Below are 72,089 nucleotides of genomic sequence, written 5' to 3'. Positions count from 1 at the left end.
CAATGTATGATCATGTCTGCAAACTATGATGTGACTGACTTTATGGTTGATACACTGTGATACTGTATACGATGAATGCACTTGCTTATCTATGATGTGACTGACTTATGATTCATACACTGTGATGCTGTCTACCATGAATGCACCTGCTTCTTATTTCTGATGTGACTGAATTTATGATTCATACACTGTGATACAGTTTACCATGAATGCTCTTGTTTCCTATCTCTGATGTGACCGATTTTATTTATTCATACGCTGTGATGCTGTGTTCAGTGAATGCACTCTTCTTATCTCTGATGTGGCTGAATATATGATTCATACACCGTGATGATGTGTACCATGAATGCACCCTTCTTATCTCTAAAGTGACTCAATATATGATTCATACAACGTGATACTGTGTACAATGAATGTACTTGCTTCGCATCTCTGATGTGACTGAATTTATGATTCATAACCTCTGATAATGTGTACCATGAATGCACTTGCTTAATATCTCCGATGTGACTGACGTTATGATTCATATACAGTGATTCAACGGACAACGTTTGCTTGTGTTTCCGATCTCTAATGCGACTAACTTTATTATTCGTATACTATGAATGTATATTATCCTAGCTATCTCGGATGTGTTTGAATTCATGATTCTTATAATGAGAAACTGTATGCTTATGTCCGCATCCTCCGATGTGACTGACTTTATAATTCGTATGCTGTGATGCTCTGGATAATATGTTCATGTTTTCTATCTCTTATGTGATTGACTTTATGTTTCATACACTGTACTGCTACGTACAATGAATGAACATGCTTGCTGTTTCTGATAAGATTGACTTTATGTTTCATACACTGTACTGCTACGTACAATGAATGAACATGCTTGCTATCTCTGATAAGATTGACTTTATGATTGTAATGCTACGGACAGTGACTACTTCGGTTGGATATCTCTGCGTGGTAACCCTTCTGTTTGATTCACCGTAAATTCGATTATTATTGTAGAAATAAATTTTCGTTGATTTTAGAAATGTGACATTTTTGTCTGTACTTAAATCGTTAAAGTGCGTAATGGATACGACTGTTTCATCAGAAATAATGGATTTTTTTAAATTTCGTGGTTTGTGAAGAACGAAAAAACAACATGTTGTCCACGAAAATTGTCACTTCACCAAAAATAGTGAAGTCACATCTCTTTATCCATTTGACATATAGCAAGCAAATGCATGTATCTCTGTAACATTGGTGAAAGTTATGTAGTGTTAGCGTGTTGATGAATGTAGGGTTCTCGGTATTTTAAATCTTATTTTTGCCCAGCAAATGCGTTTTTCTCTTCCTTATCCTTACATCGATGCTGATAATAATCAATGGCGATGATGATGGTACTAGCGGTAGTTTGTACCTTCTAGGGTGCTGTCTGAAGCAAAGAAGTCTTTTTATCTTGCACACCACAACAGATACTACGACTAAATGATGAGTACTCCACAGACAATACCTAGAACTGGACGAAAACATTTTCATTATATCTTTGACATTCCGCAAATATAACCAGACAAACACATAATCACATGAGAATTTAATGTCTTTACTCAATTTTAAGTATATCTCCATTTATATAAGGCCTACAAAAGATAGACAAAATGCTGAAATTGTATATTATCGTGAAATAATATGATAGAAAATATATATAAAATAGAATAAACAAAGTGTTGCGTTATAGTTCAACCGTCTTGTCAATGTGTATCAGTTTGTAAATATCTGATTACTAGACCAATATTAATCGCATTTGAAGTTATAAAAAGCATACCAATTTTAATTGTGTCATCGACTTCACTTGAAGAGTCTAAAAATAAAATTTTTTGATATAATAACAAATAAATGCTAACTTTATATAACGAATTGGAGAGATTCAAATATTGTTTGCTTTTGAAGAAGCAAAGTTTCAAATGGAAATCCATTACAACTTTGTTTAATGTATAGGACTAAGATCGTATTGTAGCTAAATTGAAGTCAAAAATCAAACTTACAGCAATTAAACTAATGTGTAAAGGTAGAAGATTTACAAAAATGAGATGAATGTTAAATACAAATCTATCGATCTCTCAGGTCTTAAATGTTTTCAGTTTCAAGGCATCATATATGTTTAATATACTGAAAGAAATTAAGAGAAGTTTCCAGAAATAAATGATTAAATTAAGTTATATTTGAAACAGGGTCGCTGAATTTAATAATAATAATAATGATAATAATAATAATAGAGCTGGGAACCATGAAAATTGTGTGGCACGGTATTTCTGGGCTTACCGCGACACGTACGTGCCAATTATTTTCGGGACCAACAATTTAATGTTCTATGACAGGGACTTGATACTATATATATATATATATATATATATATATATATATATATATATATATATATATATATATATATATATATATATATATATATATATATATGAATGATATTATTTGAAAGAAAAATAATTATCTTGGGATAAAAGAAAATAAATATTTCAGCTCTAAAGAAAATCGCAACCCTCCTCCCCCAATTAAACAAAATGAATATTAAATGGTAATTACGTTTACGTAGATGAATTTTCTTTGTGTATGTTGATATTTGTATAAATTGTAAAATCTTAAAGCTGTAACTAAAATGAGTTCAGTAAGCTTAAACTATAGCTGACTTCCTGTACAAGACACTGCTGACGTTATGGAGGTTGTTGATAAAAATAGGAACTGTTGAAATTGAAACCTACAATTTCCTAACTATGCTATTAATAAACCTATTAATAAACCTTTGGGTTGTATGCCAACACCAAGACAATAACTTCATCAGAGAGGGACCGTAAACATAAAACACACTAACTCAGCTAACTAAATTATAAATAGAACACAGCTGCTTGTTTGAAAATCTTAGGTTGATTCTCGATCTTACAATGGAATACGTTTCCTTTAAACGTTAAAATACGCTAGTAAATGACTAAAAAATGACATTTGATTTTGTTTTGTAATCTGAACATTTTCCACAGTGTGGATTTGAACCTAATATCTTTCTAAAATCCCATTTGGCAACCACGTTGTCATACGTGACACATATCGTTGGCATACGTGACACATATCAAACATATGATTGAAGGATCGTGAATATAATTATATTTTTAATATTAAAAAGTACATGATGACAAATACAACTGTTTTGAAGAAAATAAATGTTGAATTATTTGATCATGTCAAACGAACTTATGATGTCAATAGCATTACATTCGTTACAATATTACTCAGAAATTTCTTATTTACGTACCACAGGAAAAAATACAAAGGCACACCTGTAATACCGCGCACCTTTAAATAATAATAATAATAATAATAATAATAATAATATATTTTGTGCTCGAAACAAGAAAAGAAATAAATGTGTTGAGTAGATTTCTTGAAAAGAATGGTAATAACAGATGGTACCAGAACATGGCTCCTAAGTGGCCCCTGTCAGATATTCATGTAGGACAGTGGAGATCTGAGTTTAATCATTTAATCAGAATGGGAGCCTCTGTAGCTCAATTGGATGAGCGTCGAATTCGTAATCTTAAGGATAACGGGTTCGATAACCTCCCAGAAGAGCATGGATAATCTGCCGGAATGTACCATTGTCCGAGCATAATACGGTCACTAAATTGTTAAAAGTGCAATTAAAATACAAGCAATATATTTATGTATTATATTAAAGTACTCTTTTGTTATTGAACAAAAAACTGGTATCACACAGACGTTCTCACCAAAGATATATCACACAGGCGCTCTCACTAAAAACATATCACACAGACCTTCTAACTACAGATATATCACCCAGACGTTCTCACTAAAGACATATCACCCATTCGTTCTCACTAAAGAAATATCACACAGACGTTGTCATAAAGACATATAACACAGACGCTCTCACTAAAGACATATCAACTAGACGTTCTCACTAAAGACTTATCACACAGGCGTTCTCACTAAAGATACATCACACAGGCATTCTCACTAAAGGCATGTCACACGCACGTTCTCACTAAGGACATATCACACGTTCTCACTAAAGACATGCCAGTTCAAAAATTGCATATGTCCAAAACCAAAAAGAGGATCCATTCCAACCAATTAGCAGTTTAATTGTGAAAACTTTAAGACAGGAAACCTGAATAAATAAACTTACCAAACCATTCTATCACGTCAGATCAGTTTGGATGCTTATTAAGTTAATGCAATTCAAAGTATTACAATTATCTGATTTTACCTTTGGTGGCCTCTTTCGATATAGATATGTTATTTTTCCCTAAATAGAAAGAAGAAATAGATGAATGTTCTTTGCTGGACATATGTAAATAATAATTTGCGTTAATGTTAATTTGATATATATATAGTATACGATATCTCAGAAGACGTCCAAACCTATTTTAGTACGTTGACATGATTATGTAGACGTGATGGCAACTAGGTATATCTATGATGTAGACATGACGAATAATGAACATGTCTACATTGTCTTTCCTAAGAAAAGTACCATGTTTTACCTCAGTATAACTAGCTAAGTTTGTAAGCGTCGTCATATCGCAACAATTATTAAAGCAATTTTTCATCGGCGGCCTGTATATCTAGTGGACGAAGAACCCCAAAAATCCAGGGTAGAACCACCGACCTCGGGAATCTACTGCCAAACTTTATTACATCTTCACGTTGGCAGGGCCTGAGACTCGAACCCAGTCAGAGTCAGTGATCTAAAAGCGAGCTCCTTAGACTACTCGGCCACCCGGTGTCCCTTTGGTGACGTAAAAAATTGTCATATTGATCGTTCATGCTATAGAATGACGACAGCAGTATAATGCTTCCAAAGAATCATGACAAAAGATGATCTTCAATGTGGCGGACGTTGTCAGACGCTTTAATAGCTTTATATGGTTTATAGGTTGAGACAAGTCCGATTAGTTAAATTTTAGATTGATCTGTATTCTTTGCAAATATTTATCATGTAAATGAAAAGACAGTTTCAGTTACATAAACCGTGTCTTACTCGGGTCTGTAGTATATGCAAATATTGAAGATGTAAAGGATTAGATACTGTCAATTACCTAAGCCAGGTTATACTCCGGTCCGTAGTATAAGCAAATATTGATGATGGTAATCAATTGTCTATGCCAGTTACCTATGCCTTCTGTTTGTGAAGCACTTAAATTTTTTCTTCCGCCTTAGAAAATGTGCTCGCCTTTTTATATAATAAAATGTACCTGAAGGCAAATTGACGGAATTCCAATATTTTGAACTGCATTAAGTTAGAGACGTCTAGACTTATGCAGATATCACAACACATGAACACAAATGACACTAAAAATAAGTGGATTTGACAAATCGTAGTTTCTTACTTATATGAGAATCTCCTGCTAAACAAAACGAAAAAGCTGTAGATTTTTTGTTTGCTTTTCGCATGAAAGAAAGAGTATAATCAAAGTAGAAAAATCATTTAACTCAGCCAAGATTTTTATGAGATAACGTTAAATCAAAGATTTTAGTACATAACTTCGATACCGATGTTCAGTCTGTGATTCCGTATCGCACATTCCGAGTGCACACCTATAATTTCCATATTGCACACACAGCCTCGAACTGCTCTCACAATTTGAAATATTAAATAATGGTCTACTTTTAAAATATTGGGAATGATTTATTGTTCTGCCTTTTAAATTATTAAAAAATGCCACGCTTGTAATTTTTAGAAATTCTGTCATATTGGACGATATTGGCAGCTTTTGCCGCTGGGGATAATGGGAGAGTACGAGAAGTTTATGTGCGTTTCACAGTATCTAAGCCGAGAAATGTTTCCAAAAGTGAGGTGGGCACAATAATATTCTGGTCAGAATGTTTGACAATGAGTTCACAGATGAAGCTGGTTAGCAAAGTGATATCAAACATGAGAGAGAGAGAGAGAGAGAGAGAGAGAGAGAGTCTCTCTCTGAGCAAGTACTTTGCCGCTGAAATCTTTTAGTGACATTTGTTAAAATCCTGTGTAAAAAAAGCAAGTCATGTCAAGATTCAAGGCTTGATTAGAATAAATTATATCGGCGTCTTTCTAAAACTATATTAGGTTTAATGATATAATTTTAAGCTAGCGATAGAAGATTTAGTATGAAATGTATATAACAGTTTTGAGACAGAAAGGAATGTTTTTGTTGTTTTGCTTGTACAAAGTTTGACTACAGCGCATCATGTCTGTAACAGCCAGGAGTGAAGCATTTCTGATCATTAGTACAAATTGTTGCATTATTTTTTTTTTTATTGCGGAGCCAGGTTCATATTTTATGTAACATTGCTCACTGTTTTATCAATTAACTTAAGCCGGACAAAATGGAAGTAGTAGAACTAGTAGTAGCAATGGTGGTGGTGGTATTTTTCCAGACTCATATATAGTGGAGATATCACTGAGTCACGATAGGGTCTGGTTGAACAATACTAAAATAACGCAAATACTTTTCGAAAGGGTTTTATACAGTCTTGGGTCACCCTGATCGCGTCGTCTTTCATCGTTATGCAACATTAGGAAAAGCCATGGCCGGGAAGGGGGTTGGGACGAAGATGAAAGAAAACTAGCCGGCCTAATTAAACGGCGCCGTTTTTGAAAACCAATTAAATTAAATTAATCATGTAAACTCAGCAGGCAAATTCATACCTGGATGATATAGAAAAGCAGAATTTATATCTTTCGAAAAGAGTGGTGTTAGAAAAATTAAGTTGTATAAAACAGCGTCTTTGTGATGTCATGCTCAGTATGACATAAAAATGACGATATCAACTCATTTTATTGGGAAGCGGTCGAAACATACTCACTTGATTTAAGCCAACCAGAAGGAGGCGTAGTTTTGCCCTTTTTCCCCCCTAAAAACGATACCTTTGCAGCAACAGTATGTGCAAGACGAGGCTAATTATTTTACAGAACAAAATATCAGCACTGTTTCAATATTCTGTGTATAAGAAAAGTTATAGGAACTATACGGGTGATGAGGGAGTGGACGTTTCCTATAGTAACTTTTCTTTACAGTAAGATAGTGTTGTTCCGATTATTAACTATAATCGATAATCAGAGAGCTATGCCAAACATTAATCCAAATATACTGGCTGATTATTCTTCACGTTGTTTGATATGAAAACGAATGAAGATGCTGACAGTATTGCTGTAAACAATTTGGATAGAATGATTATGAAAGATAACAATCATTTCATACGAAGGCAATAATCTCTTCAAACAGCTTAACAAAACTAACAGATCATTGTCATTTGTATCCATGCTCATCCTCAAGATTTAACATTGACCACTGCACTTAGAAGAATAAGATATAGTAAACAAAGGAGGAAACCAGCTGCCAACAGTACTATACGATTATTTCTCAATCAATTGCTTCATCGGTAAATGACAAGTGGAAGTAATACGACTGCAAGACTATGGAGAGAATCATCTATATGACAGAAAATACAACTTTAATTCACCTCACACAAAATTCTCCTAGGATGGGCTGGGAAAATGTGTTTTCATAACATTTTCAGCAATAGAACTAGAAGAACGAATAATATACAAGATCTCCGAAAAAAAAAGTTTATCCCCGGGATTTCATATTGAGCCGTCATTTTGGAAACTTCCGCAAAGCAGATTGGACAAAGTTCATGGACATCACTTCACATCCAGCAGGGTGCTTGGTTTCGATACATCCAATCTGGTTAGGTCCGTTGCCGGAGGATTTGACAGCTATTTCGGCATGGAGTGATGACACCTGTAGACCACGCTGAACCGTTTCCGGACAGGAGAGGGTCGTTGTGCAGTCAACCTTGTCCGATGGGGCCAGGCCACTGGCTCTTCATATAGCTGTGGAGTTCTGCAGACCATGTCACACATTGTGCACAAAGTTTCCGGGTGGACTGCAGACTATGACGATGACAATGTTAAACGGACGAGCATGTACAGCACACCATAAAAAAAATAATTATCATTTTACAAAAGCTATTAAATTTTGTTGCAATGGACAACAAACGTGCAGCTTTGTCAAACAATAAGAGCTTCTCGTTATACATAAACACTACTAATTTGTTCGTTTTATGATATATATATATATATATATATATATATATATATATATATATATATATATATATATATATATATATATATATATATCGTATTTGTTGGACCTTAATAATCCTTGTTATTTTTTTCTTGATTCAATAAGCAATCCCTGTAAACCTCTTATCTCTGATCATTTTTTATGACGCGTTGCTGGTGTCTTTGCAAACTTTCTTTCCATCGTTATCAGTCTTGAATGAATACATGTTTTGTATTAACCTATAAAATTCTCTTTTTGGTGTGCTGATTAGTTCGTTCCTAAATAATCCAACAACTTTTTTGTTGGAATTAGTGATGCTATAGATACTATTTTTGGAATGGTCATTACTGTATTTGAAGGATATCATCTTTTCACGTCTGGTCAGTAATTTACAGAGAATCTGTATTTGTACTAACTTATATTATATCCATATTTGTTTTTCAGGGTTTTGTAATAGAAATTGCGCATTAGCCATTTGGATAACTCGAACACTGTAAAAGCTAAAAAGACTATATTAATTGTTTTGTTCTTAATGCTAGTTAGGACCATGTCATGGTCAAAAAATGTTTTCCTGGCATTGTTGGGTCTATTAAACATTTCAAAAGTTCTATTTTCCTCTGTATATTATTGAACTGTCGTCCTTTTGCGACGAGATTCAAACAGTTTATGAAATACAATGTTGCTCATCAATGTGAGGAAATATGTGTCAATACATTTATCTTTAGCTTATTTTCAGTCATATGAATGATTTGAGGCAGGGTTGTTGCTGGAATAGGATATTTCTCTGTATCTTTGTAAGCTTCAACCTGATTGCACGTAGAGCTCTACATTTCTGAAATGTATCAAATACTTCCTTTTATTTTTCAGTGCACATAATAGTTTTGGTTTAGTTGTGGGTTTTTTGGTAATGTTGCCTTTGTAACCATGAATAAATTTCATTTTCAATGAAGATAGGTAAGGTTCTCAGAAGTTACCTAGTAATCTTTAAAGCGGCCATATGTTGATGCTTTGGTATCTCCAAGTCGACCTAAATTATATACCCAGTGCCACTATTATATGTCATGCGTAATGCAGTTTCTTTAAGCCATTTAAAGTCTTGCAAATTTCCCCACTAGACGTTTCCACTGGCAACTGATGCCACATTGCCCAGACATATAGGTTATGCATACCAACTAGTCGCTGAGTGATTCTAGCTATACCTTTATTCAATCGCGACTTGCCTAGATGTGACATTATTTAGCTATCAAGGGGCTTGCAAAAATGATCTAGATGAGGTTGTATAAATGGTACTGAGTAACGATGAAAAATATTTTACTTATCAAATACATTGTAGATAGTTTAATGCAGAATTATAATAAAATGGCTGAAGGGGAAATTATTAAATTTGTAGATAGGTTTCGGTTCATAGCTCGATCCTCTCATCAGGATGCTAAGAATTTATAATTCAGAAATTCACATGGACAATGAAACTTTCTGCAGATGGAACCTAGATTCTATTAAAAGAATATTTATTCTTATGAATACGTGGATAGTTTAGAAAATGTAATGAAATAATAATATCCACAAAGAAAAGATTTACTTGTCACTTAAGTTAGCTATTGACTATTGTTATCTAAACATGTGATATCGTACCTGAACATTCAAACATATAAATGATATACGCGACTGTTATGTGAGAAACGATACTGTAATTTTGTGCGGCATGCTTAAGGAATTTAAGAATGTTTTGTATCAAACAGTATAAAGTTTACCCAGCACATTTGTACAGTGCACCTAGGTTAGCTCGTTTTGCAAGTTAAATGTTAAACTTGTATTGCTAACTGACTGATATACACTTGATGATTGAAAACGGTATTGCAGGTATTATCATGAAAACATATAAATACACTAATAATCAATTCATATGAAAAAATAATGTTCACAGTGATGGAGAAATCAATAAAATAGCTGTTTCTGCGTGTGTGATTTGGATTTTCAACATAACTTTAAACAATTTTTCAGTCATATCGCTACGATATCTGCAGTGTGGAAGTGTATAGTGATGTCTAGCACTGGGTCATCATATCGCAGACATGTAGCATGATGTTCCACCCACTCACATTATCCTTACACCAGGCCGACCCAGTCCTAACACAAACATCTTAATGCTGAGCGCCTAGCAGCTGTTATTTTTATAAGTCTTTGGTATGACACTGCCGGGGTTCGAACCCGCGATATCCCGCATCCGCTCTAAACACTAAGCCACCGGGGCGGTCCCTTGTGTGTGTGTGTGTGTGTGTGTGTAGCATGATGCTTCCAAAATAACAGTAAGCAACATGTGAAACTTTTAACTGATTCTGCTCATTTTTAAATTTGACACCTGATTCACCTTTAGATTTGAGATTCACCTTTAGCTTTGATGTAAACTGTTCTGACACTCTAAAACAGCTTGTTTTTTGTGGATTGGTGTTTGTTTGGTTATTTGTATTTCGGTGGTGTTGTGTTTGTCTGTCTGTTTGTTTCGTTTTTGCTTGGTTCTGATAACTCTTCTTGTGTATTACAAAAATTAAACTGTTTATACATACATATATACACACACACACACACATACATATATATATATATATATATATATATATATATATATATATATATATATATATATATATATATACACATACATACATGCACACATATATATCCTCTTATGCTTGTCTACCTTTGTATAACCAACTCTGGATAGCATTTTTATTCCGACATAATTATGCTTTACATCTTTGTGCACATTAGATCTGCAAAAACTGAATATAATCAGCATAGCTCTGTGTTTCACGGTTTCATGCAAAATCAGTAACTCGATCAGCTTCAGTGATGTTTCTATTATTACATCTCTTGACCACTATTAATGTTTCAGATGCATTTACAGATATATCAAATTCTTTTAAAATTTTCTCATGTCACCAGTTTTAATAAAGGTGGTTTAAACCAACTCGAGTCCTCATTTAAACTGAATATTTGATGCTCTCTCTACATGGCCACATGGTATATTTAACACAGATTCTTCAGCACAAAACCAAACATTGGTCAAGAGTATATTCACATATTTATATTAATGCAATTGGGGTTGTTGTTGTTGTTGTAGGGTTTAATGCCATTTCTCAGCACAAGATAGGCTATACCTGGCAACCAGTATAACTGGTGGAGGAAGAACCCTGGAAAATCCCAGGAAGAACCACCGACCCACTTTAAGCTACTGGCAGGCTTTCTCATGTACCCATGTTAGCCAAGCCTGAGACTCAAACCCACATAGACAGAGGTGATATGGCAGTGACCCAGAATGGTGAGAGCTTTTAGACTGCTCGAGACCCCCAATTGGGGAGGGGGGTCTTTTACATAAATATATAAATCTAAGAATTCCATGCCAGTGTACTTTCTGTCTAATTATGTCAAATTCTATATAGCTGCTTTTCAGATGATGGTTAAAGGTATGTCTATTTTTGGTAATGGCACCCATATTATATGATGGATTGGCAACATTTGTACACTTTTGAGATCCCTGAGTTTGAGCTTTTAAGTTTTTATAAAGGATGTTGTGCAGTCATCAAATATTACCTCCGCTTCTGACACTAGAAAAAATATAAAATTAACCTGATATAGTAAAACGCAAATTTGTGATCCCTTCATCCAGAATGCTGTCAAATTTAGTCAAATTCTGTTGATCAGTTTTTATCAAGTCACTTTAAAGATTTCTATACTTTTTCAAACTCTGCCCAATATGGATCAATTATGAAACCTCTCCATACCAGGTTATTACCTATCAAATCCACATTTTATGCTATCAACCTCATTTATGTATCTGAAAGGCTTATATGCCAGGAACCTTATTTTTCAAATTACATCAAAATTATGTTAAGATCTTTCTGAAAAAGACACTTAAAGGCCTCTCTGTATATTTATATATGTGTACTTAAACTGTGTTATATATGTGTAGTTAAACAACGTATTTTCTATATATGGTTTTAATTTAGAGCCTTTTTTGTTTTTCATAACTGCAAACCTTTATAACATGGTGAATTGGCATCCTTTGTGCCAATTTAAGAGCCTTTAAGCCAATATAAATTCTGCTGAGCAGCTTCTGATTTTGTCCATATTAGTAGCAGTGGCCAAATTTGATGGCACTGGTAAAAATTCTGCTAGACCATGCCAGTATGCTCTCTCAAATTTGGACATACTGTTAGCTTTATTTAAGAAGTCATTTAAACATTTGCATATTTCTAGCAATAATTTTTTCTTGAGGATCAGTATCACTTGTACAAATCTTAAAAGCTTTCATCCAGATACTTTTTCTGTCAAACAGGTCAACAATTTTACTCAGCAGATTTTAAGATGTTTTTTTAAAATGTTTTTACATTTTTTGTGATGGTGGATAGGCCACATTTGTACAAAAATTGCCCGAAATATTTCGGGCAAATTTTATTAAGTAGTTTCTAAAATGATGTCAGTTTAAGGTTTTCTACCTTTAGTAATAATAAGCCATATTTTTGATGGCAGATGGCATAATTTATACAAATTTGAAACCCATTCATGTCTGTTTTCTGTCAAGTCTGGTCAACTTGTTTGGCATGTTTTGAGAAACACTGATTTAAAGCACTTTCTAATTTTAGTAATGGTGTACATAATTATCAGCAGAATGGCATCCTTTGTCAATTTTTTCAAAATTAATGTTAGAAATTTTTTTTAACAAGCCATATCATGATTCTTCCACTTCTAGAAATGGTGGTTATATATGATAATGAGTTATCATTGTAAAATTTTAAAGCCCTTTATGTCCGTATATATGTCAAATTTGATCAAATTCAGTTTAGCAGTTAATGAGCTGCCATTAAATTCATTCAAGCTACCTCAAGCAAATTTTCAGAATATGACGTTTAAATGGTTTCCGATTTGTAATTGAAGCCATATTTAATGGCAAATCAATGTCATGTGCAAAAATTTTAAAGCCCTTAATGCTGGTATATTGTCAAATTTAGTCAAACCATATCAATTCACCATTAAATATGGCTGCTGCAAGTCATTCAAGTTTTTTTCTTTTTCTTTTTAATAATGCCAGCCATATTTGATAATAAATTACCATTATCTGCAAAAATTCTCAAGCCATTTACAAGACAATAATGTCAAACTTGGTCAAACTCCATTTACCTGTTTTTGGAAACAATTCACAAATAGTAGTTTCTTCTTTTAGTTGGTGACCATAGTTTTGGTGGTTCAGCATCATTTGAAATCCCCTCATATTAGGATATTTTCTTTTGTGTCTGGTCAACTTCTTTTTAGAAGTTTTTGAAAGATTGTTTCAAGACTTTTCTTTATTATACAATATTCAATTTAGTTCTGGCTATGATTTCTGTTTGTTAAATTATATGTGGCAGCTCAGCTGAACCTACATATGAGAAAGCTTGTATGTAGCTTCACGTAGGTCAGTGATTCATCCCATGTTCTTCCTCACTAAATATAATGGTTGCCACAAATAGCCTATCATGTGCTGAAAAATTATGTCAAACCAACTGTTATGTATATTTGATTTAATTTAATTGTTTGTAAGTTTATAAAAAAAATTTTATATTTCATTACATGTCAAAGTAATGTAATCTTGTTTACTTGATTTGGCATTTTTTTCAGAACATTCAGTTTGACCCGACTCTTTTCATAAACACTTTATAATAGAAACACTGTTTCTATTTTTGACTGAAAATGATTGGTTTTTATCACAGTCATATGTGACTTTAGATTGTAATAAGCCTCTATTTCACAATTCTGGGTTTTCTGAAATTGTGCAGTAGCTAGATTTAATTGTGATGTTTAAAGATATATTTCTCAGTTTGGGCTTTTGCCTTGGACACTAAAAAGTGTTGTTATGACCAATCTGGAGTTCCATTTTAATTTTTATTCAAATTATTTGGATTCTAAAAGATTAATTGTTTTTCCTGGAAATATTTGAGTGCTCATACAGAATTCTTTAAATTTTATTCGGAATTCAAAAACCGGAATATTATTTTCTGTGGTTCACAAAGAACTGTAAACACATCAGTGCTATACTGACATCAGTATACATCATCACCTTTCATTTTGGGGTTTTCATCGGGACTCGAACTTGAATTCATTAGAACATTTAATTACTAGGATTTCTAAAATTTAATTCGTGGATTATTCTCGGATTTTTTTTGGATTTGATTCTTAAAATTGTAAGTTCTTATTTTTTCATATTTACATTGTTTATTCCCAGGGAAATAAATACTTCCTTAAATTTTACAAAGCTGTTCACCTTTTCTTTGTTAATGTTTATTAGAGCCTAAACACATAAGACCAACAACATAAAAAAATAAACAATGACCAAGGGGACCTATTTTGGTCAAGACACGTGGTGTTGACCTCTGACCACTGGAAACCAGAACCAAATGTTTCCTTTACCACCCTGAATGTGTAAGCCACTTAAAGTTTGGTGAAGGAACTTACTCTAAAAAAAGTTTTTATCCAACAAAACCAATGTTTTTTTTACCTTAAGTGCAAGCCATTCAGAAAGTAAGGTAATTGTTTGGACAGATATTTTATTATAATATGCTGCAAGTTATGTTAACATCCAAATCTTGACCATTGTGATGCCACCATAACTAAACAGTTACAGTTATATTTTAATTTTCACTAATATAAAAGCAGGGATCATCCTGGGCTTCGCCAATGTCGCAAATTGCGATTTTTTTTCCTTATTGGCGACAAAAATATCCCATCTGGCGATTTTTTTGGCGACAGACTTTTTGGTTATTTAATTTGTACATACAATCATGGATTTGGACTGGATAAATTAAAAGGGAGAATGAAAGGAAGCCACAAACTTGACTAAGCAATGCATTGGAATCAATCTGTTACACAAACAATCCTTTGTTCGTATTGACAACCCCATCTTTACAGTGCATTGTTACATCATAATCTGCTTATGCTGACATCTGGGCTGAGTACTGTATGCTGTGTTACAGTCAATCATGCTACCGAACTATACCTACAACTGACCGACTTCTGAAGACGCGAATAGAACAGATACAATTAATTGAATGGCTAATCCTTCTGTTATTTTTTTTTTTTTTTTACATATACCAATACAATAGTTTTGTTGAACCTTCATAGAAAACTTTTGAAGTACCGACTACTGCGTATAAATACAAAGCAAATGGAAAAAATCTCAATCACAATTATATCTGTCGCCAGTGCAGCATTTTACTCATTGATCTTTTCCTTTTGCCATCAATCCCGTGTTATGGCTGCAGAGACTTAAACTCCGCAACAAAAAATAGCAAAAAAAAAAAAAGAGTTTTGCATAATTAATAATAATTATTTATTTCTCAAAATACAGGAGTGAAAGAATACCTAAATAGGGTGTTAATTTATGTTTATATATATACGGTCCAATATTGCCAGGTGTTGACTTGTGTAAGCTTCATTCGTGGGAATGGAGGTCCTATTTTGTTTGTCGAGAAAATTTATACAGCATTCAGTGATCATTCTTGGGATTTAGGAAGCAATTCACTACAAGCTTTGTGAAGTTAGCCATAAGTGGGGGGGGGGCTGCTGAGAGACTACTGGTGTCACCTGTCAGCATTGTAGACTGTGAATGTGGATTCAGTAAGATGAACCTCATAAAAACTGACATCAGAAATAAACTCTGCATCTCATCTCTCGAGAATTTAATGAGAATCAGCATGCACAGATGTGAAAAATTATACTTTGAAACTGCATTCAACAAGTGGGCAGCCCTAAAATCGCAATGGATCTTCATGTAACACTTTGTAACATTTTGTTAATGCTTGTTGTAATTAGAGTATTAACTAACCCATCTTTTGTAATTTTCATTGCCTGTTACATTAATAGACTAAATTAACACTTGAAAAAATGTACACTATTTGTTCTGGCGACACTTTTTGAAAATTGGCGACAAAATATTGAGGTTGGCGATTTTTTTGGCGACAGCTTTTTAAAAGCCAGGACCATCCCTGTAAAAGCTAGACAAATTTGTTTAACTCATGTTAGGCCATCAACCTTTTCTTTTCAAAAAAAAGAAAACCAAGAGTCATACTGGAGAAGTTATCACTTTAATTGCCAGGATTGCTCAAGTCATAAATAATTTAATAATAAAAAAAATGCAAGAATACGTGATACATGGAAAGAATATTGTATGAAATTCCTGTGCTATTATTTCAATGCAATAAAAGAACATCAAAAATGAATATGTGGCATTCATATTTTTCAAATAAAATAAGCAGACCCATTTCTATCAGTCTGACTTAAATTTGTCTTTCATTGACAATTCTTAAAAATAACCAAGAGACCTTAGTCTCTTCTCCCAGGTGTATAAAGGAAATTAACTCAATTGGATCTTCACTTTTTTTAAAGTCTTTATGTTCACTTGAATTTCACACCAGATTTGCCATGACACTGCAGAATTATATAACTGAAGCTTGGCACACAGATTGTCATCATTCTACCACAATGGAAAAAAGGCATATCTTGTAGCAATAAAGCAATGAAACTGACTATCTTAACTGATATTAGTTTTATTTTGTTTACAAGAGCACTCTAATGGTGTGTGTTAACCACATTAGTAAATTTGTTATATTATTGTGACAATGGAGCTGACTAAGATGCAGTTTGTTCTTGTGCATGTGTGGCTGGGGAGTCCTGTGGCTTCATAACATCAGGTAGTTCTGGTGGACTGGATAATGGAGTTATATCCATCAATTCAAACTCCCCATCTGAAAATAAATAAGCATCAATATTTCTCAAGACTTAAATTATGAAACGTATGAAACTGGAATATGATAAAAACTGACTATATACACCTTCATCAAAAAGAACAATAAAAATGAAGGAAGGAATGATAGATGTAGATAAATAGGTAGGCAAGTAGGTATCTCAACATGTAATTGTCTTGGCATTTTAATTGATATGATTGACATTATAGTGGATATAATATATGCTCGAATTTAACACAAATTTCTTTGTAGCCAAAAGGACTAGTATATTGAGAAATTTACTAGTCCTGCCAAATCTTTACTAGTCCTGTTCACAAAACAATGTCACACAATTTTCATGTACGTTTACCAATTCAATTTTAAAGTTCGAACAACCCGCAACAAAACTGGACATTTTCTGTGTTTGTTTTTGCGAATTATGTACACCAGTTACACCCCATAATGTTCCTTTCCTCGTCATAATTCAGCCATTCCATCTTTTGTCCATTTATTCTGAAATTTTCCATTACACTTTTCCCTATCATAAGAATTATTCCTCATCATTCCATTCAACCTTTGCTTTTTTTCGGTGGATGAACACCTTCTATCAAATGCCACATTTTGCCTGTCTTATAAGGAGGGAATTGTGCCTTGTTTTGAAATATGAGATGTTATAGCACTGCTGATGTGAATTATTTAAATCAAGAAAAAGAATGGCATAGTGTCCTTTATATAAGAAAGTCAGAGCAAGAAACATGTTTCAAAACACGTGTCTTTGCCCCTCCCACAATTAAATGGCTTCTCCCTAACAAAGACTTAACTTCAGTGGATGTTCTGCATGATCAAAGCAGTGGCTATTGTAAACACTGTTATAAAATATTAGCATCAGAAGATAGTGTTAGTTTCAGCTTGGAAAAAGTGTGTTCCCATCAAGCGAAGCCATCTGACACTCTGCGCATTGTATTCAACAGCTCCAATTACAGTATCATAAGACGTAAGTTTGGTAATTGTTCCTAATTAATCAAATCTCAACGTATTGTTGAAATTAACAAGGCGGAAAATTTTCAAATCTTAGATGCCCATGCTCTGAGATTTTAATTCCCAACAAATGTACGGCATTCTGCTTGGATATCTCCACGTGTATTCAATTATTTGTTCATTCTTGTAAGGGAAAAATATAAAAACTATTCTTATCATCATAGAAAAAGTAGTTGTATGGAAAGGACGTGTCAATAACGTAATCATAATAAATTGATCTAACTCTTATAATTATTTTGAAATGTAAAATATGTGGTTTCCTGTTTGTGACTTTTGGAGCATTTGGGTAGCGAAAAAAGAACAACTACCGTAAACAAAAATAGTTTTTGCCATGTTCTTTTGTGTGGTATACCACTTTGTAGTTTGTTACTGTGGTTGAGTGAATAAAGTGTGATACCACGTCATTTTTTCATTTAATTCGTTATCAGATTAATTAGGATCAATTACCAAACTTCAGTTGTTAATGACAGGACCATAAGTGAAATGCACAAAATCAGATGGATTCTTGTTATGGAAACACACCTTTCCGAGGCAGAAATTGACTTCATCTTCTCATGCTAATATTTCACGACTGTTTACAATGGTCACTGCTTTGATTCCACAGAACATCTGCTAAGTCAAGTCTTTATTAGGGAATGGCATAAATAAACGCTGACTATTGATAACCGAAACTTACTAGCCAATCGGACTATTAACATTATGAAAGTTACTAGTCTGACAGGAAACCTGCTAGCCTCGGGCTAGCGGACTACAGCTAATTTAAAGCCCTGATATCATTTAACTCATTAATTTCAACTCTGTTATTTCCAACAATTTCAAAATTCATAGTATATGCATTTATGTCAGTTTTATATTTGTTGTGTTATAACTCTGGTCTAAATTAATTTTGAATGTGCTGATGTGCCTATAGCTTGGAATGGGGTTTACGTGCATACAGTCTTGATAAATCAAAATGATGTAATCCAAACTGTTCTTGAACGAATTCACAATAATCCCAAAATAACGACACAGTCCAAAAGTATTAATAAGTAATCTGTAATTCCAGTGAATAATTTAAATAACCAAAACATCTCAAATAAAAACTGAAGACAATAATACAACTGATTGATCTTTGAATGTTAAGAGAGGAATAAGTAATTAATATAATTAATCATAATATAAAAGCTAAGACACAATTTGAGGACCAGGAGAGTTAAAAGTTCATTTCCAAAACATTCAGTTATAAAAAAATCTTACATAGATCCCACTATGCTGTCATCTTCCATCAAACTATAAACAGGAATAATTTATGGAAAATTTTAATGTCAGAATCAAGGTTGTACCTAGAATTCAAACTTAATAAACATGTTTACCCTACGTGATATTAAACATGTAGCCCCAATGCCCAACTCAATTATGGATAAAGGTCAATCACACAATATAAATTAAATATATATAACATAATCATTGACAAAAGCCAACCACAATATAAATTATATATAGACAACAGTTGGTTTTAACAACACTTGTAACACATTATTGGCTGTATCATACCATGTATATGGAAGATAAGTGCTTTCAGATAGACCCACCACAACTGATGACCCAGGCTGGCCAGATGGGTATTGAAAATTTGGGACCCTTGGATTATGTTAGATGCTCTACCAACTGAGGTACAACAGCTCCCACACATTTATATTAGATCATGATTCACTACCACCTTCAACAACATAGTTATCCAGCATGAAAAGTTGTTAAATATTACTATTTAATAGCTTAAAATTTATCAGAGGCCAAATTAATCTTGATTAATGGAAAGCTTGATGTATTGCACATTTAGTAATTCATGCATATGGTCTTGCTTAACAGCTGGGACACAGTACAAAATAGCAAATGATGTGTTTCCAATATTTGTGTGTGCCCATTTGAATTTTATTGTCCAAATGCATGCCACAGCACAAGCTGGAGAACCACCAGTGTTAGGCTCACTTACCTTCTTGTCGAAAAGCTAAACCGATTGTAGCTGGTGCCTGTGCTCTAGCTGTTGCACTGGTAAAACCACAATCTCCTAATGATTTGTTGTCATCAAGCAGCTGTAAATATATAAGGTCATTTAATCAATTCCGAACATTTTCCTTTTTTTCAGATGCATGGATCTGCTATTATAAAATCTTTTCTCATGATTTTATGTTAACATGCGAGTCTGATTGCCATGATAGATTTTAAGGTTCTTCTTTTTCTTTTTAATTTGGTAATATAAAAAAATTGACCGTATATGCAGCACCACATTATATTGACAATATTGGCTCTGATGCTGAGCTTGCTGCAAACTGTTGTCTGATGCAATCTGCTAATCAAGGCAAGACCAATAAGTGTCCATAAAGCATGGATGTCCCGGGCACTCTCTGAGCAAAGGTGCTACTATAAAAGAGGAATAAAACTGACTGAATATAAGCTTACAAAAAAACATTCATAACAGATAACAAAAGAGAAAAGTACAGCAATTGAAATCACTGGGACATAACAGAACAGAAATGTACACCTGTTTGTCTAATCTTAATAACATCTGCTAAGTTTTAGGGCAATTAAAGATGGAAACTACTTTTACGTCACATGGTACAAATTGTAAGGAAAAATGGGAACCAGTCTGGAAATGGGAGAAAAAAAAAATAGTATATATGAGATTGGCTGGCCAGGATTGGTTGATATTGAAAGTTATGTTTCAGGAAAAAGAATCTTTTGAGAGCTTATCCTAACTGCAGCTGAGAAAAAGAGACATTGTTTCATTGATGGAATTTCTGTCCTATAAAACAGTTGTGAGTTAGGAACACTCATTACTGAAATTAACACCTGACTCTTTGGTGCAGAACTGAAAGCACATGTTTCAAACACATGTAGATCCTACAATGCAGTGGCTCATATCCTTTTGCTCTATAAAGAAGCTGTCATCCAGGATGCATCTATACTGATAAATATAAGTTTGATCGTGAGCACTCAGAAATTTATAGTTATTGAATTTTTAATATCATGGTGTTTGCATAGGTTTGTTATGGGAACTGAATTAGTACTGCAAGTCCTGCACACACATTAAAATATCACATACACAAAAAGATACAGAATATTTCTATCAAACAAAAAACATCACAATTGTGAAAAATGTTTCAAGTATACCTTCACCTCATGTCATTAATGCAAGATAGGGTGTCAGTAATTCACCCAAAGCTCAGTGACTAGTTGCATATCTGACAAGAAGAACAGGCAGAAATATGGTAAACATTTGACAGCATCACAAAAACACGATGCACAGGTTAAACACGCATCGCAGAAATGACAGACACGTATCTTTTTATTAATATCAACCAGAAAAAAAACAGTAGTTTCAAATTCATAAGTGGTTTGTGATAGATACTGTGGCTAAGTCAAAACTGCACAAAGCACTCACTCCACATGAATAAAACCAGTGGCAACCAGCATTTTTACCTAAATGGATTTCAGTATAATGTAATGATCTGAGTTAATTAAGGATAAAAAAAACTACTGTATTTGGGGTTTTTATTAGTTACTAATCCCCTACCTCAATAAAACTAAAATTGCAGTTAGTGTATAATATATTTAACCAGCAATGCGTTACTAGGACAGCAAAGGACAAATTATTATTCATGCCGCATGAGTGCTAATAATAGATAACCAATAAGATGTCAGTTCATCAGTCATATGCTTCACTATATACACAAAAAGTTTATAGCTTTCAATACAATTAAGCAGACAATTTTCATAAGATGGATGGATTTACAGATTGGGTCAAACTAAGACATGTGTATTAATAATTTGCCAGTGTCTTTGAAAAATTTCAAAATAAAAAATGCAACAATTCATCGGCAGGCTCAAGATTTCTTTTTGTCAAAAATTAAACACCACTTGTTTTTCACAAGCCTCATTAGCAACTCACTCGTAATTAAAGGTAAAATGATACACCTGTGTCACATATCGACATGACTGTGATACATTATCAGTGCACATATCAACCAGATGGTCTTTTCATCTTTCAAAGGTCTGATACTGGTGTGGTGGTGCATTTTTATGTGTTAACATATCTTGGTTACATTTCCAATGTACATATTATAGACAGGAAAATACTTATATTCTGTTCATATGGCCATCTCATCCTTGACAAGATAAGAAGAAAAAATTCCAAACAGACTACCTGTATGTTGCTAGTGATTTTTTATTCAGCCTTTTAGACCATTTCAGGATACTCCATTTGGTTAGATACACAACTCCTCTTGGTCACCATGCCCTTTGTTTTGCACAGCAAAGGCATTTTTTAAACTCTTATTTCATGTCCTCACTTAAATATGGTAGGCTTAACAGTGTTATCTTCAAAACAATAGAAAAAGTGCAATTTCCTTGTGCAAGAAAAAACTTTTCTAGAACAAATCCAAGTGCAGGAGTAAAGATTACTAAGACCAAATTCATCCCATTGTACTTAACTCCAATGCAACATGACTGCAGTCGCTACAGACACTCACTTTTAATCATTAAAAATAAACTTATTGATAGCACCCACTTCCAGTCTAACAAGGTGACTATAACTCATGTGGTTTGGAATCAGCCCCTTTGCCAATCCTGTGCTAAATTTTTTCTATTCCATCATCACAGTCAGCTGCTGATTACAAATATGTACATAAAAGAAGATATTGCAAACTTGTTCACCATATATTACTTAAATCCTTCTCAAACACGACTTTAACACAAGCAGGTTTTCTGCCACAAAGTTAGAAAAAGATTTAAAACCTTTTTCAGACCAAAAAATAAAAATGTCCTGACCTAACCATGAGACAAGTTTATTGACCTAATGACCGCAACAGGGAATGAATTTTTCATAATTTTAGAATAAAAAAATGGAATGTTTCCTGCATAATTCAGGTGTGTTGAATCTAAAACTGAACTCATTTAGGATATCTTTTCAGATATATTCCCATGAAGCATTGAAACGCGTAAATCATCTAACATTTTTAATATTTTTCTTAGTCACTTGCAAAATCTTGATCTCCTGTTATTTCAAGCTGACATGTGCATATTTCTTACATATGGGCATACAGAACTGTTGGGTGAACATTCAGCTATAACAGTAAGAGACTTTTCCTGTGTTTCAGGTACTTCAGAAGCCTTTCTGTGCATTTTTATCAAGTGGCCCCTCCACACCATATTTTATGAAATGCTATATTCTTCAGCCATACACATGTTGAAATTATATGTTGCTCTTAAAATTTAATGTTTTATGCATAATTTGTATGTACAGAATTCAAAATTGAACTCATCTTTATGATAATGTTTCAAATCAATTCACACCATGCATCCAAACACATGCACATCCACCATGTTAACACTGGTCTTTGGTAATTTTTTGCACAATCTTAACATTGTGGTTATCTGAAGCTGAAATTTCATATTTCTTGAATATGGTAATATTTAAATATTTTGTGAACAATCAGCTTTAACAAATTTACTTTTTCATTGTTTCTGGTACTTCTTAAAGCTTTTCTGTGTATTGTTTAAGTGACATCCCACAATCCTTTTTTTCATAAAATACCCTAATGATGAGTCATGCACAATTTGAAATTGCCATTTCAGAATTAAATTATGATAAGATAGTTTTGGTTAACTTTTATATCTTTAAAAATAATGACAAAGAATAAACAAACAGAAAAATAACTTACTCTGAATACTTCTACAATTTTACAAAAGATGTGTCACATGGACAAAATTCTTTAAAAGTTCCTCATTCACTCTTTCATACTCTACAGGTTTTTCACTAATTTATTATTACAGTAAATCTGCATTTCTATGATGTAAATTGTTTATGTTGCAACATTAAATTTTGGATGTCAATTTTTTTTAACTTAATAATTCTGATCAATTCTGAACAACAGCACAGTTCATGTAGTATTAAATTATGAAATCAGAGAGTACGAGAGAAGGAACTGGCACAGAATTCTCAAGAAATATTTATCATTATTTTATTTTTTAAAAAGTCATATGTACAGATCAACTGCTTGGTCTTTATAATGTCAATATTCAGAACAGACTGATATTCACAGTAAATGCCTTAAATTGGTTTTCTTTTCTTTAAAATAATTTAACTTTTACCACTTTTTGCATATACTAAACAGTAGAATTTTAAATTAAATAGGCCTACCAATGCCTCTAGAAATCATGTGTCATTTGTAAATGTAAGTCCCAAGTCTAACATTGGAAAGACATTAGACAAAAAACTGTACCCAACGTTTTTAATACATTTAGTATAATAAATAAAAATGTGTGTATCATCTAATTCCTTGATATAAATGTTTGCTTTGTCATAAAATGAATTTATGAGCTCGATTTATGCTGTACTGTTGCCAGTATTTACATTTTTACAGACCTACATGCCAGGAAGAGTTACTGTTCTTGCTAGCAAATGATAGGTCCAAGAATGTCAAATCAAATAAAATCCAAGGAAATTAAAATGAATACTCACTAGCACAACACAAAACTTATATTACTGAAATAATCCATGAAATTGAAAAGGTAGATTAATCCTCAATGAGTCAGCAAACACCAATCAAAATTGCATGGCCTTCTCCTGCGAATTTATCAGCTATACATGTACTTGCCTTGAGATGTTTCGTTCTATAGTAACACCCAAAGAGCTCCAAAAAGAGCAGTCACATTTCCGGTTTCCAGAAAAACGAAAATTTAAGACTTTTTCCAGACTTTTTGGTCATTAGGCAAAGCAATTTTCAAATTTAAGACTTTTTTTCAGAATTTCAGACCTCTACGGGAAGCGTTGTCAATGCTTATGTTACTTTGTACTTATTCAGACAAAGTTTTGGTGCAATGCTTCTGGTGTGTCATGCAGTGAATAAACAACAACTTGCTCCTATTGGTGGTCATTATTTTACCTTGAACTTGAACAAACAACAACCAATCAGAACTGAATGTAGCATTTCCATGCACATGACACACTGAAACTGGAGCCTTTAAATTTAAACCATATAGACAAGATATAAAGCCACAGAGAAGCTATGTGTAAAAGTGGTAATTAAATGATCAGTAACATGTTTAAATCAGCCATAACGAACAAGTGTGCAATGATTTCTTTATGTTGATATATGTTTCTAAGGCTGAACATGATGACAGGATAAAATAATTAACACAAAAATTGAGTTCATTTAACTGCGACGGCTGTCTCTGATGAATTCTCAATTTAAAGAATAAAAAGGCAAATAACTAATAATTATTCACAACTACCGAAGATTAAACTAACATGTGGAGAGTAATTATCATTTCATCTTGATTCTTCACCTCTGGTATCAATATGGAATAATTATTGATCCATCAATGTATTGATTAACCATTTTATCCCTATTTATAAAGTGGAAGCAGCTGCAAGACTTGGGCTATCACATTTTTCAAGTTCTATGTTATGTGTACTTTGAATGCATTTGAAGAAAAAACATTTTAAATTTTAGTCTTCTTATTTGTCTATGGTTCTTGCTTTTTGTGATGGTTCTTGGAACTGTATTTTTCAACAATGCTTGGATAAAAGCATCTCTGTAGGCTCAAAATCAAAGATGCCACATTCAAAGCTAATTACTTGAGACCTACATTTTAGACACCACAGGCAAAGATACTGAGGAAATCATGTACTTAACCAATGGTATACACTAATGCAGCAAAATCAGTACTGAATGACCAGTTTTGGAAGGCCTGTTATAAATGACCAACATTTTCTCATACATGGATCAACCGCAAAAAATGTTGTCCTCTGAGTGACCAATGTCTCAAAAGATCATTTTTGCTACATAATATATGGACCTCCCAAGCTGGACTTTACAAAACTACCACTATAATATATGTTACACATTTATGAAATTAGTTGATCTAAATGTCAAATACTGACTACAGTCCAAAGCAGATACCTATTTTTCTGGTTTAAATCTTTATTTATACCTGGTCATCTTTATACAGTCTCTGATCCTCTGGTCGTACTTTTAGTATACCCTCAACTATTTTCTTTACTTCATGAACTGTTGTGGATTCCTTTGCATCTGTGAAAACAGTACATTTTTTCCGTCTGATCATTAGAAATACATCCTGAAAAAAAAAAAGATTACAAATGTTATTATCAATGTTAGCAAACTATAATGCAAGTGTCTGGCTAATTCGCTGAGTGTGAGACTTTTATTCTACAGCGTGAGGCTACGACACTGAGTGGGAGGCTACAATACCACCTTAGTGTGAGGCTATGCCACTACCTGAATGTGAGACAATTACACTACAGTTTGAGACTGAGACTACCTGAGGGTGAGACTATTACACTGCAGTGTGAGGTTATGACACTACCTAAATGAGACTATTACACTACATTGTAAGGCTATGACACTGTCCGAGTGTATGGCTTCGATACCACCAGAGCGTGAGAATATTACACTATAGTACGAGGTTATGACACTACCTCAGTGAAAAACTTGTGTGTGTGCATGTGATTTGGATTATTAACGTAGCTTTAAAAAATATTCAGTCATATTGCTACAATGTCTGCAGTGTGGCAATTTATAGTCATGTCTAGCACTGAGACATCATGCCACAAACATGTAGTATCATGTCCCACCCAGGCACATTATCATGACACCAGGCCGACCAGTCCTAACACTAGCTTCTTGATGCTGAGCACCAAACAAGGCAGCTGTTAGTACCATTTTTATAAGTCTTTAGTATGACTCGGCTGGGGATCGAACCCACAACCTCCCTCATCCAAGACAGCTGCTCTAATCACTAGGCCACCAGACTGATAAAGGACTATTGCACTATGGTATGAAGCTATGACACTACTCAAGACGATTACCTAGCAGTGTGAGGCTATGTCAAAACAATTTTTCAGTCGAGATCAGTGCTAAAATAAGTGTGACTGTCCTTAATCTAACCGGTAGGGAGTGATAAAATGACCATTTATGGATGGATACATTGTAAAAATAATCGCATCTCTGAAACAAACATAAAAACAAACTTCCTGAAAAATCTCAACCACTCTGCTTTTTCCACTATGTAGAAAGAAAAATCAAAATCACCCAATTTCAAAACAATGTTTGATGATGTACATGCAACAAATCTCAACAACTCACATAACAATGACAGAACAGAAAAATAAATTCAATCACAAAAGCACAAGATCCACCATGGATGAATCAAAAAGGTTTATAAACACTTATTTCCAATGTTGTCCTGTGGGATAAAGATAATGACAGGTTACATACAGAAAATTAAAATTCTATACTCTACTAAATTGAGAATTTGCTTTCAAGTATTAAAGCCTAAAATCTTTTTTCACAATTAAAATTACCTCCCAAAAGGAAATATTCTAGCAAAATATCATTAACTCTTCTCATGCTATGCATTGGCTTGATAAGGTATCTCAACTGCACATTTCACTTTTGGTATTACCACTCTTTTAAGTTCATACTGTTTAATGCACGATCCAGGCTAAAGGTTGCTAAAAAATCGTTGTTATTGTTGTTGTTGTAGTAGGGTTTAACGCCATTTTTCAGCACAAGATAGGCTACACATGGCGGCCAGTATAACTGGTGGAGGAAGAACCCACAAAAACCACTGACCCACGAGACTAAAGAATTGTAGTTTCAGTCTGTACAAATGGGAGTTTGCTTATTTTACCAATTCTTGCACAAAGAACAGGAATAGTACAACTATATTGTACTAAATCAGAACATGTTTATCTAGTTCTCAGTAATGAACAGACTTTTTTTTAGAGAAACTTTAAACTAACATTTACTCCTTTTAGTATACTACTGATGACAGATTCACCCCAACAGTAAGTTATCTCTAAGAAAACAAAAAATTTTATTCTACTTCTGAGTCATGATTGTGTGCCCATGAAAAGTTATTTTGAATTCTCTGAAATTTTTGTACTTTTCACTTTTGAGCACAATAAGACTGCAGATTGTCTTACCCAAACTCAATGACAGTTTATTGCAAGTCAAAGAGCAGGATTTTAGTTCTTTCGCAAGCTTTTGTTTAAGATGTAATAGGGACCCTGGTGTTTCAACATGAAAATGATGTCACCAATGTGTATGTCCGTGTGATTTGGATTTTTAACGTAGCTTTAACAATTGTTCAGTAATATCACTACAATGTCTGCAGTGTGGCAGTTTATCGTGATGTCTAGCACTGGGACATCATGCTGCAGGCATGTAGCATAATGTCCCACCCAGTCACATTATCTTGATACCAGGTCGACCAGTCCTAACATTAACCTCTTAATGCTTAGCACCAAGTGAGGCAGCTGCTAGTACCATTTTTATAGGTCTTTAGTTTGACTCGGCCGGGGTTTGAACCCGCAACCTTCTGCATCCAAGGCAGATACTCTAAATACCTAGGCCACCAGAGCAGTCAATGATGTCATCTGATTAATAGATGCTTAGAAAAATTCTGCTACTGAGCATATCTTGTCACAAAGCACAAAGGTCCTAAATTACAACCCTGAAGCACACCCCAATAATGTCAAAGGTCTGAATTATGTTAACCATGACAAAATGTTGTTAATTTCTTAGATATGATTCAAATCATTCTTATATAACTCTGAAACCTAAGAAGTTTTCAACACAATACGCCATGAGTCTGAATGTCTAAAGCTTTTCTTATGTCAAGCATGATCATTTCAGTATAGAAACATTTAGACACCTGAATCAAAACAATGTATCAAACATGTACATGTAACAGTAAATACAATGGTGCAATTGTCTGATGCACCTGAATGTGGTTTATAAAGGAGGTTGTTCTTAAGAGAAAAGTTTTCAAAATTGTCACTGACAAGTTTCATCTTTTTACTCTCAATATTTCTTTTCCTGTAAACAAAACTTATACAAATTATTAATTCTGTTGTAAATATATTTAAAATGCGTAGTAAAATCTCCAAGAGAGTGGGTAAGTGAAGCTATTGAAATGATCTGCAATGCCATACGTAACACATTACCACAATTTATTGATTTATAGCTGCAATACATTACAAAAGAATTAATACTTTTTCAAAGTAAAAGCAATACAGAAAAGTGAGTCTCACTCTACAAGCCAAAAAGAATTTCCAGGAAATCACGATAAAACTTATTCCTCCTTTTCACTGCCAACTACACCAATCATTTCTGATATTCTTCAGCTATAATGCAATTTTCAAATTAGCCACTGTAACAGCAATACTGAATGTAGAATCAGAATAATTTTCATTTCGAACTTAACAGATTTCATTATTAGAAGTCTTTTGGTGATAGAACCATATCACCACTTTGCATGACAATCCCATGATCATATAAACATCCTTCTCCCATTCAACTTGTTCATACAATAATTCCCCTATTCATTTTCCTTTTAAACTAATAATTAATGATTAAGTTACAAAATTTGCATCTGCATAAATCTAGTCTCTGTACCATCAATATAACCTCAAAATATATCAAACCGTTTCCATAGGCATGTCTCTACCTCGAAAATACACTACACTAGAGTCGTCGAAGACTTTTCATGGCAAGTTCGCCAAGAAACATAAACAAGAGTGTTTTAATTACCAATATTTTTTTTACACAGGCATTAACTGCCATTTTACACGTAGGGACTATGGCAAATGCTAGCGTCGACACGGACGTAGATGGACTTGCACTACGCGCATTTTTTCGATATATTTTCCTGTCTCCAAAAAGAAACTGGTGATCCTAAGTCAAAACTATCTATATTTTCACTGTAGCACATAAACATATATAATAAGTAATATTTATCTGCAAATAATATCTGAAACATTTTCACAGCCTCTTTTCAACAAAATATAGCATCTTTGAAAAACGAAAATTATTACCGGCACATTCATATCCCATATTCACATGCTTACTGTTCCACCACGAGATCCATGAAAATACCCCAAAATGACAGCGAGATTTCAGCCCTTACTCACGTCTTACTTTTAAGGTCTCCGTTTTGCTGAAGCTTTTGTCAGAATGTCAGAAAACAAGGATAAAATAGTAATTGGAACAACAGAAAGAAGAAAAAAAATCACCATAACCTCCTCAACTCCACTTTCCAATATATATATATATATATATATATATATATATATATACACACGCACCCACCCACACTCTTAAATCCCAGGAATGAACACTTACCATGTTGTGCCGTTGCCTTACGTGCATATCAAGCGACGTTTCGATTCCCACTATGGAAGAATACCCTTTCATGCGAGAAAAGTACACTTCCTGTAATTAAGGCTGCATTTGACCTCATATTTGCGGTCCTGCCAAGTATAGTTACTCAAAGAATCATGACACTTCTTTGCCGACGGGTAGAACGGCGTCAGAGATTAAGAAACTTACATTAGAAGCTCAGAGGCATTCTGGATCAAACACATTCCGAAATGTGACTGACCATTCAATTGCGTCATTGCATGGTCTAATGCACGTTGATAATTTAGCCAAAGAGATCGGACTTAATTTACACAGATGGTCCTTCAACTGCCACTACTACACTTAATTGCATGCATATGTATGGATCTATAAAAAAAAAAATCATGAACAAAAATAAAATACATTGAAAACCTACAGAAAGAACAAAAAAAAAAAAAAAACTTTTATGATAACAAATTCTGATGAAACTGCTCAAATAATACCAAAAGCATATAACAAAATACTAACGGACTAAATAAAGAAATTTTGAATGATATATGCCTTTCAGGTTGCTAATGAAGCATTCAACTAGTTTCGGAATAATGAGAATCACTGATGGTAATGAATTTTTTTTAATGCTGAATCTGGTTTCAGAATTCATTGTCAAAGAGCACGAAGCAAATACAATTAAGATATATATATAACAAATCCTTGTCAGTCAACAAAAATCTTCAAAGGGAAAGCAAAAACTACAAACAAATAACGAACTTTCATATTTAGAAAATATGATCAAACAAAGCAGAGAAAAATGAAAACTAAACACCCAAAGGACTTTTTGAAAATTATGAACAGTTTCTAAAACAAAAGTGATGAATCAAACAATACATAAACTACACGAAAAGAATTTTTCAAAGACTGAAACAACCATAGTGATAATGTTAATGATGTGGCACATTAAGCAGATCTGGATAATGATTATATAACCAAAAAAATATTTGACACTATGAACTAATAAAATTATAAATAGATTTCTCAAGTATACATCATATAAAAATATATGAACAAAACATTTCACATTTTAATTGGATACATGTGACAGAAATTTAACTTAGAGTATACTGGCTTAAGTGAACATGAATGCCTATTTATAAGCAAAGTAGAGATCTAACTCAACCTGAAAGTAGCATCCAACAACAAATTTTTTTCATACAATTTTAAGCTGTCATGGCAAATTAGTTACCACTTGTTTAAATCTCAATATTTTTTTCAGTTTGTACAATGCAGAAATAAAAAAAACCAAGCCACATTCTGAACTAGATACTTGAGAATGTATCATATGCCATAAGAGAATTTCTGAAATTCGAAAAACAAAAACAAGTCTGTTATCAATTTTTAACAAACCATTTGATTCTGTTTGGAGGGCAGGTCTACTAAAGAAATTACTCTTGAAACAGGGTAAACGGCAAGTTTTTTTTTAAAGAAATGCTCACAGTTTGTATCTAAAACATAAAGTCCCAAGTGTATTTGGCCAGAAAAAAGTCTAATTTTATCCTAAGTTCTGTAGGATTGGGCAAGAAAATCTCCCATCAGCATTATTTACACTTCCAAACAAGATAACATTTTTTTTTACAACAAAGTCATTGTTCTGTAGTGAAAACAGATTTAGCAAAATTTGAGGCCTCACATGCAAGGCTTGAAAATAGTCAGCATCATTTCAACATGATAATGAATTCCTCAAGTATATATATTAAGCAAATTCAGGGCAGGTATATCTATGGTGTATAAAAACTGGACAAACAGAATCAATGTTTACAATATCACAAGATTGGATTCTGTATCTCAATCATTTCAGAAAAAAAACTTCTAATATTTCTTATATAACAATGTACAAAGAGTTGAAATGGATAATACTGACAATCAACTGAATATACTATAAAAAGCTTGATTTCTGCTGGAAGACCTGATCTCTTTTATCAACAGTCTAAACAATGCAAATGTGACTTGTATATTCAAGAAAGGAATGCAAAAGTCACAACTTACTTCAAATATAGGTATTATTTCCTTTTCAAACAGGACCAGAGTTTTGATAATTACTTATTATCTCTATATTGAAACATACTGGCAGGATCAATGAAATCATGTATCCTGGAGTCCTGATATGATACATTTTTTAAAAAGTTATCATTCTGTGTTTATTGAAAGTCTTTCCCATCTTGTCTCTTCCAGATATCAGCATACTCCAAAAGAGGTGTTCTAATGGTGAAATAAAGCAGTTATGATTTTCTATCAAATTTAGATTTTAAATTTCATGGTATTCTAACCTTTTCCATGTTTTTCTAGTTATTTCCTATATATGTGTATGCCAAGCTAAAGATTCATTTAAAGTTGGGCCCAAGTGTTTGAGAAGTGACATTCTTAAAAACTATCATTCACTGAAAGTTGTGGGTGTTGTTCCCTTGGAGATTTTCTGAATATGGTCAATGATTCAGTATTGTTTGGATCAAAGTCAACTAACCACTGATTCACACATAAGTAGGCCTTCATTTAAAACATAAGCAGTCAGGGTTGGTTCCCCAACCATAATAGACAACAAGATATCATCATCAGTCTTATTCTGGGCTGAATATCAGTTATTAATGTAAATTAAAAATAACAGTGGTCCAAGTATAGATCCCTGGGGCACACCAGACCTGACATGTTTTAGTCTGAAGTGCACCTTCTATTAAACTTGGTGCCAGACCTTGTCAAAGACCTTACAATTATCACAAAATACTACTCTGATTTCTTTCCCTTTATCAACTGCCATACAAAAAGTATTGCCTGTATCATGCAGTTGTGCAGGAACTGTCTCTTGGAGTAAAATCAGATCGAAGGTAACTAATAAGATCATTGTACATGTGTCTGAAGACACATTTTTCAAATGTTTTGCCCAAGCAGACTAGTTGTGAAATAGGTCTGTATTCTGAAACAACATTTTTGTCCCCTTTATTATTTACAGGAGTAACGTTAGCCACTTTCCATACTATTGGAAAATATGGTGATTGGAGCAAATCACTGAACATTTCTGATAAACATCACAATAATATGTGAGGCCTTCTGTAAGTAAGCAGGGGTGGATCTTATCAGGAACCCATGCCCTACTGATGTTGAGATCTGAAAGAACATCTACAATATTTATGCTAATGTCAACATTTTTAAGGCAAATATTTGTTGATTTGGAAGGCCAATTGCTCTTTGAATTATAATTTGTTTTAAAAAAAGATTACTTTTAAATGTTAACACTTGTAGAACTGCATATAATTACTTCAACGAGAGTCTGAAATTACTTTTGTATGCTCAACAAATGAAACATGTAGCATCTGAGCTAGAACGAAGAAAGTTATTTCTCCTATCTAAACTATTTCCAATAAAATAGAAAATGTGATAAACAGAATCTGAGATGAACCACCAAGGCTCACAAAAGCTGGACATATTCAACTCACTTTCATAAATTCAATATTAAACCATTAACCATATGAGATCTTCTATTTCTAAAACATCATTTTGATGTTAGACCAAATTAAATTTAAACCAGTTACATTATATGAAAATATTTATATATTGGTAAACAAAATCAAAACTTGCTTAAATGATTAACAGTAATAGCACTATCAATGAACAAAGACGGGTTTTCTAGACAGTCCAGTTATTTGAGTTGATCTTGTTTTCCATTGGTTTTTGATGTACCATGGCACTCATCTACCTACATATATAAATAAGTTTGACTGTGTAGGTGTGTAAGCATCTTTGTTCAAGATTGTAATGGTTGCTATAAACTGACAATTAAATGCATTTTTCTTCATTAAAGAAATAACAATACACTATGTCAATGAGTATATACTGCTTGCTCTTAGGTACAAATTTGGTACTCATCTGTCACAGTAGTGTATAAATTAACAGAGAGAAGCACTGTTAAATGAAACAGAAAGAATGAAAATATATACCAAGCTGAAACTGTCCCAAAAAAATGAAGTTCATTCAACACATGGATATCAAACTGTATTTACTGGTTTAAGAGCTAGACCAATGAAAAAGCATAGCATAGAATGTGGGCTCTCTATGGACAAAATGATTAAATCCTAGGACACTTACAGTATTAAAAACTACAATCTTTCGACTGTAGATGTGAGATGTTGTTAAAAGCACTTGCACAAGATTAAACATAGCTGCCAACCTTCCAGGCTCACAATTAGTGAAAATAGGGATAAAAAGTCGTGAATTTGGACACAAATTCGTGAATAATACTATGACAATAACTCCATCCACTCTGACTACTCCGACCGTCAATACTACACTATATCAAGTTCGCAAAATAAAAATAAAACACTATATATATGCAGAAATATTTATTTATCAAGACATGATACTGTGGCAGACTTGAACTTCCTCAACTGCTTGATCATAAATTTGTTTTCTAAACAGTTCCGACTTCTTGCCTGCTGATCTTGGGGACTAAAATTGGTGACAAATTTTCTGCAGCTAAGGAGGCCTTAAAGTCTGTCTTATTTTTCCTCACTAAAGAAAATACTCTTTCGCTGTCACTGTTGCTGTGAGGAATGCACAGGAGCTGCAGCATTTTTGGTTCTTCCACAGGAAAATTTGGAAGCGATTTTCGAGTCCGGGAACATATGTCAGAACAAATGTTTAGCATGGTCTCCAGCTGATAAAGGTAGATTGTGTTCGACACAAGAAAACTCACAAATAATGGTTAAGCGTTGGTAGCCTGCAGGTCTTCCACCAATGGTTTAAAATATTCCAGAGCTGAAATATGCGAATTCTTAATTTTCCCAACTTCTACGTATTTTTTTGCAACCGACATTCTTCCTCACATCGTCTCTGCGATGGCACACTGAGTGCAAAAAGCATGAATGAATATCAATGTTTAATGGCAGAATCATAGCTGCCAACCTTCCAGGCTCAAAATTAGTGAAAATAGGGGAAAAAAAGTCGTGAATTTGGACACGAATTCGTGAAAAATACCATGATAATAACTCCATCCACTCTGACTACTCCGACCATCAATACTACACTATATCAAGTTCGCAAAATAAAAATAAAACACTACATATATGCTAAAATATTTATTTATCAAGACATGATACTGTGGCAGACTTGAACTTCCTCAACTGCTTGATCGTAAATTTGTTTTCTAAACAGTTCCGACTTCTTGCCTGCTGGTTGATCTTGTGGACTAAACTTGCTGACAAATTTTCTGCAGCTAAGGAGGCCCTAAAGTCTGTCTTATTTTTCCTCACTAAAGAAAATACTCTTTCGCTGTCACTGTTGCTGTGAGAAATGCACAGGAGCTGCAGCATTTTTGGTTCTTCCACAGGAAAATTTGGAAGCGATTTTCGAGTCCGGGAACATATGTCAGAACAAATGTTTAGCATGGCATGGTCTACAGCTGATAAAAGTCGATTGTGTTTGACACAAGAAAACTCACAAATAATGCTTAAGCGTTGGAAGCCTGCGGGTCTTCCGCCAATGGTTTAAAATATTCCAGAGCTGAAATCTGCGAATTCTTAATTTTCCCAACTTCTACATGTTTTTTGCAACCGACATTCTTCCTCACATCGTCTCTGCGATGGCACACTTGAGTGCAAAAAGCATGAATGAATATCAATGTTTAATGGCAGAATGCACAGCCAAATTTTGATATATTCCAAATTAAACTTCACTTTTTGAATAATACATTTCTTTTTCCTTGGTGGTGAAGACATTTTCAAAATCTTACATGCGATGCTGAACGGTAAAGCAAATCAGTGTTTTGACGCATGCGCGGAGCAAATTTCCGGTTAGGCCCCAGTTTCTCTCAAAAGCATTTGTAAAACTACTCTTATACATATAGATTAAAATAGGCTAAAATGCTTGCGACCGGGCCAAATGTACTAATCGGCTGTAGATCTACTAATATCGTGACCAGCGGTACCGGACCGTTTCAGCAACTGCGAATATCACGACTAGCGCTTAACAAGAAATCGGTTATTTTATTAAAGATTTAAAATAATCGAGGATCAGAAAATTCGTGAATTTTTGTCTTACGGCGTGAATCCGTGAATCGCTGAAAAAGTCGTGAAATTCACACCAAATTCGTGAGGGTTGGCAGCTATGCAGAATGCACGGCCAATTTTTGATATATTCCAAATTAAACTTCACTTTTTGAGTAATACATTTCTTTTTCCTTGGCGGTGAAGATATTTTCAATATCTTACATGCGATGCTGAACAGTAACTCGAATCAGTGTTTTGACGCATGCGCGGAGCAAATTTCCGGTTAGGCCCCAGTTTCTCAAAAGCATTTGTAAAACTACTCTTATACATATAGATTAAAATAGGCTAAAATGCTTGCGACCGGGCCAAATGTACTAATCGGCTGTAGATCTACTAATATCATGACCAGCGGTACCGGACCGTTTCGGCAACTGCGAATATCATGACTAGCGCTTAACGGGAAATCGGTTATTTTATTAAAGATTTAAAATAACTGAGGATCGGAAAATTCGTGAATTTTTGTCTTACGGTGTGAATTCGTGAATCACTGAAAAAGTTGTGAAATTCACACCAAATTCGTGAGGGTTGGCAGCTATGGATTAAAGTATGCTTTTATCCTAAAAACAATCAGTGGTCTCACTAGGATTTTAAAATTAGGAGTCCATTACTCCCATTTTGGTAAAAATAGGAGTCCCACCATCAAAAGTTGCAGTCCCTTCTTTCCTACAGAATCAACACAGATTTTAGTGCATCTATTTTAAGATGGAGAGGTTTTCGTAATGTAATCCCTCACTCTAATATAGCTTCATTACAACAGTCCAATGACATTAAAACTTGTTCTTTGAAAAAGTAGTTTTTGTGGGTAAACGAATTTTAAATATGCAATACTTTCCTGTAGCTATTGCATAGTTACCTATTTTCATGCCGGAAACTAACCATCCATTTGATGTGAATACAGCCTCCCAGAGGTTAAAAGACAGAATGACCTTTTGCACTCCACCCTCTTATTTTGCACACCACTCTATGTCATGTAGTTATATGCAGAAGGTCAATATTATGTCATCTTTTCAGAAGAGAATTATGCAAGACATCACAGTGGGGCACAAGAAGGGCATTTGGCAATAGTGGCAGGTAAGCATTCAGTTTGTGAGTTAGTGGGTAGGCTGATGCTCTAGTTAAACTGATCAAAAACAGAAACTGAGTTGCACTTGCCAGAGAGGAAGAGGTCCATCTATTATTGAAAGACTGATGTCCCTCTGAGCCTTATATTGTGTCTTAACAATGGACCCCAGAGAGAAACACATAAGATTTGTTAAGTGTTCTACCTCCCTAATAGGCGGGCACAACCCATGGTTGCAGTGCTCCTCCTCCCTAATGAGACAGCATGACCAGCTGTCTTGATGTTCTACCTCCCTAAGAGAAGGGTGCAATCTGCCATTGCAGTGCACAACCTACCTAATGGGAGAGTGCAACCTGCTAGAAACCACACACAGTTAGTGTCAATAGAGACGGCATGAAGCTCACTTCTTTGACTGCAGAAGGAAGCTTGACAATGGTTCACACAGGACTTGGTTAATAGCCATAAGAAACAAGGTTCCATCTGGGCACAAGAAAGCGGGAAACAGGTCTCTGTAACCCAAAACGCTAGACAATCGCATCAAGCTGATGGAAGCATGATAGCCCTTGAGAGTGGATACTTAACATCTTTTGGTCTTAAAAAATTGACAAAAGGAAATAAGTAATGAAGTTGGTGGAGGGGGCAGAGAGGATCAATGTGTTCCTACTGCACCAAGCTCAGAAGATTCTCCACCAGGCATCACAAACCTTGGAAGTACATGTAGAAGCTCTTTTGGCCTGAATGACAACTGGAGGCTCAGCCTGAAACCTGCTCTTCAGAGAGAACGCTAGAAATAAGCCAAGCAAGAAGGTGGAGAACGTGTGGACTGTTGTGATAGAGGGACCCCCAGTATAGAGATCCGTCCTGTGAGGTAGTGACCAACAGGTCAAGGAAATCTATGGACCATGATCACTGGGAACAAAAAATGGTGATGAGAATGAGAAATTCAGACTTCTTGCAGAACCAGTGGTAGCAGTCAGAAGGCTGGGAAGGCAAAGGCATATGCAAAATGGCTATCCCGCTGTAAGCTGAATGTATCGACTGCCCATGCTCTGTAATCCATAGACACGTAAATTTGTTGAGCTCAGTAGCAAAGGTCCACCAGAGGCCTTCCCCAGAGGGAAAACAGGGACTCTGTTACTAAGTGATGAAGAGACCATTCAGTTCAGAAATGCTGTCTTTTCTGGACAGACTGTCTACTAATATGATACCGTGGCTGGAATGTGGAGAATTTGGATGTGACATTCCCTGAAGCTACCCAGATGATAAGGTACCAAACCACGCAAAGAGAATGGGTACGAGTGCCTCCTTGATGTCATAATACACTGGCCCCATATCATGTCAATGTATGCTTGCAGTGCTAGAAATACTGCTTTCATTGTGAGGTTGTTGGTGTGGAGGACCAATTCTACGCAAGTCCGGAACCATGGTGAATTATGCCCTCAACTGAGCCCCCCACACCAGAATCTGGATCACTGGCAAACAGGTAGGAGTGGGGATTGGGTGTGTGCATGGAACTCCCCATCATGAATCTCTCTCGATTCATCCACCAAGCAAACAGTGTTGAAAAATTGGTCCTAGATGAAATGAGGTTGATTGAGAATCTCTGTGAGGCTTTCAACATGTTAAAAGGAGGAAATGTAGAGGATGTATGTGGCACTCAAGGTTTTTGAGTAGGTTAAGATAAAAGCAAGCAGACAACACAGTTTGCTTGTGGCATCTCTAAGAGAGCCAGGATTCGATCTACCCACTCCAGAAGAACCTGGACCAAGCTGAAGTGGTGAGGAAGTTCATCCCAACATAAACAAAGACCTGTGATGGAACAAGTTCCGACTTTGTGGTTAGGTAAGAGACCTAACTGAGTTAAGGTGTCCCAAGAGTGAAACAGATCCAAAACTTAAACACTGTTGAGAAGCCAGTTATTGAAATACTGGAGAATCAAAGTTCCCTGTATTTGAAGGTAGGCTGCTGACAATCTCATCATCCAGGTGGAGACAAGGTGCAGAAGAGATACTGAATGTCAGACCATGCAATTGAAAAACCTATTGGTCTTGACAAAAACAAGATACTTGCAGTGTGGAGGAAAGGGGATATGTAAATAAGCATCCTGAAAGTTGATGGATAAGGCACAATTGAATGGACAAAGAGTTCTAGATTGAGTAGGTTGTCTCCATCTAGAAGGTTTCCTCTGAAAGAAACAGAATAGGCAGGGAGAGATCAATTAAGGTTCGAAATTTCCTGCTTTTCTAGGTTGACCAGGAAGATTCAGGAGTAGATGGAAGGAGACTGATTGGTCAAGACCTTCAAAGCTGCTGTTTCTGCAAAATCGTCTGCTCCTCTTCCCTCTATTCCATCAGATGCATGAAGGGGGTTACAGAGTAGGAGAGGGGTTAATTGCTAGGGCTGCCACCCCCATCCTATTTCCTACTGACAGGAAAGGAGGGGGGGCAGAGAACTTCCTCAGGGATCTGCAGTGACCTGGGCAATGTGGACCTGATGAGGAAGTGGTTTAGCAGGAGTTGATGACTGGACTTGTGCTTGCTTGAATTTTTTTTAGATGGTCCTTGAGGGCGATTTACCTAATCTTATTACCAGATTGATTGCAATGGACCGGGAGTGGAGAAAACAATCAATGTTGGTGATCCAGCGAGGCTGGTGTAGCCAGAGTAGAAATGATGCTCCCAAGAGGGTTTTGGGTTCTAGACAAGAAGCCCTTAGAAGGTCTTTACCATGGATAATTAAGACCTTCAAATAATACAATGTCACGTCATAAGTGCACAAGTCCACTGATAATGCCATCACAACAGAGTGCATGCCGAGATGCCTGACCACAGCATCCTGCACATTTAGTAAAGCAGCTGGATTCCTCATCATACTAAATAAAGCAGCTGAGAACAGGGCGGCATGCAAAACTATGGTTACAAGGAACCATTTTCCTGCTCCATGGCTTCAATTGTTTTAATGGGAAGGCATGCCCAGGCTCCCATATAAATACCCACTTTGGCTTCATTGGCGTACAAAGAAAATTTAATAGGCCACTTCGAGAAAGTACCCGGTAGTGGGAAGATGATATGGGGGTCTCAACATTGAGGGAAGAACAGACCATCCTCTACATTGGCCTTGAAAATTGTAAATACCTCTGTGATATTTCCACAATCATGGATAAATGTCAAACAGGAGGTCTCAATGAGCTGTTACCCATGAGATCTTTCCCTAAACGGAAAGGATCCTTATGGACTGTGTGTCAGGTGGGGGCACTAGTCCGGGAATAACAGATGGTAAACCTTGTTTACCACATTATAAAATGACCAGACCTCTTCTTCATCCGTCTGAGCTGAAGGGGTGGGCCTGAGAGAAGATGTCATTGCCACATCTTCTGTTGAGAACTCATTGGAGATAACAAGGTGTACATCATAATCATCAAATTCAAGGAAGTTCCGAGTTGGAGTGTGTCTGGGCATCACCATGTACCTTGATGGCAGGGATATAGTAGCACTCTTTGTCATGGTCCCTGGTTCATTATGAGTTAGAGAGAAGACAAGAATTTTTGTCTCCCCTAGATGATGTATCACCTTAAGACTTCAAAAAGAAAGCCACTTCATGAAGTGATAGTGGCACATAAGCTGCAGCATCACTTCAACTGTGTGTGCCAGATCCACTAGCCCATGGGTGCATGATGGACCAAGAGTCATGATGTGGAAGGCCCCACATGTGGCTTCAAAGGTATAATTGGGAACAGGGAAACAATGATGTGGACCCATCCCTAGCCCGAGTCCTGTGTATAGACTGTGAATCCTACTGAAAGTTGCTGGTAATAAATTTTTATAATTTTTTAATTTTTCATCGATATAAGCAACTAGGGCCACTTAACACATTATCCCCTAGAGGTTTTTGCCATTTTTGCCTGAAAATCGAGTAGGAAACACATTTTGAAAGCTATTTCTGAATAGACTCTAAAACACCAAATCCCCGGTCATCTTTCAATAACATACTGCCTAGTTGTGTTAGAAACATCGTTTTTCGTTGGCTATTTGACTCACGCATGAGCAGAAGGGTTGTTTGTTTTTTTGCTAAACGGAGCCATTATTTTCGTATGGAGACCATTCTTTATTCCAAATGCCCATCTTATCCTACTTTTTGCAAAAGCTCATCTATCTGTTTGCAGTTCATACCGGTTTGCCTTAGATCTGAGACCAAAAAGTCTAAAATCCGGACACAAAATGGGATTCCGACCACGGAAGAATTTTGTGTAAAAAAAAGTCCGGTCCAAAAAATGAGGTTTTTCTAGCTGTATTTTGTAGTGCAACTAGATATTCCAGATTATTTGGTATCATTGTATATCTACATCTGTCTACCTTCCTATAATACCATCCACATTAGTGTATCATGCATGACCATGATGCTACAGAGCTAGGCAGTAGGCTACTACCTCCTGCCCCATAAAGTCGTCACTAGGGGTTAATGTGTTAATACCTGCTTTCACTATTACTTGGCAGGGGATCGGACCCACAACCTCCCGCATATGAGGCGGATGCTCTAACCACTATGCCACCGGGGCGGTCAAAAAGTGAGTCTAGGAAGGCATTTAATAAATGGTCTGTGGAAAGAAATGAGGTGGATGTTGATGAAGTGCCAGTGACACTGTTCATAAAGACTAAGCTGTATTTTGCATTATCAGTTATAAACATTCTTATTCATTCTTGCTTTTCACATGCTATACATTGAACTTTAAGTGTATATAATGGTATTGTTATATTTATTGATAATTATTATTGTGCTTTGAAATGTAATACAAACGTAAAAACTGTTTTATTGTCATGTTTATATAGATTCAAAATGGCTAATATTAATACAGGTATTATGCATATATTTAAGTCCCTGCATCACGGCTGAAAAGTGGCTCCAAATTTTTAAATTTGGTGAATTTCATGGCACAAAGAAAAACATTTCCAAGGGAGGCCCTGAGGGTGGGATGTTAAAAGGATAGGGGGAGGGGAAGCTCAGTTCTTGCCCTTTCCCCTACAGAGAGGCTGATGAGTCATAGACAGGGAAGACCTTGTCTTCAACTGATTTATTTCTATGTGCATCATTGGTGTGGCATCTTGCCTACTGAACAGAAAGGGTGACCACATGATGCCAGAACAACTTTATATATTGTGGTGCTCTACTTCCCTCAAGGGAAGATGCAACCATATGGTTGTGATGCTCCATCTCCTTCAAGGGAGGGTGCTATTGCGGTGCTCCACCTCCCTAACAGGAGGGTGCAACCTGATATTGTGGTGCTCAACCTTCCTAATGGGAAGAAGCAATCTGCAATCTAAGGCATGCATGTTCCTAGAGACATGAGAAATGTTCATCGTCTCCCTACATGGGTAAGTCGACTGACTTCTTAAATGCCTAGACCCTCCTTTGGGAGGGGCTTCACCAGTTGCTAAAGATGCTACATTGCTTTGTTCCCACTTCTCCCTGTACAGCTCTCATATTCCTCCCTGTTCATGCCAAAAGGAAAAGTCACTTTCCTCTCAAATTCATGTCTAGCTTGACTCCTGCAGTTTTTATTTACCAGGAGCAGTTAAAAAAATATTTTGGTGATTATGTGGGTTAGTGAAATATATCAAAGACTTGCCAGTCCTTCTTCAGCCACCTGCTTTGTAGAGAAAATGTGTTGATCAATTAGCTGTCCTGATATTTACAGTGACAGAATTCAGTGACTGAAAGACCCCTTGATGTACATACATGTTGCCATTATAAGAGTACATCAAAAAGAACATGATGCAAAAGCTGGGCGGCAAGTTCAAAGGCTCTGACTGGTGACCAGGTGGTAAAATGTACTGATACTTACAGTGATTGAATTCAGAGACAGAAAGACCCAGAGATGTACATGTAGTCATTTATAAAAAAACATCAAATAAACAACTTTAGGTTTCATTATTGTGTTCATTTCCGAATGTATCAGAATAAGTAGTGCACATGACCTCAGAATCAAGAATTATTAAGACAGACAAAATGCCATTCATAATTTGGATAAGCATTTTGGAGTTAAACGGCAAACTTACGAAGATTGTAACGAGATTCTGAAGAGTGCTAATTGATAGTTCGGATAGGACAGTAGCTAAGTGTAAGAAAGGGTGTGATGCCTAGCTTAGTGTTTGGAATAAGTCCTTACTTGGACTGACAAAATTCAGTATCACTCTGATGGACGAACAAGAGGTATTAAAGAGGTACATTGACTGACCATAGTTTTTTTTTTTTTTTTAAATGCCCCTCGCCTTAGCCTGGTTAGTTCTAGTGTTGTAGCAAAATGTATTCATCAATACATCAGTAGCTAGGCTTAGTTTTGATATCAATTACGCTGGCAAACAAACTCTTGCCAATTCACAAGCATATGTTTTGATAGCTGATTGACCATTAACCCTTTTCCGAGTAAGGTAGCAATTATCAATTTCCTGCATGATATCCTTTGATGATAAAACATACAAACATGTGTTTTAAGAGCAGAATCGGTGATCTGGATATTTATTAACTGCCTCTTGTACACTATTTCATCATAAAATTAGTTTGAAACTGTAAGTGAACCAGTAGGCCTAACGGGAAATAATGACGGACTTTGCTAAGTCTGCGATGTACCAGTTTATTAGTTTGTCTGTTTTCGTAAATCATCGGGCAAATATTTTCAGAAAAATATAAAAATCATTGAAAGCAAAGCCAATGTATTATTTTATTAAAGATTTAGCTTTAAAATGCAAATTATGTAGGTCAGAAACATGTGGGACAATGATATGTTGTGGAATTCGTGAGATGCGCTTTAAGGTCTAAGCTGTTTTCTTACTTGACACGTATTTGCTCAGATACTGAAAAAACAGCAAATCAGATACTATTTAACCATTGCCTAAAATTACTACAAGGACACAGGCAAATAAATAAACCATAAATTTGCAATTCTGTCAATGGACTGTTGTAATGAAGCTATATTAAAGTGAGTGATTACATTACGGAAACCTCTCCATCTAAAAACAGATGCACTCACGTCTGTGTTGATTCTGTAGGAAAGAAGGGACTGCAACTTTTGATGGTGGGAATCCTATTTTTACCAAAATGGGAGTCCTGGACTCCTAGTTTTCAAATCCTAGTGAGACATCTGGCACTAATAGTAATTTTTGGTGGGACTTTCCCTTGCAATAAACTAAGGAGATTAGTTTATAGTACAAGCGACATCATAAATATGAGCTAAAGTCTGGGAAAATGCACCCAAGTCTGAATTAACCTCAGCAAACAGGATAAAATCGCTACATTCGACAAAGAGGTATGGGTACCGTTACCACTTGGATGTGATAAGTATAGGAAAATCATCCTGTCTGTCAACTCAATCATTTATATTGGTTGCATTACTTACAGTCCTACAATGTAAGATGTATAACGTGTTATCTATGTTTTAATGTTACGTCTTACGGCCCAAATAATGGCCTTGTATAGCATGTTCCGATGTTTGTTAACATCCAAATGAGTAGTGAAAGTTTCAGGAATATCTCACACACATGGCAGCCCATATCAACACTCTTCCACAAACTGACCTGTAATTAATATACTCACTGTGCTGTTTTCATCCTGGTGGAATCAAAATCTGACACTAGCAAATGGATGCATTTTCATGTTCCATTGACATACATTTGAATTTGTTAAAATGCAATGACACTCGAGGTATGCCAAAGTATATTCATGAGGGAGGATATATTTTCTTGAATGAAATGAACATTGCTTACATTTCTAATAGGCATAATATATTTTTATTCATTTAGTTAAAGAATAATATTTCAACTTATCTCGATTTTGCTATTCCTGGCTTCCATTGCTTTCCAGCCAGTTGAAATGTAGGCCAAAGAAACTTGAAAACAGGTCTATTTGCTTGTATGAGAAACTGAATTTCTTAGGAAAAAGACATCAGAGTAAGTAAAGTCTGACTAATACATTATAACTTTAATTTGTAGAAAATCGCCGATATGGGTTGCCAAGTGTGCAAGATATTCCTGAAAATGTGGCTTTCCTTATGATGTCAGCTGACATCAAAAGATACTATACAGCACCTTCATTTGGGCAGAAAGACCTCGATGCCCAAAACAAATATCAAGGTCGAGGTCTTACAAGGTAGGACTACATTACTTATTGCTCCACCAACTATTACTGCAATGTAACGCAACGACAGCCATCATCCAAGTTATGCAAATTAAAAGGAAACCTATATATTTGATATATATGATTATTTCTCTTCCTAATTTACACAATCTTTTTTAATTTAATAAATGTACTGAATTTTCACGCAGATCAGTTCCTCGCGGAAATAGGTTATGAAACGAAACGCGTTTTCGTGTAAGCAACAAAGGTCCACATGACTAATTAAATCGATTTGAGTATATATGCCAATATGCTTGAAAGAAAAGAAAATATAACATAAGCCAATGGAGTCCTTTCCAACAATGATATATTTGACTGCTGTTTTCAGAAGTTGCATGGAAAACAGGAAAAAATTTCTTTCCATAGTAACACCTATGACAGGTGCCTTAAGAAAGTATACAGAAGTTATATAAGCTTATTTTGATAAATGAAGACTTTCATTAGGAAGTTCTGGACCTGTGGAGATACATGAAATAAAAGTATTGTTTGAATATTAAAGACAGTAAGATCTAAAACATGATGCAAATTTCTCACCATTGTAGATTCCCTCGATAAATCAACACAGAACACAACACGAACGCAGTGCCCTCTTCTATTGTCGACAGATCTCGTGCAGATGAGAAGATGAAACTTAAGTATAAAAGACAGCCATGAATATCATTCATATGAATATCTCCAATAACATTTATTTTGAAACTACATGACACTATAGTTACCCAAAAAAATGAAGTATTCTGTTATATTAGCACAAACTTAACGAAAGTCTCGGATAATGGCATGCGAGATTAAGAAAGATAACTCTTACCTAACTTGAGTATCAAGGGGCGTAACACTCGTGCAAGTCCCATTAATTTTTTTTTTTATTATTTTTTTTTATCATGGTAACAATTGTCATGTATTTTTGTTTGAAGAGAAGAGTTTCTGAGCTTTTGAATTTGAACAGTGTTGTAGAAAATAGTAGGATATGGATATGTTTCAGGGGGAAAATATTACGGGGCTTAGAAATATGTAGCGATCGCATGTTAGTGGTCCTTCTTGAACATTTTATTCTTTGATTTTGTCACAAAGATAATGTAGTTGCATAAAATGACAGCATTTTTACCCCCAATATCACCTATAATCTAACATAATTTATGGACAATAAATGTAGTGTAGAAGAACACACTCACACAACATGAACAATCACATACTACAACAAGTCAGTGAAAACCCCTATCTTGGACTAACACTATCTGAGGAATTCAAATGGGAATCGCATATTATCAAATCGACCAAGAAAGCAAACACTACACTTGTATTTCTAAGAGAAAAATATGTAGAAGAAATGCCTATCTAGCCCTAGTCAGATCCGTGTTAGAATGTCGGTATGTTGTCTAGGATATGTACTACATTAAAGATGTTGATAGAATCGAGTCGAGAAGGTTCAACACCAGGCGCCAAGATTTATATCTGGTGACTACAAAACCAGAGAAGCCTGATGCGTCACCAAAATGTTAACTGACCTGGGTCTACCATTACTTCAAGACAGGAATAGTAGGATTCGTTTTACATATCTCTATAAAGTAGTCGCGGGGTTAATGCAAGCTCTTTCACCGAATATATTTTTAAAACCATTAAGTCATATACGCAGATTAAAGCCAAATCTTTTCCAAATTTTGAAATTATAAACATTGAAGAAAAACTAATATTAAATAATAGTATATGTTTTGTAGTTGAGCAATGTAATACAGAACAATTTAAAAATTCTTTCTTCGTAAAAACAATAGTGGACTGGAATCATCTGAGTCACAGTGTTGTGTGCATGCAATGAGTGGAGAGCTTCAAGACAAATCTTCAACAATACTACTAACTTTCTAGTTGGCTCTCTCTTCCGGTGCACATTTATGCTGTTACTGGCCCTGCACTGTACATATTAGGATTCAGACACACAAACAAACACACAATACGCAGTCTCTATTTTATGCACAATTTAGATAGATAAATATATACAACGTCTAGGTAGCATAGAACTTGTTGATAGGGGTGCAACTATATACCAATATATTGCGATTTACAGTTCTGGCAATACATAGTAATGCGATTGTCTGTACCGCGATTTTTTTTCAGGGTCTTGCTATACGTATTTTTTTCCATTTAATTTAAGAATCACATTTGTTCTCTTTTTTTCCTTGATGCACGCTTAGCATGAGATTGCAAGAGAATGTAAAACTAGATTCACTGTACCATTATTTGGACATAGTTTGATTGGGAGTGGCAAGTTAAGACCAAGGGGTAGTTTTCCAGTTATAAAAATATTTTATAAATTTCACGTTGCCTCAGATATGTATGTCCTGTTCGTAATGACACTAAATGAGCAGTATTCAAGAATCCGTGTTCGTAAATGTATCAGTTCCTCTAAAATATTTTATTTTTTGTACACAAAGGATGTAACATCTGATGTTATGATGGATAGCTTCAACGAATACAAAGAAAGCAAAACATTTAAAGAAACCGCTGCAGCATCTAAATCATGTGACAAATGAAAAAGCCTATTTTTGATGATTTGTCTACCAGATAAACATACTAGAAATAACTATAATAACATTTTACTTTTTAATCGATCTAAATATTTTAAAACGTTAAAGTCATAAACAGAATAAAAATTTCAAAATAGTTATACATGTACAACTTTACATAAATTCAAATTAATTGCACTGTGTTTTCTCCAGTGATTTTAGCGATAGAGTAAAATAGTCACGAATCCACAATGATGTTCGTCTGTCCGTTTGAATGTCATGAAATATTAAAGGTTGCTTACATGTTTACGCATCCATGCCTATTACTTTGACATGGAAGGCTTAACAAGTCGACAGTGGCCGCTGATCACTAGAATGTGTTTTACATGTGTCATGTTAAATGCTACAAGAATTAACTAGATTAAACATTTATATCGTGCTATATTTTGTTCGACATATGAAGAACCAAGAATTTCTACAGGAATGCACATAATTCATGATTCACGACAGTGCGCTTGGGCTGAACAGGAAACGTTCGACACGTGCAACAGACTAGTCTTATGTTACGTGTTTAGGCTCGAAAAAAGAGTAACACAAGAATGAGTGAAAACAATAAGCTTTAAAAATATAATAATCTTGTAAAGAGAATTAGTCGTTAAAAGAGGATCACTGTGATCAATACCTTCTGATTGATCCAAACAAGGAATGAAAGTGACTTCATCAAAAGCCTGACCAATACATGTGTCAGCTAAAAGAATACTTTCCTTATCAACATTATTATCAAGATCTTTCTTTGCCATAGCTCTGGTAACGAAACAAGCTTGATTTTTAGAAGCTGTGCTAGTTTGAGTTTTAGAAGGGCTTGTATTAGGCTGAAATAGTTTTCTGCCAGAAGACTGTTGAGAAGAAGTATTATTTACATAAGGAACTTTATGATTTAAAGAATACTCGTCAGCGGTTTGAGCAGCATTGTCCAAGGTTTCAATATGATGCTCGTCAAGATAAGACTTAATGTCACTATGGACACACTTGTTGAACTCTTCAAGTAATATTAGTTCTTTGAGACTTTCATAATCTCGTTCAACTTTCTCGGCTAAGCACCATCTATCAAATAACTGCTCTTTTTCTCTGACAAATTCGACATGAGTTAGTCCAGCTTCTTTTCAATAGTTTCTGAATTGTTGCCAATAAGTTTCAGGAACTAACTCATAACCCCTTAAGATGCATTCTTTAACCGTATCGTAGTCACCACTTTGTTGAACTGACAGTGAACGGTAAATATCACTAGCTTTATCAGTGAGTACACATTAAAATAATTGAGTCCACTGCTCTCTTGGCCATTTCAAATTTTCATCAACTTTTTCAAGATAAAGAAAATATTTGTCTACATCTTTTTCTCTCAAAGGAGGAACTAATCTAATATTCTTTGTAAGATCAAAACTTAAATTTGGATTTGAAGTGTGAATATTCTTTTCACTTGTCAGCTCCATTTCGTTTATTCTAAACTGATATTCCCTCTCTTTCTCTCGTTCTTCCTTATCTTATTGCATTTACATTTGTTCTTTTTGTAATTACATTTGATGTTTCTTTTACTCTTTCTTCCGATTGTAAATGCATTTGCTCTTTCTGTAACTGTATTTGTTCTTTTTGTAATTGCATTTGTCTTTCGTTCTCACTTTCTTTCTTATTTAACTACATTTGCATCTGTTTTTCTTTCTCTCTTTCCTGTCTCTCTCTTCTTTTTGAAATTGTAACTTTGTTCTTTTTGTAATAACATTTGTTCTTTTTCTTTCTCCAATTTTTCATGTGTTCTTTTTCATTTTCCGATTGCAATTGCATTTGTTTTATTTCTTTATCTTTCTGAAGGTCCAGATTCCTCAACTTAAATTCAATCTTGTATTTTAATTCGAATTCCTTTACTTTTGTGTCAGAGTCTGATACAGACTTACAGATCGAAACCAAAGCACTTTTATCCAAAACATTCTTTTCTACCGAATACTGAACCAAACTATTTCTTATTTTCTGTTTCGTTAAGGAATCCTTTATCTCAGAAAGATCGTATTTTCTGGCAAGTTGAATCAATTCATCTTGTTTGAAAAGATCTAATTGTTTCTGGGAAGGATTTGAAAGAAAGATTTCCACTTTTGATGTCATTTTAGAAAAACTTGCCGATTTCACTAAAAATTTCAAAAACTAGAGGAATATAATTTTTAAAAAACAAAGTTTTCTGAAATATTCTGGCCATTGTTCTAAATCTCGGACAAGCGCACAATTCTTATGTTACGCGTTTAGGTTCGAATAAACAGGAGCATAAAGAAGATGAAAACAACAAGCTTTGAAAATTATAATGTTTTGTTTCTCTGGAAATGTACTGTGAAACTGAAAAAACATGAACTTACGGTTTTCAGAATCAAATCCAAAAATAATCCAAGAATAATCCACGGATTAAATTTGAGCTGTCCTAATAATAAAATGTTCTAATGATTTCAAGTTCAAGTCCCGACGAAGAATCCAAGATGGAAGACGGTGACGTATGCTGTAACCTGTAATGTGTTGAAGTCTACAGTTAATTGTAGAAACAAAAAATATCACTCCGGATTTGGAAATCCGAATAAATTTTTATAAGAGCTGTCTTTGTTAAAAAAATTTCATATGAGCACATGTATTTTCCAGGAAAATAGTATTAATCCTTTTGAATCCAAGTAATTTGAAATAACTCCAAACAACACAACACTTTCTAGTGCAAAGGAAAAAGTCCAACTGAGAATATTTCTCTAAAACAAAGATTACATCGTATCCTAAAACGCAGCTTCGAAAATCCCTCAAGTTGTGACATCGAAAAGGGGGTCACGTGATCATGTTAGATCGTCGTTGATTGTCTGCGCCGCTTTTTACAGTGGGGGTACTGGGCCACGAGCAAAAGGACAATAGCTGCCGGCGACTGGTTAATATTCAAATCGTCGTTTTAATAATAATAATCATAATGAGTGATTTTGAGCTAACCATGGAATCTCGTATAGCTAAATATGCTCGACAACGACTAGAGGCGATTGAGAAATATCTTCGCGTCTAGGATTCTAACAGCAAATGCAACAGTGTCAAGAGGGCAGAGAGGGACTCGCAGAAACAAAAAGTTCAGCAAAGCTGCTTAAGCCGGTCACGGAAGATGTTAAAGATCTTTTTACCACGTTAGAGCAAACCGCTCAAGCTACTGGGAAAATCGCAGAAAGAACCAGAACTACAAAACAATTCAACGGGACTTTCAGCTGAAATAGCTGCTGCTCAACCACAATTACCAAAAGAAGTACTTGAGGGTATTGACGAAGCTCGTGTTGTGATCGGCGATGTGAAGGATACTGTTGCACAAAAAAAAAATTGAAACAAAAAGCCACCAGCACGATTTAGTGAAGATGGTCGTAAACTACGTCTAGAAAGAACCATAACGGTTTCAGCCTTCGGATATTTAGATCGTGATAAATTATTAGATCCAAACACCGCCAGTGTATTAGAAAATAATTAGGTTCCTTTTTTATTTCGAAACTCCCGTGATATAACTAGAATCGCTGGTGGACACAAGAATGATTTCAAAGATTTTGAGGAAGAGGTCGAATAAATTGAAAAACGCCATCACCTGCAGATATATTATCACCCAATAAATCACAAATTAGACCACCTCGTATTGAGGGAGAAGAAATAACTGGAAGTGGTCTTGCCACTCGTGGGTTATCTCAATTTTATAAAAATAAAACAAATACCTGAGGGTGTAGATAAATTTTGTTCCCAGTAATGTCTTTGCCTATGTTGATCGATTAGAGGTTTTAGTTGTTGGAAGGCAAGCCTGCAATAATTCCCCAGAAATCAACAATGAAACAGCTGCTATTTGCCAGTGATTATTCACAGGCGGTATCATGGACGCGAGTGTTTATATGGCACTTATCGATGAAATTGTCGGCGATTGCTACACCGACGGTCACTTCAGTGACTAGATTGCAATTAGATCAGTGATAAGAAAATAATATGATTATACACAATGCTCAACTTGGACCTTAGGTGGTCATGGTAATCGATTACCTATATATAAAGTTACATACGGAGATGGGCTCAGTGATAGTGTTCCACGGTAGCCCCAAATACGATCCCCACTGCAACGCAACTAGGACAGGAAGCCATTGACGAACATAAATAAAATGTTCAAGCGTATATATGATACTGCATTTGTCATGGACGTACCAGTCCTTAAAGATGACTCTGAGCGTAATTATCAGTTTATTCTTATGATGCTCGTGTACGAATCAAATTACAAGACCAAGATATAAGCATATATTTTCTGTCCGCTGAGGGATTGACTGAGACCGAAAGTCGGCTTTTGAAAGCAGGTGATGCAGTATATGCATTTTTAGATCGAGGTGGTTTTGTTAATAATTGTGTTATGGCGTTGTTTAACAGTACCGCATGTAAGATTGATGGAAAGAAGTTTGAATCATGTCTCGAAAATGTTGAAGTTGCCACGACGATACTGGGTCTAGCAAGATAGTCCAATGATTATTATTTGTCCGCTGGTCCATCAATGATGTTCGCCCCGAAAGTAGCAACTTGAGAATGAACCCGCTGAAACTGAAGTCGCATCGAGGAATGAAGATTTGCAGCACATCGATCGATGTTAAATGACAATGAATAATTTCTTTCTTGTTTATTTCCACTGTCACACATTTTTGGGTTCTGCATGGGTGTCTGAGAAGTTATCTTTAGAGCCAAACATATGGCATATGGTGGTGCTTGTCAGAAAACCCACTGACAGTGATGCAATCTGGCGCCATAATACGGATGGTGCCGGCAAAGCAATACTGATAAAAGTTTTGTTGTGGATGCCAAAAAATGACGCCATCGCTGACTGAAGAACAACGGCTGCTCTCTTTCAAGGATAGTGTCGGCAAATGTATGTTATCGTGGTTGATGATGACCACAGACAGCGCTGAGAGTAAAGCTACTGGGCTATTTACATATCAGAAAGCATCACAGCAAGGGGTTTCGGCCCCTCGACATATATTCATAGCGTTTCATGATAATACCCGAGTAAATTCTCAGACGCGAAATCCAATCGTGTTTGCTACTATTGGGGTTAGTGAAGTTTCTCTGCGAATAAATGTACATCAAGAATCACCCGAAGAATTGTTATTTAATTTTAAAAGTATTCATGTTGCACATGCGTATCATTGGTTGATGATATTCATGGGGCGTGATCAGAATGTCGTTTCTTGTTTGCATATAACTTAATGGGATTTCACATCGTTTTGTCCGATCTTTTACTTCTCGCTGGAACACTTGGGTTTGTTCAGGCAATCAGCCGTCAACATACACTTCCGAGCTCGTGTTGCACAACCAGCTCTTATTGCTAACTAGAGAGCAATCGCTATCATACTGTCAGACAAAGCAATGCTGCTTGGCGGACGAATGAAAATCGTTGGTGCACTACTGGAAAATATGTAATCGAATCATATGAATTCGTTGCAAATGAATTGGATCGTTCGTAATGCTGTATAAATATCATACCATCACGTGAATGTTAATCTCACTCCTGGTCAGATTAAAAAAGTTACAATCAGCTGCAACGAAGAAAATATTTCTGAAATCAGCGGTGTTGCAAAGTCCAAATAAAGTAACACTGACTCAACGTCTGCTCAGACACTACAACGACGCCGAGAAATCAAAGAGTGCTTGCGACTTAATCTTTCTGCGGGTGCCATTAAAGACTTTAGAAAAACAGGTAGTATATTTCCACATTTTGCAGCTATAAAAGCGCTGATTGCCGTTGCAGCTCCAGCTGTTGAAAAAGCAACTGCTTTTATGGTGCTGTTGAAACTGCGGCCGGAACACCATTGAAGAAAGCGATATGACACCGGCTAAAAAATTCAAAATAGAAAGCGGGGAAGAGGTCTAAGACTGCCAGGAACTCCCCATTCATGGTACATTCGGGGTCGGAGACTACAAGGAACGTTTCGCTAAGCATGCATCCCATGTCTAGTTTTGATTTACTTGAGGCTACTTGTCAATTAAGCATGAAAACCTTCAGAGAAGTTTTTATGCGAGATCGATTACCAAAACAACCGAATCGTACTGAAGCTGGTATCGTTAATCTCGATGGAAATTCCGATCCAGGTACTCGCTGGGTAGCATATAATGTTGATCCACGTAGTGCTGGTTATTTTTATTCGTATGGACTAGCACCACCAAAGGAATTTTAAAAATATATCGGCAGATCTTCGTGTAGAGTGCGAAGCATTCCACTGAACGATAGCATTACACTATGGTATTCAACGTTACCAACACGGACATTAACATACTCTCCTATATGTATTCAAGAAGTACTTGCTGTACTTGATGCTATATCAAGGTCATGGACCACTGGCGGTCCACCACAGCATAAAGTCGTACACGAATATACCAGTAGTTCTTAGATTATAATGGTAGATATTTACGGTTGATCAATCGCTAGAGTTAAGAAACCTGGTGACATTGATTTGTTAAAATATGTGACACAAAATGAGCTAGCTGATCTTATGCGTTGACCAGGATGAGGTTGTTGTTTTTCAGAATAAGCATGGGTGCTAAAAGCGAACAATATCAAGTGGGTCGATATTATCCTGCGAGTTTTAGGTGCGACCAACGATAATATCGTGGTATTTACTGATGCCGGAAGAATTAAAGACTCAAGCGTATCAGTCGGAAGAACCATAGGAGAGATCTTTAAGCGTGTTGCTAAAACTGGCGACAAAGTAACTGGTGAACTCAACATAAGCGGAAATCGAATTGATTCTTCGAGAGAATGAGAATCATACGGTGACAGTACAACGAAGAAATACGTGGACAACAAAGGCAGTGCAACAAGGACCTTGTTAATAACATTCGGTAATGGCTTGGCCATACTCAGATCTGAATATAATAATCATGTAACAGCGTTTATGAATTTTCGCAGAAACATAAGGAGAATATCTACTGATTTTCTTAGAAATCCAATTGTTGCCGGCGTTAAACTCGCATAGATAGAAGAAAAAAAATAAAAGAGATTCAGGATAAAGTAATTCATACGACTCCTTTCATCAACGCGGTATGCCCTGTAGTGCCTGGATCAGCAACATGGTCACAACAAAACAACTTCATCAAATATGCCATTGAGGTCACCAGGGCGTACAGGTTCTCTGTGTTTAGCGCTGCGCGGTTTAGAATATTTACCGATAGATTTTCCGGAACCGTGTCAGTCGTGTTAAATCAAAATAACCTCAACGATGTAATTGCGGTGTCTGGAGTTAGTCGCCAAAGCACCTCAATTAATTGTGTAGCATTAATATAATGAGCGACGTTTACGGTCTAATACAATCCTACATTTTTGAACAAACGAGTTCATGGCAGGTATCGCTGAAACCATAGACGAGCACACAGCGAAACAAAAAATATCTCAGCCGCATCGTTGTCACTGACGTTGTTGCATACGCGTCATTAGTAGTAGCCAGCACAATGGCGTTAATCGGCACAATATCAACCATCAGCGATATGAATCGGTGTTGCCGTTATGGCTAGTGTTAATGGTATTCGTAATATCTATGTGAAGCAACAATTAACATGTGCGACTGATAAATTACACAAACACAGAAAGCTGCTATCGGCGGAAATGCAAGCACATGCGTGGTTATCATCGTTGATATCGGCTGGGTTGAATGACGGTATGATATCAAATCAAGAATTTACGTCGATGATTAATATTTATCATGACGCACGTAACATGCAACTCGTAGATAAAACACGGAGTGCAAGCACTCCTGGTGCTAACACTCGGAGTGTTGATACACTTGGTGTTCCACGGAGTGTGATTGATAGCGATTGTAGCACTCCATTAAAATCGTGAAATGCGTGCACAATTCGCTGGCGAACTACTCAACAAATTGTCGCTAATACAAAACAAACTGCAGCCAATAGATATCAGTGACGTGAACGGAGCCAGAATTTGATATTGTCTTCGCTACACCGGTAAAGCCACAAAGTGGTCGGGTTCTTGAAATTGCGCTTGCTCAGCTTCGATGCCCAAATATTAGATTAAAGTCGTTTGAGGGTTTGTGCGCCATCAACTCACTGGTGTTTGCGTAAAAGAATAAACCCGACGAAACGTTCGACTGAATCGTGTTCGGCTTGCAGACTGGGCGTCATCAAATCGAATAAATCAACATGAGCTTCAATGCAGAATAAAAATCGATATAACGGTACACGAGCCGACGTTATCTGCCGCCATAGAACTTTCAAAGCGGATTACGCCGTCGATAAGTGCCGGATTAAACCCTGTGGAGGCCCTTACACCCTAAGGCAGTCGAAATCTTAGGGGCCCCCTCGAAAATTATCGCAAATTATCTCCTAATACGTTTTATCAATATTATTTGATCCGCTGTCGCGGTGCCCTTAGGCCGGTGCGTCCTCTGCCTATTCGGTAATCCGGCACTGCCGTCGATATATATCAGTCGTCGATCAGAACCGTGCTTGGACGGCCGTTTGTAGCACCAACGCAACCACCACTAACACCACGGCCGCATAAATCCTATTTTATCACAGACAAATGTGAGTTTGTAAAAGAACCCGAAGACAATGATGTTCGGGATTTGGGGTGTATTTGAAAAGGAAACGACATACAGATCGCATCTAAGAGTGGTGATAACACGATTTACTATGATAAAGAAGTCAAAGAAAGTCTCAGTGGGACCTATGATGTGTATGTACATGTTGTCAGCGATTTCCTATTTTCCGGCTACGGAAATGAATACAACTATGAAAACCTACACCGGCGGATCATTGCAACAATAGCACATCTAAAGAAAGTTAGGGTTCAGGCTGATCGTTATCGCGAAATTATTGTAGAATCGTTTATTCATCTGCTTCAACGAGGAGACACATTGTAAGTAGGGTCGTTTGTCAATCAGGACCGCTGAATTAATATAGGAGTTTAAGTACCAAAGTTTGACCAAGAAGAAGCGAGACAAGCTGTCAATTATATTATCGACGAGTATCTTCCAGCAATCATCGAGGCATGGAGCAAAAATGACATCTCCGCAGATCAAACACAACAATGACATTGATGATTCAAGACGACATATATCTCCGGGCATCGTCAATATGATATCGACGTATATGTGAACATAGCTTGTGATGCCGTCAATGGCAGTTATCTGGCAGATCCTAAAAAATCCAAGCAGGCGCAATAAGGATATACCCTTTATTATTTTCTTTCTGGGGTTCAACCTGGTCATTTGATTTGATCTGTACCTGTTAATCCCGTTTATTTAAGATGTCATAATCCAACATTGTCACGGATACATTTCAGACTGACAAATCAAAATTGACATCTTCTTGATTCACGACCAGAATATATATCACTGAGCATGCCGCCATAAACGGTTCAACCATCCACCATAACGTGTTTCACACACTAAAAAACAAAACTTATTTTCTTGTTGTCCGCAGATCGTTAAATCGGCAGCGATTTACAATCCAAAAGATCGTTTACGATCCGATTATATTTTATTGTCCATATGTATTTTTTTAACGCAGAACGCAGAGCTTTCCATGTCATGATGGAACGTTTCACTTTAAGCAGACTCAGATTCGCTAGTATGATCAGCAATCTCACGTTCTAACATAAATTTCTTTAATTGTCTTTACACATTCGCATAATCTTTTTTGTTTCACATTCCTGAGACAGCTCCAAGCTATTCTTTTTCTGTCACCGTTGCGAGTGGAACGAATTGCTGAGATTGTGTACCATCAGTGACATTAGCAAGATACATTCTCGTTGCCCCTTGGAGCAATTTGATGAACATGCACTCCGATGTGGGCATTATCTTCCTCCAAATTTTCGTTCTTTTAATGTTCAAAATCATATGTGATTTTTTCAGCATTGAGTTGGTCAGTAAGTTGTATACCCGTATTATGTAATTTTTCAATCGTAGAAATAATCGCATTAATATTTTCGTCAATAATTATATAATATAAATATTTCTTTAATATAAGTGATTGATGTGTTAGAACAAAAGTATTTTACGGGGACGGGGCATATTGTCTGTCGTATGCTGATTACACTGGTCAACAGTGAAATCATTACTGACTTGAAAAGGCCCTAATCTGTAGTATTTTGGTGTGCCGAACACGAATATAACCGTGAAAAATTTGTATTGGCTCTCGTTTTGAAGATATTCATATACCTCATTTTCTATGTTTCACTGTGTAAATTTCTCCAGTAGGACTGCAGCAACATCCGGAATAATGATGTAACATTGCATAATACCATCATGCTCACATCATCCACAGTTGATTGCATCATTTTCTGATGCAATGCAATACTAATGCCATGCGGCTGCTGAAGTAAGTTGACGTCAGCAGTGTACTATACATGTGTAGGCCTATTATACTAATGCCAGGCGGCTGCTGAAGCTGACGTAAGCAGTGTACTATATAAAGCCCAATCAGATAGGTTCAGCATTTAAAATATTTTAGACGTTGTGCGAGACAGTTCAAGCTACTGTTACATAAAACTTATTATTTTATCCATTTACGTACAATAAAGAACAGTAATGTCTCGAAAGTGTGTTAATACCGCGGACAATTTTTGCTATATTTGTGGGGAAGTGACATTTGCCAACCAGAAGAAAAGTATCAATTCTCAAGTGAAGAAGGCATATCATCTTTACTTCGGATGCAAGGTTGGTGACCAAGACAAGCCTTGGGCTCCGCATATATGCTGTGCTACATGTACAACACAGCTTTCACAGTGGTTGAATTGCAAAAGGTCATCAATGCCGTTTGCAGTCCCAATGGTGTGGAGAGAGCCAAGCAACCACCTAAATGACTGTTACTTCTGCTTGGTTCCTCCTCTTTCCGGCGGAATAACGAAGCGAAAGAAGTCGAGAATAGTCTACCCAAACATTCCGTCTGCATTGAGACCAGTTCCACATGGTGAGGGACTTCCTATTCCAGAACCTCCAGCAGAATATTCTCTTGATTCATCTGACGAAGACAAAGGTGAGTCGACCTGTTCTTCTCCTGGTCCATCAGCATGCAGTGATCCAGATTTTCACTGTGGTGCATCATCAACCCCACACAGAATAACACAGGAAGAACTAAATGACCTGATTCGTGATTTGGACTTATCAAAGAACAAGGCAGAATTGCTAGGATCAAGACTCCAACAATGGAATCTTCTAGAAGAAGATGTCACAATTACTGCATATCGAAAGCGCCACCAGCAATTGGAGCCTTTCTTCAGAAAGGAAAGTAATCTGATATTCTGTTCCGATATTGAGGGCCTCATGAATGCTTTAAAAATCACTCATGACCCACAAGAATGGAGACTATTTGTGGACTCTTAGAAACTGAATCTCAAGGCTGTGCTTTTGCACAATGGAAACATTCTTCCATCTATTCCAGTAGCGTATGCTGTCCACATGAAAGAGACATACGATAACTTAAGGCAGCTACTGAATTCCATTGAGTAAAACAAGTACAGCTGACACCTCTGTGGTGATTTGAAGGTAGTTGCCCTTTTAATGGGACTGCAGCAAGGATATACAAAATACATGTGTTTCTTATGCGAGTGGGATAGCCGAGCAAGGGAAATGCACTACATGAGGAAGGAATGGACTCACAGGCAGAATGTAGCCATTGGAGAGAAGAATATCCAACACCCAGCTCTGGTTGAGGCTCAGAAAATCTTGCTACCACCCCTTCACATCAAACTAGGTTTGATGAAGAACTTCGTGAAAGCCATTGACCGGACTTTGCCAGCATTCCGATACCTGCATGAAAAATTTCCTCGACTCAGCGAAGCAAAGATTAAAGAGGGAGTTTTTGTGGGTCCTCAGATTCGAGAGCTTTTCAAAGATGACCGGTTCAACAACTTGCTGGAAGGTGACGTGAAACAAGCATGGAATGCTTTTCGCCTAATTTCTACAAACTTCCTCGGAAATGTTAGGGCAGAAAACTATAAGGAACTAGTAGAAGACATGTTGATGAAGTATAAGAAACTTGGCTGCAATATGTCTCTAAAGATTCACTTCCTTCATTCCCATTTGGATTTCTTTCCTAGCAACTGTGGTATTGTTAGTGATGAACACGGCGAACGTTTTCATCAAGATATCGCAACAATGGAACAAAGATACCAGGGAAAATGGTCCACTACAATGCTGGCTGACTACTGCTGGACACTCCTCAGAGATGCTCCCGAACAGCTGTACAAGAGGCAGGCGAAGAAATCTAAGATGTAGTCAATGACTTGATTTTTTATAGGTAGGCTATTACAGTTGACCTTTTACTATTGGAATGCATTTCGTTATGTAAACATTAATTTCTTGCAGATTACAAAAAAACTAGAGCCAATTTTGCAATTTGACTGTCATATTCGTGTTCAGCACATAAAAATTGATAAGAATTGACTAATTTTATTTCAGTAACATGACTTTTGTAAAAATTTGTTGTCCAGTGTTATTTACGTCCAACAGGCTTCAACACTGATTAGCCTTAATTTATGCCTAGATATTAACCTTGTGACGACTTAGATTTTGTCAAACGACATTCTTGCAGGTTCAGAGAACGATCCATGCAACATAACTTCCCTATCATCTGACATAGCCTTTAGCACCCTTTATTGGACAACTAGTGGTCCGACAACTAGTGGCAGTGCTACTGCTAGAAACCTGGCAATTTTTTATTTTAATTTTCATACCGTCTCAAAGCTTTGTATTATCTGCCCCCCCCCCCGCTACTTAAAGTTGTGTTTTTCCTATCACACCAATTCCACATTTCACACATAGTTTAGGCCCTGAACACACTCGCCGCACACTATGTTGATGTCACCACAGAAATATAAGAAACAAGGATTTGAAAACGGGGTTGTTTCTCCAATCAGCAGCAATTCACAACTATATTTTGCTCATTGTTTATTAATCCACGATGACGTTTAATTAAAATATATATTTGCCTTAATTATATACTGGAGGAGTTTGCGAGATTATTTGCGATTAAGCGTTTACGCTCCATGCTGGATCTCGACAGACTAACCAAGCGCCGCATCGATCTGCAAGTATCAAATTTGGAGTTAATGATATCCGTAGGGCCAAGAACGAGTTCAGGCCAGATGATGCAGCGGATGTACAGTCAACGTTCATAATTAAGCGTGATGAAATTTGTATTGATTCTACGATGAACGACGAACGAGGAGCGACGCTCATGGATTATCTAGCGTTCGGGCAAAGATAATATTTCAGAATAAAATTTGTCGTTGCCGTTGGTGATTATCCGTAATAAACATGATCCTGTTCGGGAATCACAACACTGTCAGGCCGTTGTCAGGTTAGATAAAAGTTCTAGACCAGTGATGCAGACTGGTATCGACAGACCAAATTATAAGCGAGCATATCCTGTGAGGAAAGTTGTTACGCGATTTATCGCTAAATGAACCTAACATTGATGCTCCTCGTCCGATTCGCGGATCACTCGCTATCGGGTCCAAGGACACTGATGCCAGCGCAAAGAACGGCAATGACAGCAATATCCTCAACTATGTAGTCTAGTGAATCACATAACACTTTATCAACGCGTTGTGTGTAAATGGTCTTCAGAACTGCGACTCAAATAAAAAAGAATGGGCAGAAGGTGTTAGAACGCGAGGATAGAGTTGTAGAAGAAGCTGAAATTCCCAATAGAGGTAAGAACGATAACCAATGAAGTCTAATAAGCGCATATTATCAATTGAGGGGTTGTCCAGAGGTAATAATTGACCATATCGCACACGCATGGACGTCGAGTATAACAATATGTCCACGGGGGCAAACGGTAAAGTATTACTGCGGAAACATTGTTGAGTGCATCAGGACAATCAGCATGCGCGACCCTGTGTCGATATGTTTGTTTGAGAGCTGAATTTGAGCAGTCAGATGGCAAGCAATCAACGTCTACCAGTCAGGGATTTCATCAATTTGTGACTCTGTCCTTTCAACTTTATCGTGCGCAATTTCTTCATGATCGGATGACCAAGGTTGCGTTAAAATACACCGATGACATGAGTGACATAGAACAGTTACTGAGCAATTCTTTTGCTGTGCCATCGGTCGTTGCCCATTTTGCTCAGCATAGGAATTCATTGACGCCAACACCTCGAAAATTTCTCAAAAAGGTTCAAGGTTGATGTGTGGAGCACGGGCACGGCGGTCTCTGGAACACCAAATATGACTACATCGACGTTATTTCGATTAATAAGTTTGCGTGTTATCCAGGAAGCTTTCTTGGGATGGGAGAATGGACGCTGAAGGTTAGAGATTTGGACATTTAACACATGAGATGATTTGATTTGTGATAAATGGTCCACTGCCGGTGTATTTCGATTTATCTGGATTTGCCGAGGTCGAATCATTCGATTATGCATCCGGTCATCATTATTTGGTTTGGTCGTCATTTTATCGAATCAGATTCGGATATAAATGCGATGGACAGTAGTGCCACTGAGATATATGCTCGATGGCAAGATATTGTTATCGCTGACGGTGAGTGAGGCAATACTTTTATACAAACGTCAAACCGAGGTTTGGGTCCATAGCGCAGAAGTCATCAACGGCATGAATGTAACATTCGCCAGGGATACAAGTTGAAAAATCATTGTTAAATTAACACATGGAGCCTCATATGGAAGTAAACGAATTTGTAAAAAATTGATCATCGACGACGCAGAACTTGACTTTATAATTGCCTATACGACAAACTAAGGTCTATTTGTAAGTCGAGAACTTATAAATCTATCAGATGGAACCAAGCTCTGCGCGATTACCAGAAACCATTAAGGTGCTTCTCCGCAGTTTACTGATTTAAGATTTCCGGTGCTCGCTTATGTGTCAACAAGTCCACTATCGATGATCCACTGATTTCCTAAGGAGGCTGTTAGGGTCGCCACGGACTCTTTTTATATTAGCAAGTCAAGCATAAAGCTGTTAGACAAACTTAAAGCGGGCGATGCTCCTTGCGAACACTGACGAATAAAAAGCAGATGATACTCGATTATTCTGAGCCAGCGGATTATAAACCTGTTTCCGGGTATTACAAAAATATACAGATGTCGAGGCCATCAGTGGAACCATTGGTGTATGATCCTGTATTGCGACATTCAACTGTATATCTTAAAAACCCTGGTCGTTATCGTAAAACTACAAGCGCGTTAAAATTGTTTAGGGATTAGGCTTATCTCATCGATTTGCAGAGGTTAAGACTCATACTTATCACTTTCTTTCGATGACGCTGTGACATGTGGACTCCAACGCGGATGGGTGAGAAATATATTCCTAAAACCATCATCTGGGATGATATATGAAAGGTATCTAAAGATACTTTAAAAATATTTCTTGATTGCTTATCGATGAAATCAACGGCGATTATCATATGCGGTGATCATAGTCAAGTTCCACCCTTTGTCGGAAAATCACCACAAAGTTGGTTGAAAGAATCCGTGATTATTACGAAGAAATGCTATAAGACCACAAGGCCGCTGATGGCTCGCCGAGAGAGTTAAAATCCCTAATACTACTGCAACCTGACAAGATTCAATGCGAGATAATACGCGCTGTAATTCCAGAAACTAAGATTGCTGATTTCTGGAACGTATGGCGGCCTAGCGATCTCATAGTCGCATCTAGGAAATCGTCTGTGATTCTAGATCTACCAGTCCCATTATGTTAATGCCCAGGAGGTACCCGTCGACAGAATATTGATAATGAGTTTCCCGGCGCGCTAGCAAGCGAGAGATCGCCGATGAACCAAAAACGCGTTCTTAGTGATATTATTGTTGTCCCGGTGAACACTGTTAAAATAGCTTTAGTGGAGCCATCGAGAGGAGATTGTGAATCCCCATGAACTCTGGGATATCATGTAACCATTCATTCGTCACAGGAACTAACAATCGCGGTTATTGATATCTGGATCGTTGATAATCGTATAGAATGGTCAAATTAAGTGTACCAAGCAGTATGCAGGGTTGCAAATATGTCTCAGCTACAGAGTAATGTCGTAGACGATTCCAAGATAGCTGTGGAAGGTAATAATGTTTCGAAAACCACCATGTGAGAACAAATAATATGGTTATTAGCGAACTGAGAAAAAGAATAAACGCGAGTTTGATCTTCATGTTGAGATTATCACTGAGTTGAAACAGCGACAAAACAATCGATGTGCGTGCTGTAACACAGTACTGTTGTGGTAATATTCTCCTAATGACCCATGATAATTTACCGTGGACAGAATTAATAGTAAATGTGATTTTGACCCGTCTTGAGTGTAACTGACTTGGGGAAGCCAGCCCCCAGGAGACAGTGCCATGATGCACTAGCGAATACATGCTGATGGTAATTGAGTATCTTCAGGAATTACTTGTAATTGTTCACGGACAAAGCCACGTTTAGCCGCCGTTGAATCTAGTCTATCTGCTGGCAACGTCGTTGGGCGTGCTAACTTCAAAGCATTCGTGCTGAATCGTTTTTGGCAACGTTAGATACATTTGCTGTATTGCCTGTCGAAACAACCGATCTGCGGAAACACCACGTGAGAGACCTGCCACATCAGCGAATGTGCTAACAGCCTCTCCATCACTCCAATATCCTCTTGGGCTATAATAAGTCGATTCCACTATTATTAATTAACGACGATAATTGCCAGCTCGGTGAGCTACGCTCCCACCGAAAGTTTACCTTTCATTACCGATGTTATCAACCAATTGGCGAGTGACTCTCGAAATGGTTAGTTCTTTTTTACACACATCACCGTGTGAATCTACTTGACATCTGCGAAATGTCGTTGTTGTAGATCTCAGTTTGTATACACGAGATAGTGAATGTGGCAGGCATGCCCAATCACATTCACTGGATATTCTCCTTTTTTTGGTTGATTTGTTTTTGTCAAATATAATATCATGTCGTGCTCCAGGAGCACAATAATTATAAGATGCTTCTCACCAGGTTACGTAGCCTATGGAGTTCCTATCAATTTCTCGAGTTCAGCAGCGATATCGCCACCACTTTTCGCTTGCGAAAGTGGCACAACTATATATTTTTGCACTATATTTCAAGCACTTGCATATAAGCGCACGTCGACGATTCTTTGTTGTCGTTCTTGTTAGTTCGCTGATATTGGTGAAACCTTTGATTCAAACACAATATAAATTCATATACTTAGTTTTGTACTAATATGAATGTTATTGACTTTTCTGCAACACGAGAGCAAGAACCAGTCAAGCACCATCCGGCATTGCCAAACTCCATTCGAGAAGTTGTCATCGGACCATCTGTTTCTGGTAAAACTCAGTTGCTAATCAACATGATAATGAGATGGCTCACGTGGGACAACCCTATTTTAGTGGCACCATCTGTAGATGATCAACGATGCTATAGTTTCTTAATAAATGCAATCAAAGTGCAAAGTCGCAGGAAGATATTAACGATGATATTACTAATTTTATCGCCGACATCAATGATGATCAGTTGGTTGACGATCTTGATAGTAGTATTAACAATCTAGCAGTGTACGACGATGTCATTCTTGACAAACAGACAAACCCAGCTCGAATATTTTCACGAGGTAGACATGAAAACACTAAATTGTGATCTACGTTACACAAAGATGCACTCAGATTTCTAAAGTCATCACAAATAACTGAAATATTTTGTTTGTCCTCAATGGCGTTGATACACACACGCTGAGACTTGGTGTTCAGGTGATATGGATGTGGTTATATTTTAAAACGTCTTTGTACCTGCGCAGAGAGAGCCACACGGGTTTATTACAATCAATCTACATGATCCTCTATCACGATATAGCATTGGTCTCGATACAAATTTTGATTAAGAGACCTGTCACCGGCAGGTACTATTTTTTAGCTCGTAGTGCAGCACCCCCCACTGTAAGCAGTTGCACAGACAATCAACGACGATCCACCACTAGCCGTTTTCCAATCATATACAGCAAAAGGGAGGTACAGCGCGCTAGTCTACGGGCGATCGTCACTGATGGGAGTCAGTATCGATTACACTGATATTGACTCCCATCAGTCCACAATGACAACGCCTATGTTCAATGTTGGAATTTGAGAATTAAAGTCTTTAAACATTACCACGTAAGTGTAATTCTGGAATTAACATTGAGACTGTTTTGATTGTTAAAGTAATCTTCATGTGGTACAGAACAACTTTCAAGTTTGGACGAACTTTACTCTGAAGGTTCTCAGACAGAGATAATTACAAACACAAGAACGGCCTAAAGAGGTTTCACGATTTTGTTGTAAATAATGCATCCATCTAATATGAAACGCCAATTTGCGGTAAATATGATTAGCATCTCTCCTTTCTAGTAATCTGCATGGTTCTGAAAAGGACCGTTGGGGTTTGCTAACCAAATCCGGTTAACACACACAAGTGGTATCGCTTCACTGACCTTTTTCTTCTCGTACTTCGTCCTAATGCGGTAAGATCAATACTCGCTTGTGGCACACTTTCCTCTCCACACACACTGTTCATTTCCATATTGCAGTTTCTGTGATCCTGGCAATGACCTACGGTGCCTTCACATAGACTAGGTAATCTGGATTGAACAACATATTGGAAATGATGGTCGATGTCTTTGGTTTTACCCAAGTGAAAGCATAGGAGCGTTTCTATGGTTTACCATTGTTAATGTTTATATATAATATCTGAACTATAATGTGCACGCGTTTTCAGCCTACGGTGTAACCCAATAGTAGTTAATATGCGCCTTACATTATTTCAAAACGCTGTGTTCTTTTCATCCAGTGCTGCACGTGAAAAATGCATGCAATACAAAAAAAAAAACTCCGATATACTGAAGTTGTCTAACCGTGGAATGCACTATAGTCAGGAAACTTATAGTCTCGGTTTAGACAGTGTCGTCAAAACAAAATAGGTTTTGTCAAGAAGCTCTCCACTTTCCGAAACATCTTCAGCTGTAGAGGAATGTGAAATATAAACTTGCATTCCCCTTTCGCTATCCGTATCATGCAATAGCAAATTTTCAAGTAAAATATGTTTCTCCGAGAATACATACCCAATCACATTACGCTTGGAATAAAAGCCTGCTACCTCGCAAATCCAGCCGTACTAAGAGGAAAAAGTCGCATTTTCCTGTTTATTTCCAATAGATAAAGAGTGAAAACTCTTGCCCATTCCTCCTCTTGACACAGTCAGGCATCACTAGCTTTCAGCTGAGCGAGATACTAACGGCAATACTCGCATAGCTTGGTGGTTGGAAGGGGTTTTAAGTAATGTGATTAGGTAAGTATTCTCGGAGAAGCATACATTACTTAGAAATTTGCTTTCTCCTTCGACTACGTTCCCAAATCACATTACTTTATGATAATGAAAATGCGCTAATCCAAATGAAGACCGACTGATGGAGAGACCATTCCGTGTGAAGACCATGACTTCTTCTAGACGGAGTGTCGGCCAAGACATGGAGTCTGCCTGAAATGTGTCTGTTTGTAGGTTGATAGGGAGATTGTCGCACCAACGTAGAAACTTCCAAATCAGAACACACTGGTCGGGTGATTTGGTGCCTCCCTGTTTGATGAAATAAGTCACTACCACAGACTTATCAGACCTAATGAGACCAGTTTTGACTACAAGTCAATCTTTACAAGTCAATCTTTTCAAAGGTGAAAGGTGTTGATGACAGCCTTCATTACTAGGACGTTCATGTGTACGGGCCATATCCTTTGTTAACACGTGCCTATGGCGGTAGTAAGGGCCGGCGACAGGTGGGCACCCCAGTCAAGCGTACTGTAGACGGTACATACCGTTATTTCTGCTTGGGTCGTCTTCAGCAGGATTCCCATGGTCAGTCAACTGTGTTGCACCACTGACTCAATAATGACATAATCTCGGGTGTGATCACAACATTTTGATAGAGAGCCATGTTATTAGACACATTATAGCATGTTTTCAAGTTAGCCATTTTATAATTAACAGACAAATTAAATTTATTGAAGCGTTACATGTATTAGAGTACGAGAAAATGTTCAAGTTCTTATAATACTGTAAGATTATTCGTGTCGGATACAGATTCATATACAAAACTGTTTAATATGACAATAATGTTTTTATAAAATGTTTTAATATATAACAAGAAATTTGGATGCGTACGTGCCTAACGTATATCATTATATTTGTTCATGACCGTGTCTAGTGTTTTGGGTTTGATATTTTCATCTGTTCTTTTTATCTGTCAACCACTTTTGTTCATAATTTATATTCATTAATTCTTGGTTTTTTTATCCAATTAAGTTACATTTTGTGATTTACTCAAGTTTTAAAAATATTAGTTACTTTGTATCGATTAACTCAATGCACCCAGAGAGATAATACAATGACTGATGTCTAATGCGGCTGTAATCAGTATTATTCTTTCAGAAGAGGGTAATTTCAATTTGGCTTTGGCTAATTTCCTGTCAGTAGTGAAGTTGGGCACTTTAGCCTCAATGGGAATTAGCATTAAAAACACCCCTGGGTCACTTTAGCCTCAATGGGCAATTTAACATTACGAAAACACCTGGGTCACTTTAGCCTCAAGGGGAATTTAACATGGGAAAATTTTTTGGGTCTGTTGAACCTCAAGGGGAATTTAACATGGGAAAAAATTTTGGGTCTGTTGAGCCTTAAGGGGAATTGAACATGGAAAATAATCTTGGGTCTGTTGAGCCTCAAGGGGAATTGAAAATAGGGAATAAATCGTGGGACTGTCTAGGGACAAGGGGAATTGAACAGGGGATTTTTTTTTAAATAAAAAAAAATGGGGTAGGCAATTGAAAGTCTATCTCTTTTCGAGAGATGTGGGTAGCCCTGAAAAGGGCCTTTGGGTTTCTTCTTCTTCTTCTAACTATATGTGAGAAAGCTTGCCAGTAGCTTCTCGTGGGTCGGTGGTTCTTTCCGGGGTTTTCCTGGGTTCTTCCTCCACCATTAATACTGGCCGCCATGTATAGCCAATCGCGTGCTGAAAAATGGCGTCAACCCCTAAAACAACAACAAATCTTCTTCTAACTCCTCCACTTCTTCCACCATCCTCTAATCTTTCCTAAAATTCTTTTCTTCTTCTCCTTCGTCTCTGGCATCCAGTCAGGATGGCCTAGCGCTCTGAATTTCTCCTGTATTCGTATCCAGTTATGGTTGAGTTTGTCTAAGTTTTCTGTTCTCTTTCTATTTTCTTCTTCTTTTCTTTCCTTAGACCACTTTTCTTTGATGTTCTTGACCTCTTCGGTCAGCACTTTCCTCATTACTTCTTCCGCTTTCTTAAGCTTGTCTAAGCCCCACTTCACAAAAGACCAATCTGTCCATTCTACAATGTCTTCTAATAAACACCTTACACTCGTCACATAAACTATGGCTTCTTTCAACTTGCCCACTTTCACATACGGTGGGTTAATGAAACCTCTGATTCTCTTCTCCTCATCCTCTATCATTTCTTTCACAATATTGATGGCTAAGTGGAGGCTGGTTACTTGTCTTGAGACGAAGTCTTTTGTCAGTGCATGCCTCCATTCCTGTTCAAGCCTTTCTGCTACATTCAATCCATCCACCATCCAATACCAACTTCCCATAAGGTTGTTATACAAAGCTGAAGCTGCTGGCATCTTCTTGTTTGCTTATTCCGTGGAATGGGCTCCAATGGCAAACACTGTTAGTTTTATAGTTAAAGCGCGGACGTGAATGTAAACATCCCCTACTTTTCTCATTTCATATTATCTACTATCCACATACGTGAAGCAGCAATAAACTAACCCCAAATCTATTATCCACACACGCAAAGCATTAAAATGAAATCCTAATCTACTATCACACAAACCAACTTAAGCTCTTACATAACCCAATAATCTACTATCTACACAAACGTACGTGATCGCTTACAAACACACACACACACACACACACACACACACACACACACACACAAATAAAAAAGAGTCAGTGTTTATATTCACACTACTCTACATACGCACACATTGGCAAATAGATTACTATTTCTTTTCTAACGGTTTGGATAGTCCTGAAAAGGGCTGTTTGTTTTTGAACTCCATGGCACCTGGTTAATGATGGCACCTTCCAGGCCTGACACCACACACACATCTTCTTCCCCAGTCTCTTTTCACTCTTTTTTGGGGGAGAGCAGAGGCGGGATAAGTGGCTTCAGAATCCCAATTTTCTTTCTCTGGGACTCTGAAATTTCCTCTCTCCTTTTCCTCCTCTTCTTTTTTTCTTCTTTCCTCCTCCTCTTTCATCCTTCCCTCTTCGACAATGGCCTCCGCGGCCAGTTCATTTAGTATGCGCCTGGCATATTCCAGGTGCATCTGGAGTTCTAGAAGCTTTACAGTTCTGGTATTCATTGTCTTGTTAACGAATGAACAGGGTAGCTAGACTGCCCAGCGATTTTCAATTTATACTAAAAGCGCGGACGTGAAGGAAAACATCCCCTAAAACAAAATTGATATTACCTAGATCATGACCAAACAACGCGCCGACCTGAAAGAAACACTCACTCACTTTTTTATACTACCCATTACTAATTTAAAAATTTTCATTAATCACTTCAATATACTATCCACATACGCAAAGCAATCAAACCCCAAATCTACTCTCCAAACACGTCAAACAGCAAAAAAAAAAAAAACATGATCATGATCTACTATCCACACAAACTTACGTGAGCACTTACAAACACACAATGATATACACAAACACATACACTCACACTATAAGAAAGAGTCAGTGTTTATATTCACACTACTCTACATATACACACTGGCAAATCAATTGTTATTTCTTTTCTAGAGTATTGGGTAGCCCTGAAAAGGGCTGTTTTTATTGTTTGCTATGGCAATCTTTTAGTTTCTAAGAATGTCCTCTGACGATAGACTTTCTGACGATAGGTCTGCTTCTTCGGAAAGAGAAGAAGAACTCTTTGGTGTCGATATGACAATCGACAAAGCCTCTGTCAGGTTCAGGTTGCTGCTGCTGTTGCTGCTCTCTCTGCTGTTTCTGAAGTCTGTACTTTTCTGTCCATTCTTCTTTCTCCCTGTTCACTTCTTCTCTGAAGAGCTCTTCTATCAGGTCTTCAGTGACTTTTAGCATTCTCACATTCTCTATCTCTTCTGGCTTCGGTATCAGACTGTGTCTGACCCTATGCAAATTCACGTAGGCTTCTTTTAGCTTAGCTAGTTTGGAGCACATCTTCGTAGGAGGATGAGTCGACAATGGATGGTTAGACTGGAGGCTACCCCGGCTTTAAAGTCAAAGCGCGGACGTGAAGGTAAACATCCCTACACGGTTTTCGAGCCGGAACGTTCAATGAGTGCCATGAGAGGGATAGTAAGAAGTCAAAGAGCATGAATCAAAACTCTTATAGCCAAACAAAAGACAAAGGCATTTTTTTCAAAACACAACATTTTTTATTCAAAATCACTTAATACTAACAAACAACTATAACATTTTTAATAATAATAATCCAACAATGTAACATCAAACATTTTTTTTTCTAATTACAAACATTTTTTTTCAATTTTCACTCTACTTTAAACAGGGTTGACAACGTTGTGAATAAAATTGTGATTTCCACTGTTGGAAGTCATTAGGCCATTGATGGACACTACGTTTCCTAGCTTAAGACAAAAGATAAGCATGATGGCCACAAAACCACTGATCTACTTTCACATCGTTTCTAGAAGAAGAACGAGGATCAAAATGAGTCACTAAATGTTCTAAGGAATAACCCAGGATGCGATGATGCAGAAAATACACACAATATTGTCCACACACCAAGGAATCTGTGCCTTGTAATTTCACATTATTGAGTCGGGTGGTCTGAGCATTTCTTCTCATAAAGTCAATGATATCGTCTTCCAAAGGAGGCAATCCATACGAATCGAAATATTCCACACATCCTTCTTGAGGAAAGTAGACGGCTACCCAGTGGGTTCCTGGGAGATGACTGTCGTCCGTGTTGATCACATAAGCTAGATGGTCTTGAGGTTTACGATGAGGGAGTTCATCTTTAGCACAGACGACAGGATTCCAAGAAGCCGTGTACGAGCTGTGGTTCAAAAGGTAATAA

The 72,089-nt window shown here is 36.5% G+C and overlaps 1 protein-coding gene across 1 annotated transcript; it reads right to left on the bottom strand.

The window, feature by feature from the left end:
- Positions 1–16,226: 16,226 nt before the first annotated feature.
- On the bottom strand, positions 16,227–46,050 carry LOC149775922 (elongin-B-like). The gene is made up of 4 exons (XM_089943171.1): positions 45,955–46,050; positions 25,895–26,038; positions 19,893–19,992; positions 16,227–16,903 (listed from the first exon to the last, which is right to left on the bottom strand). The coding sequence occupies exons 1-4, from the start codon at positions 45,955–45,957 to the stop codon at positions 16,788–16,790; spliced, it is 363 nt and encodes a 120-aa protein (XP_089799297.1). The 5' UTR covers positions 45,958–46,050; the 3' UTR covers positions 16,227–16,787.
- Between the last annotated feature and the right edge of the window lie 26,039 nt (positions 46,051–72,089).

This window comes from Sinohyriopsis cumingii, chromosome 19, assembly GCF_028554795.1.
Source record: "Sinohyriopsis cumingii isolate HCF-2022 chromosome 19, ASM2855479v2, whole genome shotgun sequence".
Lineage (NCBI taxonomy): Eukaryota > Metazoa > Mollusca > Bivalvia > Unionida > Unionidae > Sinohyriopsis > Sinohyriopsis cumingii.
Note: the sequence above shows the minus strand (reverse complement) of the source record. Positions and strands in the feature narration are given on the sequence as shown.

Coding starts and splice junctions, on each gene's coding strand:
- LOC149775922 (XM_089943171.1), bottom strand. Junction 19,993..25,894: donor GACTGTATAAAGATGACCAG/GTATAAATAAAG, acceptor ATATATTTACAG/CTGCTTGATGACAACAAATC. Junction 16,904..19,892: donor TTTAGCTTTTCGACAAGAAG/GTAAGTGAGCCT, acceptor ATTTATTTTCAG/ATGGGGAGTTTGAATTGATG.